The 60,948-nt window shown below is 36.0% G+C and overlaps 2 protein-coding genes and 2 pseudogenes across 3 annotated transcripts; 3 read left to right on the forward strand and 1 right to left on the reverse strand.

Moving 5' to 3' along the window:
• Window positions 1-5,146: 5,146 nt before the first annotated feature.
• Window positions 5,147-6,769, forward strand: LOC132281645 (proline-rich receptor-like protein kinase PERK1; annotated as a pseudogene).
• A 24,503-nt stretch (window positions 6,770-31,272) lies between these two features.
• Window positions 31,273-35,739, forward strand: LOC132285949 (proline-rich receptor-like protein kinase PERK15; annotated as a pseudogene).
• A 1,333-nt stretch (window positions 35,740-37,072) lies between these two features.
• LOC132282575 (protein FAR1-RELATED SEQUENCE 6-like) lies at window positions 37,073-46,208 on the reverse strand. The gene is made up of 5 exons (XM_059784303.1): window positions 45,933-46,208; window positions 38,492-40,641; window positions 38,189-38,388; window positions 37,477-37,562; window positions 37,073-37,395 (listed from the first exon to the last, which is right to left on the reverse strand). The coding sequence occupies exon 2, from the start codon at window positions 40,637-40,639 to the stop codon at window positions 38,624-38,626; it is 2,016 nt and encodes a 671-aa protein (XP_059640286.1). The 5' UTR covers window positions 40,640-40,641; window positions 45,933-46,208; the 3' UTR covers window positions 37,073-37,395; window positions 37,477-37,562; window positions 38,189-38,388; window positions 38,492-38,623.
• A 3,876-nt stretch (window positions 46,209-50,084) lies between these two features.
• LOC132282913 (proline-rich receptor-like protein kinase PERK1) lies at window positions 50,085-60,687 on the forward strand. Of its 2 annotated transcripts, XM_059784739.1 has the most exons (8): window positions 50,087-50,622; window positions 52,331-52,861; window positions 56,283-56,369; window positions 56,482-56,552; window positions 57,588-57,664; window positions 57,949-58,096; window positions 59,152-59,313; window positions 60,153-60,687. In XM_059784739.1, exons 1-8 carry the CDS (start codon window positions 50,286-50,288, stop codon window positions 60,486-60,488), a joined length of 1,749 nt encoding a protein of 582 aa, XP_059640722.1. In that variant the 5' UTR covers window positions 50,087-50,285; the 3' UTR covers window positions 60,489-60,687. The 2 variants fall into 2 exon arrangements, with proteins under 2 accessions (XP_059640723.1, XP_059640722.1); XM_059784740.1 differs by lacking the exon at window positions 56,283-56,369 and having other exon boundaries at window positions 50,085-50,622.
• Window positions 60,688-60,948: the final 261 nt, after the last annotated feature.

Here is a 60,948-nt window from a genome sequence, read left to right on the forward strand (position 1 = left end):
AACCAATCCTCTAAGTTCTAATCCCAAACTCCATACAACTCATCCAAACCCATTTGTCAACTTTCAACCCTCACAATCTTCAAGTCTTGTTTTCAATCTCATATAGACTATGTAATGATCAATTATATATCATGGATGAATGGCAAGAAATTGATATGATGCATATGAATATATATATATGAGTGGTGTATTGATATGAAGTGAATGAGAGTAAGAGAGATGGAGTATGGTATGCAAAAATGAGGCCTGAGGCTCGTATTAAAAACCAAATCATGTGCTCTTGAACCAGTTCAGGGGTTCAAGTCTTGTACCGGTTCAAGAAGGGCATTGCACTTTAATGCACAAAACTTGAACCAGTTCAAGAAGGGCAGTGCACTTTAGTGCACAAGACTTGAACCGGTTCCACAATCTTGAATCGATTCAAGATGGACAGTCACTTGATTGTGGTCAAATGATATGCTTGAACTGGTTCATCCCTCATTGAACCGGTTCAAGACCTCTAGTCTTGAAACTACAGTGTTGTTTTTGAAAAATAAGTATTCCAATGAATTTCCAGAAAATTTTAACACATCAGTGATTAAAACTAACAACAAAACAAACTAAAAACCTAAAAATCATAATCTTTTTGAATTTTCAAAATTTTCAATTTTTCCTTGTTTTTTTTTTAATAAGCCTAAAAACAAAATCACCAATCATTAAAACCATCCACTCGACACATGATTCAAAACCCTTTCAGAGAATTTCAAAATTATCTCAGAGAACAAATATTTGACTCCACAGACTTTTCAAATAATTTCAAATCTCAAAAAGTAATCACAACATGAAATCAAACTTGCAAAATTTACTGAAAAGTTTAGAAATTAATCTAGCAAGTTCATGTGTGTGTGTGAAATCCAATCTAATCTTCAGTTAAATCTCAACAGATCATTGTCTAAACCTTATTGATCAAAAAGTATCAAGATAAAATTGTTTTGAGCAATTTTTTTAAAACAAGGCGGTTTTCACTCTAAAGAGTAGTCAGCAATTCCCCAACTCAACTTATCTCCACTTTTGGCTTCAATTCACAGTTTAATGGGAGCTTTCGATCAAATCTCAATAGGTAGTCTTTTCCTTAGCAATTTATTCAGCATTTTGTTCTTCTTTTTCTTTTAAGCTGAATATATTTTTTTTCAATCTTTTTATTTTTGTTTTTAGCTCCTATTTTTTAAAAAATAATAACCTTTATAGCTTTTGTGAATAATAAACCCTAGTCAACAGATCAAAAGATTTTCAACCAAATTTGTCAAAGATGGACTAGTGCACAAAAGTTTATGAACTTAAGAGATTCAAATCTAAAAATCCCCTAAACAATGCAAATCATCTTTCATTGTATAGATTACAGACAAAGAATCTATATTTATTCAAAATATCATGTGTCTCAATTTGCATTCAAAGATAGATCGTAAATTATTCAAAAGAATTTTTTTTACATGCATATCAAGAAGATTATGATCAGAAAAACACACCCTAACCAAACCCTAACAAATGATCCAATGGCCACAAAATTTTCTTTTTAACACAAGCCATGATCACTGAATTTTGTAGGACTTAATTTAAAGGTGACGTCCTCTTGGAAACTCGTTCCAAGGACTCTAAAGGCATATAATTGAGCAAATTAGACTTTTTGATCCACACAGTTCTCACTCTTACTTCCTGAAATTCTTTTTCTCTCTTTACCTCTTTCTTAGGCAAAATTTCAATTCTAAAAACCTTAGGTGACAATTTCTTTTTCCCTTTAGAACGCACCTTGTTTTTAGCATGAAAATTGTGAGACTCAATTTTAGAAAAAAATTTCTTTTTCCTATGAAGGCATGAGTTATACTCATGTCCATTTTTCCCACAAAAAGTGCAATGCAACAATTTAGGCACATAAGACATAGCAGAATGTGATGCATCAGGCAAACATGGTTTAGGCATAATAGCAGGTTTTACAAACATTGTTTTACCTTGATTACTAGGAGAACCTTTAACAAATCCTAACCCTGTTTTATCATTCACATCCTTACCCATGTTGATTATCTTATTCAAACTGTTTTGACTCATATTGAACCCTTTCAGTTTATCTCTTTCAGATTTCAACTCAATTTCAAGATAATCATTTTTCAAAACAAGACATTCCTTTAATGAGTTAGCAACACTTATCCTCAAGAATGATGATCTATTTCTCAAGCTTAGTGATGAAAGACTTGCTTTCAACAGCCTTCCTTTTGCCTTCATCAATTTGTTTCTTTAGATCTTCATTCTCTCTTTTTGCTTGGATAAGCTCATTTGCTAGCTTATAATTGCCTGTTTGGTCTCAATGGTTTCTTTGACCATCTTCTTCAATCTTTCATCGTCCTTTTCAGCTTCTTTAATCTGTTCATCATGAACTTCATTCTCTTCATTATCTGAACTGTCAGAGTCAGATAAATGAACGACATGAGGACCCCTATCAAGAAAAGTGACATATGAAAAATCATTAGTATCATCCTGAGGAGAATCACTATCACTTAAAGTAGAATTTTCAACCATAGAAACTTTCATTACTTTTCCATTATTCTTATCCTTTTGTTCTTTCCTAGGACTAGGACAAACATTGGCTGCATGACCTTTGCCACCACAATTCCAGCAAGTAAATTATGTTTCTTTTGATTCTTCTACTTTCTTTTCATTAAATCTAAACTTTGACGTTTTGTCAAAATTTTGAGGATTAGCCTTGTTGCTATTCCTTCTCCTCTGTTGCCTTTGCAAAATCTGACTGAATTGCCTTGACAAGAATGCAATATCGTCATCAGAGTCATCATTCACAGAATTCTCAACCTGTGTAGATTTTAAAGCAAGATTTTTCTCCTTATGATTTAAATCAAAATTCTGCATCTCAAAAGTTTTTAATGAACCAACCATCTCATCAACTCGACAGGTAGTCAAATCCCAATGTTCAGAGATGGTTTCAACCCTAATATGAAATCTTTTAGGTAAAGACCTTAAGATTTTCTAACAGATTTTTTTATCACTAACTTTTTTCCCTAAGTGACGCAGTTCAGAAATTATTTTAAGAAGACTAGAATAAAAGTCAGAAAAGGATTCATCTTCTTTTATCACGATGTTGCCAAATTTATGAGAAAGCAACTGAATTTTGGACAACTTCACTTTTGAAGTTCCTTCATGAGTAACCTGCAAAATATCCCAAGCTTCTTTAGCAGTTTTACAATCAGAAATTCTAGCATATTCAGATGGAACAACAGAATTAATAATTGAATATAAAGCTTTGCCATTAGCATCATTACGCTCAGTTTCAATAGCAGTAAAAGCAAAAGTATCTTTTAACTCTTTAACTATTTTACCATCCACAGTTGTATCAACTGTTGGAGGTGTATAGCCAGATTCAACTATTGCTCAAGTTTTACCTCCAGAATTTTGCAAATAAGCTCTCATCTTTGATTTCCAAAAATTGTAATTATCTCCTTCAAATAAAGGACCACGTTGATTAGAACCACCTTCTTTTAACGCATAAGACATGATGTTGAAAACAATTTTTGAAAAACACAACAAAACTAAACTTTCCAACAAGGATCAACTCAGTGTATAGAGACCTGCTCTGATACCAAATTGTGAGTTGTACGCAGCGGAATGTATATACGAAAGTTTTTGTTTATTTTATAAAATAGATCTGTGTCCTTAACTACTTTACTTATTTTATATTTTAGCAATTAAACAGTTAATCACATGTAGATAAAATAAAGCAAAGTATAAAGTTAGAGATGACACCAGGATTTTAGCGAGGAAACCCCAGTTGATAAAATACGTCAACTGTTATGGGAAAAACCTCGTGGACTTGTACAGTCCAAAGTAAACTAATCCACTATGCTTGGAACAAAGTATACTGAAGTTTGACTCTGACTCACACCCTATCATTCTACACCACACCAACCGCTGACGATCCTCTGGCTTTGCGACTCCCCGTCCAACAACAACTTGATCTTAGGCTTACACTTGATATTTGTAGAAGAGTAGCAGGTAGATTAGACAGCACTCCGCAAATGCTCCAACACTTCCAAAGTGTGACTACGTTTACCTCTGTTCTTTAATTGTCTGAATGATGTAAAAAAAGATATGCTTTATCTGATCAATGTTAATACAACTGTATGATCACGATCAGGATTCGAACACCACAACTCTAGACTCACTGGGTGAATATATGTGGGTTCTAGGAAGACAACAGAAAAATCAATTTTGATTTTCTGAGAGAAATAAACTTCCTAAGGTTTTGAATAATATCTGAATTATAATGTAAAAGTCGTGAATAAACCAATGTATATGACATGGTTTATATAGATTATAGAATGACCTAATCCCTCTGAAAAGAAGGTAAATTTCGTGCATAGGATTTGGTACAATTCTAGACCAACTGGGAAATAAATCAGAATAAGGAAACTGCAATTGTATTGCAAACAGGACATCTTGAACCAGTTCAAGAAAGCTGAACCAGTTCAAGTTTGGCAGTGACTCAAACTTGAACATCTTGAACCGGTTGAAGAAAGCTGAACCGATTCAAAGTTAGCAGACTTGGATTTCGAATTCCTTCAGCCTTGGTTCATTCTACGGAAATTATAGACTAACATGGAAAGTGTAGAATTTCCAACCTTGTTCATATTCCTTCCTAATGTAGTGTCCTTACCCTTTTCATCACAAACTCTTCAAGTATGGTAAGTTTGAACTCCTTCCCAGTTGTGTAATTTCTGTTGAACTCGATGACTTGTAGGACAAGTAATTTGAATTACAACTCAACTTGGACTTGTTATGTCTACGATATTGCCAAAAAATAAATAATATCTCACATTAGCTTCAATATATCTATGATAGAGGCGGTGATTTCTTGGGTGGTGGAGGATTTCCTTACGAAGATTCTGAAATTCCTTTCCTTCCAGATGAAGTAGACAGTAGCTGCGTGTAGTAGTCTGCATGTAAGGAAGGTGGTTGATTGGTGTCGCCCAATTCGAAGAAACCATAGCTAAAAGTTCATTGTTAATTCTTTTTCTATTTAATTCTTTTTAACATGGAATATATATGGTTTCTAGGTGTTTGTTTCAATCTCCAAAGGTCTTTGTTTCAATCCCTACCTCCATTAATGCTATCTTATCATAGAAAAATTAATGACTTTGCAGACAAGGACACCCCTCCTTTAAGATGGGAAATGAGGATGAAAATTGCTTTAGGCTCTGCAAAGGGATTTTACATATTTGCACGAGGACTGTGAGTTTCCAACATGGATTATTTTGTTTTTGAAAATTATTTTAGTTTTGGCATAGATTCAATTGTCTTGATCAAATGTACTATATCTGCAGGTGATCCCAAAATCATACATCGTGACATCAAGTCTGCAAATATTCTTCTTGATCACAGTTTTGAGGCAAAGGTACGTAGGATCGATCCGCAGAAAGAAAAAAAAAATTAAAAAAAAAAAAAACATATGTACAAAAATATCATACTCCGTACTATATATATATATATATATATATATATATATATATAGGTCATCGATCTTAAGAGTTTGGCATATGTTCGATCTATCCTTCAGAATGTTTCTCGTATATATTCACAATGAACAGATTATGAAGAGTCACTGCTATACATGCAAGTTTTAGATCCTGTGCAATAGCTAGAACATGTGAAATTATTCCTATCAATTAATGTAGTGCTCAAACTGCCTCTTCTGTTTTTCTCATAATCAATTGATATTAGTACATATAATTGAACCCTGTTTTAATTACGTACAGGTAGCAGATTTTGGTCTTGCTAGGTTCAATTCTGATACTAAAACTCACCTCTCCACCGCTGCAGCGAAAACTAAAGGGTGAGAACCTTTTTTCTTATTTGTTCACGTACTGAAAGCAGCTTCAATTATTAGTATGCCATACATACATATAGTCTGGGATATAGTAGCTTAAAATGAGTCGTATATATATGACTTCTATCATTCAGATTCACCACATTCACATCCACATCCACATCCACAATTAATGTTGGTTGCAGTTATTTTGCTCGAGAGACTATTAATGGGAAAATTACTGAAAAGTCAGATGTCTACTCCTTTGGGGTTGTGCTTCTAGAGTTGATCACCGGTAAGCCTACTTGTGAAGTACGACCTACTGGTGAAGCTCAATATATAGTCGACTGGGTGAGTTTTCTATTTTAGCAATGTAATAATAATAATGGCTACGATCTTTGGTGAAGTGGCATGAATAAGAATTAACACATTTTCTGATTAAAATTTTAGGCGAAGCCGTTGCTCACAAAAGCTTTGAAAGACAAAAATTTTGATAATCTTGCCGATCCAAGGTTGCAAAAGTAAAATTCTGTTGAGATGGCTCGGATGGTTACTTGTGCTGCTGCTTGTGTAAGTCATTCGGCACATGATCGCCCACGAATGAGCCAGGTACATCTCTCCATTCAATCAGCATAGCTATATAGTAACTGAAAATGAAATCTAAGAATTTGTATGCTGGCGGAATGAATAATCCTTATATATATATATATGCAGATTGTCCGAGCTTTAGAAGTAAATGTGTCTCTATCTGAACTAAGTGAAGGTATTCGACCCGGACATAGCGCAATCTATGAAAGTCCGGATAATGTCGAAGCGGAGGAGGATTCAAAGATATTCAGGAATATGGCACCAGGAAGCCAGGAACATGGTGCTAACGGAGGCAGTGTAACCAACCCATCAGCCCCTGATCATTACTTTACGTAAAATGAGAAATGGTCTTTTAATAGACAGTTGAAAACTATTGTGCATGATGTTATTGTCCTTCATATTCAAAAAGTTTTCTAGACCATATATAGCTAAAATAAATTATGCTTTATGCAAAGAATTTGATTGAAAAATATTTGTTAAATTATAGTTCAGTTATACTCAACTTTTACAAGTGAGATGCTGAATTAAACCTATCAACTTTGGAAATTTGTGCCTAATGTGTTATTATTATTTATTAAGCAGTTTTTTGTACGACATTAATTATTGTGGAATTTTATTCTGTTTATTAATAATGTTCTGTTCTTTTTATAGACATTCGTCATTGTATTGTCAATTGCAGTTTCACTTTCTTTATTCTAGATAATCCTTACGTTGCTAGTGTTGTTTTATATTTCCATTGGGAGGATATTCAGATTATTAGTGTTGTCAAATTAATTTTTTTTAGCTGCATTTCAGCATTTTGTGATTCAAATCCATCTCCAACCTTCACTTTCAGCACCAAGTTAATGAGTTCTATTTCAATGAAAAGAAAAATATTCTAGAGGTAGTAATGTTATGTTTGGCTTCTTGTTGGATTTGGGATTTAAAAAAAAAAAAATTAGTTTAAAATTTGTACTAAACTTCTTTTATTTCTAAATCCAAAACAACCGATTCGTGTTCCCAAACATAACATAATTGTTTTTGTAAAAAAATTACATATTATTTTTTAGTATTTAATTTTCATAAAGAAAGAGAATCTATGGACAGAGATATATAGTTATTTTAATTTTATACATTCATGGGGTCATAGGGTATTCCGAAGTAAGGGAATGGGGCATGTTTGTTTGAGGAAAGAAATAAGGGGATGGGGCATGTTTGTTAGAGGAAAGAAATAAGGGGCGAATGATAGTTAGAAATTTTAACCATCACACTCCTCCCACATTTGGAACTCACCAAATGCTCCTCTACCCCAATGAATCTGAGGGATGGTGAGGGCTCGAGCAGGTAAGCTAAGGACAAATGGGTGCGTGAATTTCTTACTAATTAAAATTAAATTAAATTAAATTAATAAAAAGTTTCTCAACTCCCTCTTTTCCCTTCTCTTTCTCCCCCTTCCATTCATTTTCGCTTTCATCCTTTCTTCTACTTTTCCACCCTACCAAACAGGCTTCTCAACTGAATTGCATAGTATTTATTGGCCTGTGACAGAAAATCCATCAATATTTCATTGGTTATTGTTGAAAAGAAAATATTTGGTAGTAATACTACAAAATATTATTAGCTGTAAATATAATATTTGAAAAATATTTTCTGTAAATAGAATATTAGTCAAATGCTGTAAAATAGAAAATTATTAAATAGGTCAGCTAGGTATGTACGTGTATTCTCTCCTATAAAGAGAACCTGTGTAAACTCGTGAATAGTGGTCTAATACAGAGAAAAATGTTTTTCTATTTTTCTTTCATTTATAGTTTATATGGTATCAGAGCCACACTAAGGAAAAAAAAAAAAAAAAAAACCCTAATTTTTTTTTTCTGCACAATTTCTTCACTAATCAGCCATGTCTAACGGTTCCTCCATGTCATCCTCGCCTATCACAACCCAGTCAACAAATCTGACAACCCAAGCCCCCAGTACAGATTCTCATTCAATTCAGATCACCAATATTCACCTTAATGGTGACAATTATTTACGGTGGTCCCAGTCCATTCGGATGTACATTAGAGGGCGGGGAAAGATCGGGTACCTGACGGGAAACAAGATGTAATACCCCTACTTTTCAAAAGGATAAAATGAGAATTTAATTTTAATTTTTTATTGCATTTTTATTTAACTAAGTGGCTTATGTGCTTATTAGATTTATTTGACAAATTGTAATTATTGAATTATTGTTTTTAAATTACTCTATAATTGAATTGTTGTTTATGAGCTGAATGATTGAATTGTTTGTATTATGTAAATTATATTATATTATTTCTTTGTGTTATTTGAATTATTAAAATTTTATTTGAATTATTTAAATTAATTTAATAATAGGTAACTGTAGATTGTTCTGTTAAGTGTTTAATTATTTAGGGTTTTAGGTTTCACGGATGGGCCAACTGGAATTGTAGCTAGGTTTAATAGTTATACACGGATTAGGGTTTATTGTCTAAGCTTATAAATATGTGTGTTACTGTGGTTTAGGGTTCGAAAACAAAAAAAACAAAACGTAAACATATTCTGAAAAAATAGAGAGTTACAGGGAAGAATACAGAGAGAGATACAGAGATGAAGTCTAGGGTTTTGCCTTAGGCTATGGTTGAACTAAGGAAGGATTGAAGGGTTGTACGTGTGTGGAACCAAGGAGAAACAGAGGGATTTATCGGTGAAGGATTTGCCTAAAATTCTAGAAACGACAGTTAGAGATTTTAATCTAAAGTCTCAAAGACAAGTCTCTGTTCTTCTCTTTCCCTTAAACTTGTGATATGTGCATGCTTAGATGGACTCCAGGAGTTTAATAAATGTTTAAACAATCTTCTATGCATGTTTAAATTGATAATGAATCTCGTTGAATGAAACTGATATATAAAATTCTTTAAGTTTCTGTTAGTTGGCTCCTTCTGTATACATGTTTAATTCTTGCTTATTTGAGATTAATGATGCATATGGTTGTCTGGTAATTGGTCTGGAATGTTAATCGAACACTAGAACAAGAATTGAAACACATTACAGAGGTTTGGAAATCACCGGAGTTGAAGGAGACAAGGTGAAAACAGGAGACAGCTGCCATGGGAGGGAGAGTAGACTCCCAAAACCATTGGAGCTGGCTCCCATTGAGGTGGAGCCGGCTTTAGGTGTAATGGAGCCGGCTCTCAAGGTCCTAGAGCCTGCTCTAGGTGAATTAGAGCAGGCTCCAAAATTTAAAAAAGCCTACTTCACTTTAAATGGTCCAGTTTTGATGCTTAGGGACTGTTTGGACTGAATAGGTGTTTCTCGGTTGGTTTAAACTATTCTAAATAGTGTATGGGACTGTATTATACCTATAACAGTAGGGGAAAACATTAACTCATAATTGGATTAAGGGATGGAGCGAGATGGATTTAGGGAAAAACTTATAAAGGGCACACTGTTGTGGTTAATTAACCTATGTGCTAGGTCTTGAAGCTTCTGTTGTATATAAATTTTATACAGTTTAATTATGTTTAAACATAGTTATAAGCATAGTAATCCTCTTGAAATCATCTATGCTTGGTTTGGAATAAATTGATACATATGTTCTGTTAATTATGCCAAATACTGGGTTATGTGGAGGACTTAAATGCTATAACTCATGTTAGCCATTTAAGTATTCGGAAGGTGATTTTTAGGTCCTGTAATGAATGCTTAATGCCGTGATATATGTATTGAATTGTACTTGGGTATTTTCTGGCTAATGGTTGATAAACAATGATTATGTATAATCTGCAATTAACTGGACTTCGGATGTGGACTTGATAATGGTTTTGGGATTTAATTGTTGAAATATTAAATATTATTCTACAATTAATTGGAATATGTTTTTAAACTGAACTTGCTGAAATATTATAATATATTATGCAATTACTTGTATTATGGTTGGTAACTGGAATATGGATTTGGATTTAAGTTGTTGAACTGTTATCTTGGTTCTGTAATTTATATGGTTGTGAAGAATTGTATGCACCGGTATGGGACGGTAGCATACTAGGGATGGAGTAGTAAAACATTAACTCCTACCTATTTTGGAATAAGTTGGATTAACTATAAACAGTTAAGTCCTACTTATGTGGATGTTTATGCACCGGTATGGGACAGTGGCATAATAGGAATGGCTTAGTTCAGAACACTGAGACCTACCTATGCTAGGGACGGATTAGTTCTAATACTAAGTCCTACCTATACTGGAATAAGATGGATTAATTACAAAAGTTAAGTCCTACTTATACTTAGGTGTCAGGTCAATAAAACTTTTGAATGACACACCTGGAACGGACTTTATATATCTATATTATGATGCCATGGTATGAGCTTGAGTCTCAAGACCATGGTTAGGGTGCGTATATCGCCTAGGATGTATAGCTGGACAGATGTGTTGTTCCCTGGTAGGTTTAGGTACACATGACCACATTATGTGCGATTTGCATGGTATCTGTAATACCCCTAATTTTAAAAGGATAGTCTCGGCATTTTTAATATTTATTGTATTGCATTTTTCTTTATTTTTTTGTCTTAATCGCATTTTTATTTATTTTATTATTTTTCATTTGTTTAAATTGGTTGTATGTGCATTATTTGGTTTAATTAATTGCTTAATGGTTTATTTGTTTAATCAGTCATGTTACTTAATATGTTTTTGGTAACTGTTTATATAATTTTATTTATTTATTTAATTGTGGTTATTTAATTGTTTAATCAATTTTATTTAATGGAAATTTAAATTTAAGGGAATTTAGTTTTCTGGTTCTTTACGTGAATTTAGGGTTGCAATTTTACATAGGTGGCCGACGTAGGTATTTATCTTAGGTCGGTTTATGGGCCGAGATGGGCTCTGGCTTTAAGGTTACATGGATTAGGGTTTAATCACTAAGCCTAAAAGTATGTGTGTCACGGTGGTTTAGGGTTTGAAAAGAATTAAACGTAATTTCTGTAAACACAACAGAGACCGTGGGATACAGAGGGAGAATAGAGAGAGATAGGAGAGGAAGGATAGGTGGAAGCAAGGTAGAAGGAACGTGGGTTTGTGGAACAGCAGTGGGGAAATTGAACGGGTAATACAGAACTGGGAATTTAGAGTTTCAAGTCTGAAACTCAAAGGCAAGTTCTTATCTTCCTCCTTCCCTTTGATTTGTATTCTGTGCACCTGGACATCTGTAATACCCCTAATTTCAAAAGGGATAAAAATGGAATTTAAATGTTATTTTTGTGCATTTTAAATTAATTTTGTATCTATATGCTTATGTGTCCAATTGTTTGTTTATTTTAATTCATTGTGTTATTTTTTTTAATTGTTTGTTTATTTTAATTAAGGGTGTAATTCTTTATTTATTTGTTTATTTTAATTAATTGTTTTATTTATTTTATGTGTTTTAAGTGATTCGTTGCTTGCTTATTTGATTTAATTAATGGGTTTTATTAAATTAATTATTTATTAAGTATTTAATTTTTGAACAGGGTAATTATGTAATTCCCATTAACTGGGGTTTTAGATACGTTTTAGTTAGGGTTTTTGGAGCCGTCTCATAAGCATCTGATATGTAACTAAACTGGGTTACTTTGTGGGCCAACGAAGTTAGGGCTCTGTGGATTAGGGTTTTAATCTTGCAATTATAAATACCTCAGTATATGTTAAACCTAGGGTTACATATTGTCGTAGCTTTTACACGGAAAAGTCTGCCGAATAGAGAGAGTTACAGAGGGAGTTTTGGTGAGAACAGAGCAGTTTGTGAGAATTTCGACTGGGGTTCCAAGATTTAACCAAGGAGAAGGAAGGAGCAGAGGTTCTAGGAGGTTAGACAAGTTTCAGTGGATGTTGAAAAAACTAAGACCAACGGCAACAAGGGTTTGTTTGCAAACCTATTCAGGCAAGTTCTATCTTCCTCTTTCCCTTTGAGCCGTGTTCTGTGCACCTAGATATGCTCTAGGGTTTTAAGGAAATTAACAACTAAATCATTCATGTATGTTATACATCAAATTAATCATATGTATGCTTTGAATTATTTCTGTGATGATTTCTGCAATATATGTTACAGTGCATGCAAGTTGGTTCAGTTTTATGTCCTTTAAGCATGAGGGTTCTTGTCGTAGTTTTTGTCTCTGTTTTTATTGCAACTGCTGTAAACTAAGTATGGAAAGACTATGGGAGTTATGTAAATCTCGTAGGATGGTTGCTATTTCTGTTTTAGATCTCTGTTGCATTTTGCTTCGTTGTAATCCATGCATGAGGTTTCAGTTTTTGCACAAGTTTACTTCTATTAATTGATTTAAATTGCTATAATCAAACCTTGGGGATGCTATCAGGAAGGTGTTAGATCCTTTAGAACAGTTTAAGAAACAAGCAGAGGGGTAAGAATTGATCGGAGAAGGAGCAGATTGACGGAAACGGAGCAGAGATGAACTGGAGGCTCTCAAGAGGGAGAGAGCCGGCTCTAGAAAGTCAAGAGCCGGCTCCCCTTCAGCAAGAGCCGGCTCCTAGGGAATTGGAGCTGGCTCCAATAGGGGAAGAGCCGGCTCTTCCATTCCAAGAGCCGGCTCCAATTTGTTTTACGTCCAGAAAGTGTTTTCTAGGGCTCTGTTTGGTGTTTTGAGCACTGTTTGAGCTTCTGAGTGATTCTAATGAACTGTAGGGACTTAACAGAGGATCTAAGTAGTTAATTCTAAGTGTTATTAAACTTATTGTTGTACGGTTTAAGTCTCTAAGACAAAGGATGAAGCAGTGTAAAAATATACAACGGTGTATGCTACTAACAGAAGAAAGGAACTAAATGGCTTGATTAAATTTTAGAAATTTAATGAGACTTCACGGAGGGATTAAATAGTTAATTTTTCGGTGTTATTAAGACCCTAAATTGATTTAAGGTTAATTCTAAATTAACGGATCAAACTGTATAACACTTATATACATTGTATACGGTTAGTGGATAGATGAAGTTTTAAATACTTAAGCTTATTTTTAGGCATTCCAGTGGGATTTAATATATTTATAAAATGGTTTTAAATATATTATAGGGTCATTGATGTGTTAGATGTGATCTATGCAGGCTCTGGATGTTAGTTGTTGATTTATTAAATCATCTCCTGCAACTATATGGTTAATTGTTTGGATTTAAATTGCTGAAACATTTAAAAATCTTCTGTAATTAATTGGATATTGGTTTTGGATTTTAAATTGCTGTACTATCATTCATAGTCTATAATTTACATGGTTTTGGTTTTAAGTTGTTGAACTACTAAATACTATTCTGCAACGATGTGGATGGTTGGTTTTGGACTATAAATTACGTGCTTATTATTTATGCCTTTTAATTTACTTGGAATCATATATTGGATTATAATTGCTGAATTCTTATATTAAATTTGGTCAATTATTTGGAATTATGTATTGGATTTTAATTGTTCAATTCTCACATTAAAATTCTGTCAATTATCTGGGTTTGGCTTTGGATTGTAAATTACTTGCTTATCATTTGAATGTTGTAATTTACATGGATATGGAGGATTGTATGCACCGGTATGGGACGGTGGCATACTAGGTATGGTTTAGCTCAAAATGCTAATTCCTACCTTATGGATTTTAATTGGTGAACAGTTTTACCTGTTCTATCAATTATATGGATTTTGTGGATGGTATGCACCGGTATGGGACGGTGGCATACTAGGGACAGACTGATTCAAAATACTTAGTCCTACCTATTTTGGAAAGAAGGGTACGAATTATAAAAACATAATTCTCCTTATATTTAAGTCTGTGCAGTTGAATAAACTGAACGACTTACTGGATCTCTTATAAATCTGTGCAGCTAAATAAGCTGAACGATTTATTAGAGTTCCTATGGATGGATTTGAATGGACTTTAAATATATGGTTATGGTACCACGAGATGGGCTTGAGTCTCAGACTCGTTGGTTAGGACGCGTATATGCAGTGGATGCGTAGCTAGCTATAGTAGGTTGAGGTGTACCCTGTTAGGTCTAGGTACTCATGCCCACCTTTGGGTGCGTTTTCGCATGTTGCCTTCTATTCAGGTAGAGACCCCTATTGTAGTTCAGTGAATGTCCCATAGTGTGGATAGATATATGTATGGACTAGATAGATATTGTGAGGTATCTACGGTGTATCTGCGTATCGGGTCACTGTATGGATTGCAGCTAGATTAGAACTTGCTCGTGGGCCTGACCCACTCTTCTATTATTTTTTTTCAGGTGTTCGTCAGTCCAAGCTGTAGAGCTTGATCGTGCTAAGCAGATACAGTTATTAACTGCACCGATGGCATAGGATTCTATTTCATGTTAAGACTTGAGTTTTATTTCCAGTTCTTTTGAATACAGTTGGGATTTGAATAGGGGTCCACTAGATGGATTCCCGAGTTATATATGGAGGATCAGTTGTAGCATAAAGGTTATTTATTAATGAAATTTTATTTCTGAGGTTTTCAAATATTGGATTACTCTTTTAGTTTTCATTTTAGCAAATTTTATTTATCTCTTTTGATATAATTATTCTGTGTTCGATTATTGCTAATTGTTTTGATATCCTCGGGTAATCGGGCGTGGGCCTGGCCAACCCGCATCCGGAAATCCGGGGGTATCACAGTTGGTATCAGAGCACTCCAGGTTCTAGTGTCCTTAGGAGTGTTTTCATTATAGGACTTTCGCGTTGCGTCTCTTAAAATTTAGAGCCATATTAGGATTAGTTGTACTCTACTTACGGTTCGTTAGGAGGAACGGATGTCAATTTTATTCCATAGTTATGGAATGGTTGACACTAGGAGGAGGATGGGGTCAAGCGATACGGACCTAACGGAGTAAAGGAGTATGTTGTCGAGTTCTTTGCAAGAAACAGAACTTAGAATTGAAGGTTTAGTTCCAAGATTAGCATTGCTTAGAAAGTATACGCCGAGGAAGGATTAAGGTGTAGGTGGTAGGTCACCGTTTATCGGGACCAACACAATTTCAGTTGTGTTCAAAGAGGAGAGAAGAGAAGAGTGGGATTCTGAAGAGGATCCTGAGGAAGAAGATTTCGGCGTATCTAAGAAAAGGGATATTGAAATTTGAGGATGACGAATCGCACAAATGTGTTTTCATTCACAAGTAGTATAGTGAATGATACTGGTAGAGTTGGTGTGAACCAATCTACATATGGATGAATTTTCGTATCATGTCTTAAGGAGTTAATTGAAAAGTACTCTTTAGGAGTTTGGGAATTGGATGGAGTTCTTGTCAGAGCAAAGATGTGATTTTATATCACATTCTGGAGCGTACGGGAATTAGGATGTAACGTGCTAAGTTGCTTTAATAAAGCCACGATAGACGATTTGCGTATTAGGTGGATGAGGGTTAAGCCATTGGATATTTGCTTAAGCAAATGATTGTGCAGTTAAGCTACGGTTAATGGATCAGTTTTAGGGTTGGATAATTACCAACGAAACTATGGAACAGACTTTTGCGAACTTGAGTTCAAAGCAGGTTTTCTTCTTTGGAATGGAGGATATCTTAAAAAAGGATTATATTTTGGTTGTTTTATGTGTTGTGTGTATCTACGTGTTTCATCTTGATTGTTATGTGTTTCGGTTTTGTTATTACATGTTTTATTTTTGTTAATTAGTTCGGATTGGGAGTATGGATTGGTTAGGGACACAAGTATGTGATCAATCAACTATTATTTTAATGACATGGGTAATAGCGCTGTGTACGCTAGGATTTAGGAAGGTATGGTCATAGGATTAGGTAGAAAAGCAAATTTCTAGCCAATTTATTAGACCTGGATCTGCATCAGTATGGGATGCTACTTGGGATGGGATAGTTAACCTATCATTACGGGTTGGATAGTTTTTGTGTGTCCTTTATATCTGACATATATATATATATATATATATATATATATATATATATATATATATATATATATATTATTTTTGGAATGTGGTGGAGCCTATACACAGAGGCAAAGTCCACAACGGAACGGAAATGAATTTTAAAAATATAATTCAACATTTCGTGAATTCCGAGGACGGAATTCCATTTGTTGGGGAAAGGCAAGGAGCTCTTTCACAAAGGGGAGTCCACCTGTGTTCTCAGGCTCCACCGATGCGAGAGCAGCTCACCAGTGGAAACAAGACATTGAGCGTCATCTTCGTTTAGTTCAGTGCACGGAGGTTCAAAAGCAGATGCTTGCTACTTTCAAACTAGTTGGGGATGCACTACAGTGGTGGGAGTCAGTTACCACCCCAGAGGAGAGGATGACATTGACTTATGATGAGTTCAGTGCTCGCTTTGAGGAGAAATATTTTCCCTATGCAGTCAGGGCAGCTATGAAGACCGAGTTTCTAAGTCTGCAGCAAGGAAACATGAGAGTGGCAGAGTATGAGCAGCAGTTCGCACGCTTGTCTCTCTTCGCACCGGAGGAGGTGGATACAGAGGAGAAGAAGCGTAACAGTTTCGTCAAGGGACTGATGTGGTCTATCAAGAGAGTTATTACAGGTAGTCCAGCCTATACTACCTATGCTCAGGTGGTAGACGCCGCTCTACAACAGTATCAGTTGATTGTGGACATCCGACAGGCTCGTGGTGAGAAGCGGGGTGATAAAGACTCTACTAATCAGTCAGCTAAAAAGGGGAAAGGCAATGGTCACCGGCAGAATGACAAAGGCAAGTTCCAAGGGCAACAGCCTTGGAAGAAGCACAAGGGTGGTTCAGATGCTCACCGGAATGGGGCACTTATTCAGAGGCAACAGAATGGAGGACCATAGGTAGGACAGGGTCAGCCACAGGCTAACCGACAGAGGAAGCCATTTGGTACTTTCCAGGGTAGTTGTTACACTTGTGGAGAGTATGGTCATACCACTAGGCAGTGTCCTAAAGCAGGACAGGGACAGAGACAGTATGTGCAGCAGGGACAGAGGGCACCAGTGCCTCTACCAGCTCCACAGGTTCCACAGATTCAGGGACAGACACATCTGGCTTTACCAACACTGCCGCAAACTCAGGGACAGGCACCACAGCAGTTGCATTATGGCAGGGTGTATAACCCCAAGCCACAGGATGTTCAGGCACCTCAGACTATTGAGGGTAAGTTTCCTATTCATGGTTTACATGGACGTGTTTTATTTGATACGGGTGCTACACACTCATTTATAGCTAGGACTTTTGTTGCTTTATCTGGGATGAGGACGAGGGTATGCGCTAGACCTCAGGGTATTTCTACACCATTGGGTGATACAACTATTATACATGAGAGTGATGGGCCTGTGACACTAGATATTGGCAGACTCAGATTTCTAGCCAATCTACTGGTCCTGGACATGCACACTTATGATGTGATACTTGGGATGGATTGGTTGTCTCACTACCATGCCCAAGTTGATTGTTTTGATAGATCTATTATTTTTACCATACCTGGTCAGGATATGTATGTAGTAGCTATGCCACGTTCTAAAGGAGGCGGTAGCACCTATTTGTTCCATGTGGAGGAGGAAAAGGATGAGGGGATTACTGTGTCATTGGATAACATACCAATTGTACAGGATTTCCCGGATGTATTTCAGGAGATTTCAGGGTTGCCACCTAGTCGCGAGATTGATTTTGTGATAGACTTAGCTCCAGGCACTGCGCCTATTGCTAGGGCACCCTATAGGATGGCACCGGTAGAGATGAGAGCTAAGGGATCAGATTCAGCAGTTACTCAGCCAGGGTTTTATTCGTAGGAGTACATCACCTTGGGGAGCACCGGTTCTGTTTGTGAAGAAGAATGATGGTTTGCTTCGTCTGTGTATAAATTACAGGGAGTTGAACAAGGTTACGATTCGTAACAAGTATCCTTTGCTTAGGATTGATGACTTGTTTAATCAGTTAAGGGGAGCCATATACTTCTCCAAGATTGATCTGCGTTCTGGGTATCATCAGCTGAGGGTTAAGGAGCAGGATGTTCCTAAGACAGCGTTTCTCACGAGATATGGTTCTTATGAGTTTCGTGTTATGCCGTTTGGGACGACTAATGCACCTGCAGTGTTCATGGACTTATTGAATAGAGTCTTCCGGGCTTATTTGGATCAGTTTGTTATTGTCTTTATTGATGACATCTTGATCTATTCTCGGTCGGAGGACGATCATGCTAGACATCTTTGCATAGTCTTGCAGACGCTTCGTGAACACCAGTTATATGCCAAGTTCGAGAAGTGTGAATTTTGGTAGCGGGAGGTGAAATTTCTGGGTCACGTGGTGTCAGAAAAGGGGATAGCAGTGGATCCGGCCAAGGTTTCGGCGGTGGTTGAGTGGGGACAGCCTACATCACCTACGGAGATTCGGAGTTTTCTCGGTTTGGCAGGATATTACAGGAGATTCATCCAGGGGTTCTCCAAGATAGCAGGACCACTCATTCATCTGACCAAGAAAGGTGTACAGTTCGTGTGGGATGAACACTGTCAGCGAGCTTTTGATGAGCTGAAAAGGAAGCTGACTTCTGCACCGGTTCTAGCTACTCTGCAGAGCGGGATAGAGTATCTTGTTTACACGGATGCTTCATTGCAGGGTCTTGGATGTGTATTGATGCAGGAGGAGCGACCGATTTCTTATGGATCTCAGAAACTTAAGCCTCATGAGCTTAATTATCCAACACATGATTTGGAGTTGGCAGCAGTGGTTTTTGCCTTGCGTATTTGGAGGCATTATCTGTTGGGTGAGTCCTTCAGATTATTCAGTGATCACAAGAGTCTGCAGTACTTGTTCACTCAGCGGGAGCTGAATATGAGACAGCGCAGCTGGTTGGAGTTTGTAAAAGACTATCATTTTTCTATACAGTACCATCAAGGGAAAGCGAATGTAGTGGCGGATGCACTCAGTCGCCGACCTGTTGGTAGTCTTTCTACTCTATTCACTACTGAGTGGAATGCTTTGAAGAATGTAGATAAGTTGTCAGACACTTTTATGGCTTGCATGGTGGTTACACCTTCCATCATTCGCAAGGTTTTACAAGCACAACTCACCGATCAGCAGTGTGTCGACAAGGTCGCAGAGATAGCTTCCGGAGAGGTTCCATTCTACTATGTTGGGGCTGATGGAGGTTTAAGGTACAAGGGACGGTTAGTGGTACCTTCTGCTGATAATTTGAGGAAGGATATGATGACTGAGACTCACCACTCTGAGTTCTCTGTTCATCCAGGAGGCGATAAGATGTATCAGGATATGAAATGACAGTTTTGGTGGGCAAGTATGAAGAGGGACATTGCTCTTTTTGTTTCTCAGTGTAGTACTTGTCAGATGGTTAAGATTGATCATCAGAGGCCGCCAGGAGCTCTACAGTCACTACCAATTCTGGAGTGGAAATGGGAGAGCATATCTATGGATTTTGTGGAAGGGTTGCCAAATTCTTTCAAGGGGCATAATTCCATATGGGTCATTGTGGATAGGTTGACCAAGTCAGCTCATTTCTTGCCTATTTGCACTGACTACACTTCAGAGCAGTTGGCGAGGCTTTACATTTCAGAGATTGTGAAACTACATGGCATTCCATTATCTATTATATCGGACAGGGATTCGAGCTTTGTATCTGGATTTTGGAAGAGTTTTCAGCAGGCTTTAGGTACGAAGTTACACCTTAGTACTGCTTATCATCCTCAGACTGATGGACAGACTGAGAGGGTGAATCAGATTATGGAAGATATGCTTCGGTCGTGTGTTCTGGATTTCAAGGGCCACTGGGAGAAATATTTGCCACTTGTGGAGTTTGCTTATAACAATAGTTTTCAGAAGACTATTGGGATAGCACCTTTTGAGGCGTTATACGGTCGACCGTGTCGATCACCTGTTTGTTGGATGGAGGTTGGAGAGAATCGATTCTTAGGTCCTGAGTTCATCAAGGATACCTCTGAAAAGATTGCTCTTATTCGAGATCGCATGCGTACTGCCAAAAGTAGGCAGAAGAGCTATGCTGATCGTCGCACTCGTGCTTTGGAGTTTCGGGTTGGGGATCAGGTTCTTCTCAAAGTATCTCCTATGAAGGGTGTTATGCGCTTTGGGAAGAAAGGGAAGTTGTCTCCGCGGTTTGTCGGTCCATTCATGATTACGGATCGAGTTGGAGCTGTTGCTTATCGGTTGGCGCTGCCGGATAATTTGGACCGCGTACACTACGTATTCCATGTGTCCATGTTGCAGAAATTTCTGCGAGATGAAGATCGGTATCAGCATATCGATGTTGGGGAGATTTAGTTGCAGCCGGATGCAACTTATTTGGAGCCACCATGTTGTATTGTTGACCGTCGGGATCAAATCCTTCGCAATAAGGTTATCCCTTTGGTTCGAGTGCAGTGGAGTCATCACAATGAGACTGAGTCCACTTGGGAACGGGAGGATGTCATTCGCTCGCAGTTTCCTAAAATATTGGAAGAAGGTAAGAGCGAATTCCAAGGACGGAATTCCTTTTGTTAGGGGGGAAGAATGTAATACCCCTAATTTTAAAAGGATAGTCTCGGCATTTTTAATATTTATTGTATTGCATTTTTCTTTATTTTTTTGTCTTAATCGCATTTTTATTTATTTTATTGTTTTTCATTTGTTTAAATTAGTTGTATGTGCATTATTTGGTTTAATTAATTGCTTAATGGTTTATTTGTTTAATCAGTCATGTTACTTAATATGTTTTTGGTAACTGTTTATATAATTTTATTTATTTATTTAATTGTTTAATCAATTTTATTTAATGGAAATTTAAATTTAAGGGAATTTAGTTTTCTGGTTCTTTACGTGAATTTAGGGTTGCAATTTTACATAGGTGGCCGACGTAGGTATTTATCTTAGGTCGGTTTATGGGCCGAGATGGGCTCTGGCTTTAAGGTTACATGGATTAGGGTTTAATCACTAAGCCTATAAGTATGTGTGTCACGGTGGTTTAGGGTTTGAAAAGAATTAAACGTAATTTCTGTAAACACAACAGAGACCGTGGGATACAGAGGGAGAATAGAGAGAGATAGGAGAGGAATGATAGGTGGAAGCAAGGTAGAAGGAACGTGGGTTTGTGGAACAGCAGTGGGGAAATTGAACGGGTAATACAGAACTGGGAATTTAGAGTTTCAAGTCTGAAACTCAAAGGCAAGTTCTTATCTTCCTCCTTCCCTTTGATTTATGTTCTGTGCACCTGGACATCTCTAGAAGATTAATTGGCCTTAAACTGAACCATGCATGTTTTATATATGTTTTACTTGATCGTTTTATCTGTGAAATTTATTTACAAAACAATTATAGCACGTATGTTTTCTTGACTCTGTTTTGGCGTAACGTCTCACTGATTTAATTTTCATTTTGAATCTTACTGAAATCAACCGAGGTCTGATTGGATACTAGATGTAATTTAAGACTTCAAATTTAAAATTAGAGGAAGAACAGAGGGGTTGGGATAAAACTGATGTCGCAATTTAGTTTCAGTATTGTTCTTCAACTATGCTCGTTTAAATGGCTTGATTAAACTCTGTAATTGGTTGCAAAACTATTGTAAACAATCTTGGGGAATGCTTCTAGACTAAATTAAGAGTCCTAAGATTAGTTTTAGAGACCAACAGAGTGGTTGGATTTGATCAGAGAAGGGGCGGACGGACTGAAACGAAGCAACGGGGACAGAGGCTCTCAAAGGAGGTGAGAGCCGGCTCCATGGAAGTGGGAGCCGGCTCCCACAACAAAGTAGAGCCGGCACCCACAACAAAGTAGAGCCGGCTCTAAGAAGTCCTAGAGCCGGCTCTAGGCTGGAAAAGAGCCTGCTCCAAATTCTGGAGCAGGCTCCCTTGTTATTTTTGGTTTATTTTAAGTTTTTAAATTTTTTCTACGTAATATGTTCACTGTTTGGGCAATCTGGGTTATTAATCAGTTTTAAAATTTTAGTTGGGTGTTAAATAATAATTTTAACTTGTAACTAAGGTCTTGAATTTCATAAATTTACCCCTTAGTTTAAATGGAATTAACAGTACGCTATTTGACAACTTTGCGTACAGTTAACGGCTGGAAGGGGATTTGTTGATTAATTTTAATCTGACGGTTTAGGGTGCTATAAAATGATTTTAAATTTATTTTAGATGCACGATGAAGTCTTTTAAAGTAATATATTGGACTTGTGGCATAGTGGGGGCTCTATGCTAAATGTTACAGCACAATATAAGTATATGACTTAGTATTCTGTTACCGGATGGAGGGAACTAGATCGCTTAGTTTAATTTAGCGATTTATTGGACTATAATATTATTATAGAACTAATTTTAAATACATGATAGGGTCATTGTTTTATTAAATTTGAACTATGCATGTGTTGGATGTTAATTGTTAGAATAGTTTATTCTTCGATGCAATTACATGGATTATTACTGGATTTTATTTGCTAGATTGCTAAGATTCCTTCTGCAAGTATTGGATGGTGGTTTTTGGTCTATAAATTATTGAACTGTTATATATGTTGTAATTTACATGGATATGGAGGATTGTATGTACCGGTATGGGACGGTAACATACTAGGGACGGTTTAGCTCAAAACGCATAAACCTAACCTAATGGATTAATGGAATGGATTGTAAGATATCGAATCCTAATTGTGACTAAGTCAGATCAGCTGTAACCAAGTTGGATGATTTCCTGGATTAACGGATGGTAGTTAAGTCATATCAACTGAATAAGTTGAGTGACTAACTAGTTGGTTTATTGTAGGTCAGTTTAATAAATAGTTGAACTGCTTACCCTGGATTTGGACAGACTTTATATATATGTTTATGGTACCACGAGTTGAGCTTGAGTCTCAGACTCGTTGGTTAGGGTGCGTATATGCAGTGGATGCGTAGCTGGTTATAATAGGTTGAGGTGTACCCTGTTAGGTCTAGGTACTCATGCCCACCTTTGGGTGCGTATTCGCATGTTGCCTTCTATTCAGGTTGAGACCCCTATTATAGACTAGTGAATGTCCCTTAGTGTGGATATATTTATACGTATGGACTAGATAGATATTGTGAGGTGTCTACGGTGTATCTGCGTATCGGGTCACTGTATGGATTGCAGTTAGATTAGAACTTGCTCGTGGGTCTAACCTACTCCTTTATTATTCTTTTCAGGTACAGGACGGTTCCAGCCTTAGAGCTTGATCGTGCTTGTCGAGGACAGTCTCACTTTCATCTGATTACGTAGGACTTCTCTTGATGTTTCTAGTATTATCTATTTTCAGTTTCATTCTCAGTTGAACTTTTAGTTAGGGGTCCATCAGTGGATTCCCAAGTTGTAACTTTGAAGTTTTGGAGGATTGGAGTTTCAATTTTCAGTTGTACATGGAGGATTTTATAATTAATGTTTCTTTCAGTTTTATTCTATCTTTATTGTTCTTTTTGTCATCTGTGTTCGTTTTAAAATACTTTAATTGTTTGATATTCCCTTGGGTTTGGGCCTGGGCTTGATCAACCCATGTCTCAGATCCGAGGGGTATCACAGTATCTCTACTCAGGCTGAGACAGACCTATTGGACTAGTGAGCGTCCTATAGTGTGTACTTATACATATATGGACTACTCTAAATATTGTTGAGTCTATCTAGGATGTATCTGCGTATCGGGTTTATGTATGGATCGTAGTAGAATAGGACTTGCATGTGGGCCTGACCCATTCTCTTATTTTTCAGGTATTTGTTGGTACCAGGCTTAGAGTTGATCGTGTTAATGCAGATACAGACACTCACTCTTCCAATTACATAGGATTTTTCTTTCTTTTTTAGTATTGGATTTAAATCTGTATTTTAAATTATCACTTAAGATTATTAGGGGTCCACTAGATGGATTCCCGAGTTGTACGGATTGGAAGGATTTAAATGATAATAATTTACTATTTAAAGTTTAAGGATTTTTATTTTAGTTTTCTTTCAGCATATTATTATTTTATTCTTAATTCAGTTTTATTCCTGCTTGTTTACACATTAATTGTTTGGTATCACTCGAATCTGTGCTCGGACTTGATCACCCGTGACTCTAGAGTCAAGGGGTATCACACAAGAAGGCACCAGCATCGGAAGACCCAACGTACATGACCTGGGATGCAGAAAATTCAATGGTGATGACTTGGCTTGTGAACTCCATGGACGAGGATATTAGCTCCAACTATATGTGCTACTCCACGGCTAAAGAGCTCTAGGACAACGTGAATCAGATGTACTCTGATTTGGGAAATCAGTCTCAGATCTACGAATTGACTCTAAAACTTGGTGAAATTCGGCAAGGAGAAGACTCGATCACAAAGTATTTCAATTCATTAAAGCGCATTTGGCAGGACATGGATCTATACAATGATTATGAATGGAAATCCACTGAAGATGCCAATCACTACAAACGGACCGTGGAGGCTTATCGTATTTACAAATTTCTTGCTGGGCTCAACGTGGAATTTGATGAAGTACGAGGACGGATTATTGGTAGGACTCCACTTCCTCCAATTGGTGAAGTGTTTGCTGAGGTTCGAAGAGAAGAGAGTCGCAGACATATAATGTTGGGGAAGAAAACTACCAGCGGACCTGTTGAAAATTCTGCCCTTATTGTTGCCGAGACTGCTGCTAATAAAGCAGTCAATTTTCAGTGAAAACCTGAAGAAAAGCCACGGGTTTGGTGCGACTTCTGCAACAAACCACGCCATACTCGAGAGAACTGCTGGAAAATCCACAGAAAACCAGCGAATTGGAAGAGTAGCAAGCCTGGTGACAGAAATAGGCGTGCGGTTCCTACTGCCAATGAAGCTGAGACAAGTCCCTTAAGCAAGGAGCAGATGGATCACCTTCTGAAGCTGCTGAAATTTAATTCCTCATCTGGTATTCCTAATGTTTCTCTTGCACAAACAGGTAGTGCACTTAATGCCCTTTCTTGTTGTTTAAATTATACTCCATGGATCATCGATTCTGAGCATCGATTCTGGATCCTCTGATCATGTGAGTAAACTAACCAAAGAATCTAATTGTCGTGTAATTTTCTGTGATCCTTACTGTGAATTTCAGGACTGGAACTCAAGGAAGAGGATTGGTAGTGCTAAGATAATAGATGGACTTTACTACTTTGATGGGGACTTCTCCAGTAATAAAAAGGCTCAGGGCCTTAGTAGTGTTAGTTCTAACTCTGTTTATGAACAAATAATGTTTTGGCATTTAAGACTAGGACATCCTAGCTTTCCATATCTTAAACATTTGTTTCCTATTTTATTTAAAGGTTTGGATTGTTCATCGTTCTATTGTAAAAGTTGTTGCTTATCTAAGAGTCATCGTACTACTTATTTGCCAAAGCCTTATACTTCTTCAAAACCATTTTATTTAATACATAGTGATGTTTGGGGACCTTCAAGAGTCACTACTATCTCTAGGAAAAAATGGTTTGTTACTTTTATAGATGATCATACCCGTTTATGTTGGGTTTATTTGATGAATGAAAAGTCTGAAATTGAAAAAAAATTTAAGAATTTTTACACAATGGTTGAAACTCAGTTTCAACCAAAAATTAACATTTTTCACACCGATAATGGAACCGAGTATTTTAATGAAATTTTTGGGGAGTTTTTTGAAAAAAAAAAGGGTATTCATCATCGGTCTACGTGTGTGGATACCCATCAACAAAATGGAATTGCTGAAAGAAAAAATAAACATTTACTTGAAGTGGCTCGTGCTATAATGTTTTCAATAAATGTTCCAAAATATCTTTGGAGGGAAGCTGTTTTAACAGCTTCGTATTTGATTAATAGAATGTCTTCACGTGTTTTAAAATATAGCACGCCATTAGAATGTTTCAAAGAACTTTTCCATTATCAAGGATATACTCGGATTTACCTCTAAAGGTTTTTGGCTGCATAGCTTTTGTTCATATACCCAATAATACTCAATCCAAACTTGATCATCGAGCTGAAAAATGTGTTTTCATAGGGTATGCTTTTAATCAAAAGGGATATAAGTGATATAATCCCCAAACAAGAAAATTTTATGTAAGTATGGATGTCTCTTTCTTTGAAAAAAAATCCTACTTTCTCAAAAATTCTCTTCAGGGGGAGAATGAGGTGATGGAAGAAAATTTTTGGGATTTATCTCCTACTCCTTTACCAAATGTGATTTTGACTCCTTCACCTCATCCTACTGTTATTCCCAAAATTCAAAGTCAGGAACAATGTGATAAAACCAATGAAAACAATTAAGAGAATCCTAGTCATATAGTGCCAAACATTATTGTATCTGAAACAGGGGAAGAATCACTACAACCGGGCACAAAAGTTCCCAATACTGAGCCTCTGGTTTATACTCGGAGAATACTTCATCAAAAGAGTCAAAGTCAGCCTATTCCTCTTGGAATTGATCAATCTCAATCTCCGGGAACTGGACTTCCAGATATCATAGGTAATTTTGATCCTAACTTATCTTCAGTTCATATTGCTTCTCCTACTTAAGAACCATCAGACCTTGATATTCCTATAGCTGTTAGGAAAGGTATTCGAATCAAATATCCAAATCCAAAATATCCCATTGCCAAATACCTTTCTTATGAAAAACTCTCTCATACTCATAGGGCTTTTGCCTTAAAAATCTCACACTTGTTTGTCCCGAGAAACATTCAGGAAGCTCTTGATAATCTGAATTGGAAGTTAGCAGTGATGGAAGAGATGAATGCTCTTAGAAGAAGTGGTACTTGGGAGATAGTTGATTTACCTAAGGAGAAAAGAACAGTAGGCTGCAAGTGGGTCTTTACGGTGAAATGTAAAGATGATGATAACATAGAGAGGTACAAGGCAAGACTAGTAGCAAAAGGGTTCACCCAAACCTATGGAATTAATTATCAAGAAACTTTTGCTCATGTAGCCAAGATAAACTCAATCAGAATTTTGTTATCTTTGACTGTGAATTTTAGCTGGCCATTACACCAGTTAGATATTTAAAAAAAAAATGCCTTTTTAAATAGAGATCTTGAGGAGGAGGTCTTTATGAATCTACCACCTGGGTTTGAGGGAAATTTGGGACCTAATAAAGTCTATAGATTGAAGAAATCTTTATATGGTCTCAAACAGTCCCCTAGAGCTTGGTTTGAGAGATTTGGGAGAGCTGTGAAGAATTGTGGCTACTGTTAGAGCCAAGCTGACCATATCATGTTCTACAAACACAGTAGAGAAGGTAAGGTTGCAGTGTTAATTGTCTATGTGGATGATATAGTCTTGACAGATAATGACAATGAAGAATTGGAGAGACTGAAAAAAAGACTTGCAGCTGACTTTGAGATCAAAGATTTGGGTGCATTAAAATACTTTCTTGGAATGGAGTTTGCTAGATCCAAAGAAGATATATTTATGAATCAACGTAAACATGTTCTTGATTTACTTAGTGAGACAGGTCTGCTAGGATGTAAACCAGTCGAGATACCCATTTAGCCCAACCTTAAGCTGCAGCATTCTAAAGATAAAGAAGTTCTAAATAGAGAACAGTATCAAAGACTTGTTGGAAGACTGATCTACTTGTCACATACACGTCCAGATATAGCTTTTGCAGTCAGCATGGTTAGCCAGTTCATGCATTCACCTGGACAAGAACACTTTGATGCAGTCTACGGAATTCTTAGATACCTAAAGGGGACCCCTGGAAGAGGTCTATTGTTAAAAAACTGTGGGCATTTGCAAGTTGAAGCCTATACTGATGCAGATTGGGCTGGGTGTGCTATTGATAAACGGTCAACTTCTGGCTACTGCACCTTTGTTGGAGTCAATCTTGTCACCTGGCGGAGTAAAAAACAGAATGTAGTAGCGAGAAGCAGCGCAGAGGCTGAGTTTAGATCAATTGCTCATGGAATTTGTGAGGTATTATGGATTAAGAGACTATTGGATGAATTAAAGGTCTCTAATTCATTGCTTATGAAATTGTACTGTGACAATAAAGCTGCTATTTCGATCGCTCACAATCCAATTCTTCATGACAGAACAAAGCACGTGGAGGTAGACAAACACTTCATCAAGGAAAAGCTCGAAAATGGATTAATCTGTATGCCATACATTCCTACTACTGAGCAAGTTGCAAATGTGCTTACAAAGGGACTTCCTACAAGACAGATCGACCGACTAATTGGCAAGCTGGCTATGGAGGATATCTTCAAACCAGCTTGAGAGGGAGTGTTGAAAAGGAAAGATTTTGTAGTAATACTACCAAATATTATTAGCTGTAAATATAATATTTGAAGAAAATTTTCTGTAAATAGAATATTGGTCAAATGCTGTAAAATAGGAAATTGTTAAATAGGCCAGCTAGGTATGTATGTGTATTCTCTCCTATAAAGAGAACCTGTGTAAACTCGTGAATAGTGGGCTAATACAGAGAAAAAGGTTTTTCTATTTTTCTTTCCTTTATAGTTATAGTTATTTTAGCAAGTGTTTCCACTTATGTGGAATAAATGAGTAACTCATAATTCCTCAAATTTTTTAAGATATGGCAATTTTGATACATCATAAGATTAAGGCTGCCAAAACCCATGTTTGAAGATACACGTCTGTGATTGTTTTTCATGTAAAAGAGTTCCAACAACTTTCCAAGTACTAGAAAGTAAAGGGCTGCAAGTCAATAATGCAAGAAGAGTTTTTAACGAAAACACTTACTGCCAGTTGCTCACAATGATCGATCACTAACAATAACCCGGTAATATCCGGCAACTTCTACTTCTTTCAAGGCCTCCTACACCCCTCATAAGTTGCTTCCATCTTTATTTTCCGGAGTTGTCATTCTTTACGCCTGTGAAAGAGCTACATGGAAGATCTTAAACAAGGATGGATAAGAAACCACAGGAGTAAATTAATTTTGAGTCAGTCACACAGAATTAAAATTCACCACTTACAATTTGAAGCTGTCAAAGTTAACTCAAGAAAAACATAACAGCATCAGATATATTCATGACATTTTACATAAAACGCTGTGTGTATATGTTTTCAACTCATGTAATTAGACAAACATTCTCATCAAAAAAATATAATGAAAAATAAAATAGAAAAGTACGAAACATTAGCCACCACAACTCCATGCAAAGAAAAAAGGATCTAGTTCTCCATCCCTATAATAAGCCAAAATTGGTCTGAGGGGACGCCCAAAAAGAACCTGCAAAGAACTAAATAGCCTTAGATAAATTTCAAGTTTTTGACAACTAGCTTACTTTTTATTAACTAGTATAAATCATACCTTAAAAATTAATTCTAGGCTCGAGATTGTTTTCGCAGGTAAATGAACCATCTTGTTGAACTGTCGGACTCTAATATTCCGTAGTTCTGCCGTGACACATTCAAATGGAGAATGAACAAAAAAATAAAAATCAGAATTATGGCATAAGTGTACATTAACACAAATATGAATGTGAACAATTACACAAAACTGTGATTAACAGTAATATGAAGCTGCGGAAGATGGCTGAAGTTTGCCAAATTGGATTGCTCATTAGCCCTGAATGAAGGAAGGGCTTTGCCCTGAATGAATTCAAGGCGAGCATACTCTCGCAGGATATAGATCACATATACCTTTGGAGGATTCACTTAAGTGAAAGTCGTCATGAGGCCGCAACCATGGGAGTTAGGCTGTTCCCTAGAACTTTTATGAGAATTAAGATACCAGCGCCTGGTCATTAATCGCGCTAACTCGTCAAACCAAGTCTATCGTTAATACTATGTGTGTGGTATGTTAAAGTTTGACTCAAGGAACCGAATTCAAAACTTAGTTCATTCAGGTTCCTCATATGGAGAATATCACACTAAGTGTAGGTCCAAGCCCAGAAAGCACCTAGTATAAAGTTACTCAATAATATTTTACTTATTTATTTTTATTAAAATAGGTGGGGACTGTTATGGATATTTTAATAAAAATAAATAAATTATATATTCAATTATAATATATTAATTACTATTAAATTATATTTAATATAACCTTTTTAATTTTACTTAATATCATATTAAGTATGTATAACCGTTATAGTTATTATTCTATATATATAGAGAGAGAGAGAGAGAGAGAGGAAGACTTCTCATTTTTCTACAGTGAGGTTTTTTGTATATATGAGTGATGATATATGAATAGGTAAGACTCATATAGAAGTATTATATATTTTATTTCATATATTGAGTTTATAGGCAACGAGACACGTATAGACTTAGATTTAGTCTTCCTGTGGTCGTATATATGGAGGAGATGCCACTGCGATCTGATTGGGTTGTATATTGGAGCTGACTAGTTTCATCAATACCCGCACGAAGGGGAGGACTATCAATTTTAGATTAATGTATTTACACATGCGCGCCTCAACATTCAGGCCAGCACTTTCTTATCTATTTTATTATTGTTGTTTTTCATTTTTAATGTATTTACACATACGTGCCTCAACATTCAGGCGAGCACTTTCTTATCTATTTTATTATTGTTATTTTTCATTCTTAATTTATATTATTATATTAATCTGAATCATTTATCATTAACTTATTCGTGTTGTTATCTTGTGTATGAATTATATATTTTTCTATAATTATGTGGAATTTTCACAACATGCTCCACGTGTCAGAACCTGACTTGGCTAAAAATTTCTTTCACCTGTCCGAACTTGGCTTGGCTAAAAAATCCTTTCACGTGTTTGCTTTTCCATTGAAAGAAAGTAAGGGTGTAAAGTAGTAAGCTAGATCCGACTTTGATAAAATATCTCATCGATCTAATGAAAGATAGACCATTCAAACAAGCTAGAATGGTTCATAATTAGAGTGCCAATAGCCAACCATTTCATGTACGTACTAAATGAATTTGGACAGTTGCAACATTAACAATATGTCCAGAACATTAATTTACCTGTATCTGCTAACATTCCACAAAGACTTGGCAAAACATTCCACGAAGACTTTGGCAAAGACTTGGCAAAGAAAGGCTAGCTTATCAAGACGACTTGGAGCCCATGTGCGCACACCATAAATAACTACGTAACGTACGTACAACCTGAGTAGTGGAATCAGATCGATCATGTCGTCCTATGGCAATGATTACACCACTGCACCACCCTCGGATAGTTATACCACCACCAGTCCGCCGCCCCCTGACACCACCACCACTACTCCGGCATCATCATCAAATTCTAGCAATACTAAACTGGTTGCTGGGATTGGTGCTGGGATTGGAATCCCAGTTTTGCTGATTGCTGTGGCCATTTTCATCATCTGGTACAAGAAGAAGAGAGGCCATGCATTGGCTGCTTCCTCCGCTGCACTTCCCCAAAGTGAGATATTTATCTTGTATATATATGTATGCATGTATGTGTGTTTATGTGCGGAGACGGATCTACTGTGTGCTCAATGGGGCATTTCTTAAATTTGTATTTTTTTATATTTATACTTATAAAATTTTGAAATTGCTCCTACTAAAAAAAAAAAAACCACTATATATAAAGTTTCCCATATAAATTTCTAAATTCGTCTGTGTGTAAAATGTTTATGAAATTATGAGCAAATCCCATACGGTTCAAAGCTAGATATGCCATATAAAGGAGATCGAGAAAAGGGTGTGTATTTATATATATAGAAAAATGATTCCTAAAACATCATACCAATAAAAGGCTTGAAATTGTCTTGAAAATTAAGAGTTTTACAGAGAGACAATTTTAAAAATAGGTAAAACACATGCACAGAAACTTGTAATTTGTAAGGGATTCAATCGACGTACTTCTTCCGTGAAGATATTCAAATTTACAGACGGAGCTTGTAAAAGGTAAAACAACATGAACAAATTAACAGTTTTACATAGGTTTGTAAGCAAAGATGAAAATATAGTAAGACTAGAGTTTTCCTTTTCAGTAGATACCTATTTTGGAATATTCACCTCATTCGTGATATGGATTACGATTTTTCTTTCATCATCTTTATCATTTTCTTATATATAAACTATAGAAAAATGGTTCCTAAATCCATTTGTTAGACCTATGTTAGACCTATTTGTCTGGTTTCTATATCTTGATATAGGGGATGGGACCCACTCTTGAGCTTTCATATGGTTATCATTTCTATATATATCAAGTATATTGTATTAATGTTTTTAAGCGTTTGAATAGTATAGGACCTGTTTCGTTTCTCTAAGAATTTAAAAATTATGATTTTTTTAAACGAATTTTCATATAACAATTTTTTTTTTTTGTACAAATTTATAATTTTCAATTCTTTAAAATTATTTAATGTCGCTTTTAAAAAAAATTATAAAAATTTTTTAAAAGAGATATTTATTTTGAAACAGACAAAATAAGTCTATAAAAAAAAAAAAGTTCAACCAAACATTCCCATAATTTTAAAGCGGACTAAATATGAAACAAATAAATATATATTTTAATAAAAAAGGGCATATCGATTAACAAGTAAAGATTGTGCGGTACTTATTGGGAAAAAAAAGTTTTATGCGAGTCAAGGAAATATAATTTCAAAAGCTTGGTGGTAGAATATAATAAAAGATAAATTAAGTAGAACACTTCTAAGAATGTATTTGTAAAAGAAAATTAATTAAATAAGGAAAATGATATATTTGACTGACTTTAATATCTCAATTTTATTTGACACATGAAACACATAGACTCAGTAAAATAGTAAGTTTTTATTTGTCGGGCTAAATAGCATGACTCATAGAATAATTCAACTTTATGGAAAATGACTAGGGGAATTTATCAGTGAGTAGTAATTATTGTAAGTAATCCTTAATAGGCTTCATATATATTGTGTATTGCTAGTCGCTTTCTCCATATAAATGTGTGTGTGTGAACCTTCTAATTAACGGACATGCAGGCCAGAAACAGCAACAAATTGCATCTCCACAAACACACGACACAAGTCCAATGCTGCGGAGACGAGTTTCAGATGGCAGCAGTTTAGGGTCAAAGACTATTATATATACATATGAAGAATTAGAAAACGCAACAAATGGTTTCTCTAAAGCCAACTTTCTTGGTAAAGGCGGCTTTGGTGATGTCTACAGAGGAGTAGTCATTCCAGAAGGGAAAGAGGTTGCAATCAAGAAGCTGAAGCCTGGAAGTTGAGACTGAGATTAAGACAATTAGTAGTATTCACCACAAGCATCTATGGGACTGAGAGATTGTTGGTCTATCAGTTTGTTCCAAACAAAACATTGAAGTTCCACTTACACGGTGAGCCCTTTATGCAATTACATCACTTGTTGCTTCACCAATCTCCATGGTCAACCATGGAGTGAAGAAAAAACGTAGACAAGAATGCTTTGTTATTTATTTCTTTTTTCCCTACCTTCTTATTGGGAATATTAATTCCCTTCAACTAATTTTGACACAAGGTGGTTATGCTGAGTATTTCTTGTCAAGATTAAAATAAATAAATAAAATAAGATCATTTCTTAGGAACTATATGTATGTTGGAATATGGTTTCTAGGTGTTTGTTTCAATTTCAATCCCTACCTCCATTAATGCTATCTTATCATGGAAAAATTAATGACATATATTGCAGACAACGACGGCCCTACTTTAAGATGGGGAATGAGGATGAAAATTGCTTTAGGCTCTGCTAAGGGACTCGCATATTTGCACGAGGACTGTGAGTTTGACAAATTATTTTAGTTTTGGCTCAGAGATTCAATTGTCTTCATCAAATGTACGTACTATTTTTGCAGGTGATCCCAAAATCATACATCGTGACATCAAGTCTGAAAATATTCTTCTTGATGACAGTTTTAAGGCAAAGGTGGGATCCGCAGAAAAAAAAAACATATGTACAAAAATTTCATACAATTATTTTTTTTTTTTTTTATGAATATAGGTTATCCATCTTTAGAGTTTGGCATGTGTTTGATCTATTCTTCAGAATATATGTTTCCGGTATATATTCCCAATGAACAGATTATGAAGAGCTAGAAAATGTGAAATTATTCGTATCAATTAATGTAGTGCTCAAACTGTCTCTTCTGTTTTGCTCATAATCAATTGTATTAATACATATAATTGAACCCTGCTTTAATTACAGGTAGCAGATTTTGGTCTTGCTAGGTTCAATTCTGATGCTCACACTCACCTCTCCACCGCTGCAGCGGGCACTAAAGGGTGATCAGAACCTTTTTTTTTCTTATTTGTTCAGTGAAAGTAGCTTTAATTATTAGTATTGCCATACATACATATAGTCTTGTATATAGTAGCTTAAAATGATGATATAAAATGAGTTGTATATATACGACTTCTCTCATTCACATCCACAATTGTTGGTTGCAGTTATATAGATCCAGAGTGTATTAATAGGAAAATTACTGAAAAGTCAGATGTCTACTCCTTTGGGGTTGTGCTTCTAGAGTTGATCACCGGTCGTCGGCCTACCGGGGAAGCTCAATATATAGTTGACTGGGTGAGTTTTCTATGTTAGCAATGCAATAATAATGGCTACAATCTTTGGTCAAGCAGAAAGAATAAGAATTAACACATTTTTCTGATTAAAATTTTAGGCGAAGCCATTGCTCACAAAAGCTTTGAAAGACAAAAAATTTGATACTCTTGCCGATCCAAGGTTGCGAAAGGATTATAATTCTGTTGAGATGACTCGGATGGTTACTTGTGCTGCTGCTTGTGTAAGTCATCCGGCACAGCATCGCCCACGAATGAGCATGGTACATCTCTCCATTCAATCAGCATAGCTATTTATATAGTAACTGAAAATGAAATCTAAGAATTTGTATGCTGGAATGAACAATCCTTTTGATATATATATGTGTGTGTGCAGATTGTCCGAGCTTTAGAAGTAAATGTATCTCTAGCTGATCTAAGCGAAGGTAGTCTACCCGGATATAGCACAATCTATGAAAGTCCGGATATTGTCGAGGAGGAGGAGGAGTATTCAAAGATACTCGGGAATATCGCACCAGGAAGCCAGGAACATGGTGCTAATGGAGACACTGTGACCGACCCATCTGCCCCTGATTACTTTCAGTGAAATGAGAAATGGTCTTTTAGTAGACGGTTTGAAACTGTTCTGCATGATGTTATTGTCCTTCATATTCAGTAAGTTTTCAAGACCCTATATAGCTCAAATAAATTATGCTTTATGCAAAGAATTTGATTGAAAAATATTTGTTAAATTATAGCTCAGTTATTCTCAACTTTTACAAGTGAGATGCTGAATTAAACCTATCAACTTTGGAAATTTGTGCTGCATGTGTTGTTATTATTTATTAAGCAGTTTTTTGTACAACATTAATTATTGTGGAATTTTATTCTGTTCGACTATCCTTTATGTATTATTAATGTTCTGTTCTTTTTATAGACATTCGTCATAGTATTGTCAATTGCAGTTTCACTTTCTTTATTCTAGATAATCCTACCGTTGCTAGTGTTGTTTTATATTTCGATTGGGAGGATATTCAGATTATTAGTGTTGTCAAATTAATTTATTTTAATTGGATTTCAACATTTTGTGATTCAAATCTATCTCAAACCTTCACTTTCAGCACCAAGTTAAAGAGTCCTATTTCAATGAAAAGAAAAATATTCTAGAGGTAGTAATGTTATGTTTGGCATTCCGTTGGATTTAGGATTAAAAAAAGTTTAATTTAGTTCAAAATTTGTACTAATTCTTCTTTTAATTTCAAATCCAAAACACCAATTCGGTATTCCCAAACATAACATAATTATTTTTGTACAAGTTTTTCATATTATTTTTTAGTAATTAATTTTCATAAAGAATGAGAATCTACTGACAGGTATACATAGTTATTTTAATTCTATACATTCTTGGGGTCATTGGGTAATCCGAAGTAAGGGAACGGGCCTTTCCTAGGTGGTCAGTTTGTTAGAGGAAAGAAAGAAATAAGGGGCGAATGATAGTTATAAATTTTAACCGACACACTCCTCCCACATTTGAAATGGAGGAATATGGCGGAGGGGTAAGAAAATAGTTTCTCAACTCACCAAGTGCTCCTCTACCCCAAGGGATTGTGAGGGTTCGAGCAGGTAAGGTAAGGTAAGGACAAATGAGTGCATGAGTTTCTTGCTAATTAAAATTAAATTAAATTAAAATAAAATAATAAAAAGTTTCTCAACTCCCTCTTTTCCCTTCTCTTTCTCCCCCTTCCATTCACGTTCGCTTTTCATCCTTTCTTCTACTTTTCTACCCTACCAAACAGGCTCCTCAACTAAATTGCATAGTATTTATTGGCCTGTGACAGAAAATCCATCAATATTTCATTGGCTATTTTAGCAAGTGTTTCCACTTGTGTGGAATAAATGAGTAACTCATAATTCCTCAAATTTTTGAAGATATGGCAATTTTGATACATCATATAAAGATTAAGGCTGCCAAAAACCATGTTTGAAGATACGCGTCTGTAATTGTTTTTCATGTACAAGAGTTCCAACAACTTTCCAAATAGAAGACAGTAAAGGGCTGCAAGTCAATAATGCAAGAAGAGTTTTTAACGAAAACACTTACTGCCAATTGCTGACAATGATCGATCACTAACAATAACCCGGCAATATCTGGCAAATTCTACTTCTTTCAAGGCCTCCGGCAACACCCCTCATAAGTTGTTTCCATCTTTATTTTCCAGAGTCGTCATTCTTTGCGCTTGTGAAAGAGCTACACGGAAGATCTTAAACAAGGATGGATAAGAAACCACAGGAGTAAATTAATTTTGAGTCGGTCACAGAGAATTTAAATTCACCACTTACAATTTGATGCTGTCAAAGTTAACTCAAGAAAAACATAACAGCATCAGATACATTCATGACATTATCCATAAAACGCTGTGTGTATATATTTTCAACTCATGTAATTAGACAAACATTCTCATCAAAAAATATAATGAAAAATAAAATAGAAAACTACGAAACATTAGCCACCACAACTCCATGCAAAGAAAAAAGGATCAAGTTCTCCATCCCTATAATAAGCCAAAATTGGTATGAGGGGACGCCCAAAGAGAACCTGCAAAGAATTAAATAGCCTCAGATAAATTTCAAGTTTTTGACAACTAGCTTACTTTTTATTAACTAGTATAAATCATACCTTAAAAATTAATTCTAGGCTCGAGATTGTTTTTGCAGGTAAATGAACCATCTTGTTGAACTGTCGGACTCTAATCTTGCATAGTTCTGCCACGACACATTCAAATGGATAATGAACAAACAAAAAAAATCAGAATTATGGCATAAATATACAGAAACAAAAATATGAATGTGAACAATTACACAAAACTATGATTAACAGTAATATGAACCTGCGGAAGTTGGCTGAAGTTTGCCAAGTTGGATTGCTCATTAGCATGTAATGGGTGAAAAATAATTAAATAATTCAGAAGCAATGTTGACATGTCACACAATGATTAATTCCTATGTAATTGCCTCAAATGTCTTATCTATAAAACTATAAAATTTGTAATTGTCCCAGCATGCATGCCATTCCAAAGATGGATCAGTTGAAGCAGTCTCCTAAAATAATAAAATAAATCATTCAATCATCATAATTTATGGACTTGGCATTACAGATAAATTTTAAAAACATATAAATGATGAAATAGTTTGGCATGGACACTTCAATTACCACATGACTTTTCACGTTGCAATTTTGTCAACAATATGTGAAGCAGTCATACCAGTGGTGGGTACAATACTATCATTCATGACTGTCAAAATGCTTTGATGAACCTGTAGATGCAACATTCTAATGTTCTATAATCAAAATGTAGTGACGAAAGAGTAGCAAAATATGTAAATGTTACCTTTTCCATTTTTTGCACTTCCTTTCACCAAGTCATTTATGCCCCCCACATGCGTTAGCTGAAACGGCAATAGCTTGTGGAGAGGAACATATCTTTCATTGTGCAGCTGTGGAAGAAAAGGAGGATGACAATACAAAATTGCCAAAAAGGACGCAGCATCATGGAACCAAAGAGGTTTCTTCATATCTTCATTCAGAGACCTATAAACACAGCATTTAAACAAAAACTCAATAAGCAAAAAAATGATATAACTTGATATACCAAAGATCAATGAAATTGATAAAAGGTTACGCATAAAAATACCTTCTTCCCTTTTTGAACTATTTCGTCAACTATGGATTCTTTCTGAAGGTGGACGACTTTTTCTTTGCGCTTTTAAAAGGAGTAAGCAACCTATTGCCAACGCTTCCTATTCCATGGAGCTCATGCTACCATTCAATTGCTGGCACCGATGACTTGATTAATTTGTCTAGTCTCGCAACTGGAGTCAATTGCAAGGAGCGTCTCCTTTGCCTCCTTCAATAATTTAATTAAAACCTCACATTTATAATCAGACTCTGCTCCAAGCTCTTGAAGTTCGTGAAACAGTGGATTCAACTTATTACTGCGGTGTCTTTGTTCATTATTGCTATAATCATCGTAAGCATTTTCCATAAAAGTGTACCCACGCTTAATGTCCTTTCGCCAACGTTCAAGAATATAATGAGATGGAACCTCATTCATCTTTTCTTTCATCATCACAGAGATTGCATGTCTACACAAAATACCCTGAAATTCAAACAAGTGGCATAAGCATTGTACTTTACATTCAGTCTCATTGTAAACAACCTCATAATTCATCTCCTCTGAATATATGCCATCTTTTTGTACAACACTTTCTGTCACTTCAAATGTGGACATTGGACCTTCTCTCTTAATGACAGAGACATTGCAATAAATCAAACCCCTCATCTCATCTTGAAATAGCTTAAAGATCTCATTAGTGTAAGCATTCTGGAACTGTTTTTCAATAGAAAGAACAGTTATTGTTGGGATGGTAGAACTGAAAGAAGCAAGATCTGCCTTTCTTTCTTTCTCAACTTTACTCTTCAAGGCATTGTCATAATGTTCAACAAATTGCTTCAAGGTGGTTTTTGAATGAACATACTCATCAAAAAAAGCATTCATGCCTTCACCTCGTTGGGTAGTTGACATTCCAGCCCAAAAGGTCCATTTCACATATAATGGAACCCAACAATGACGATCAGCATATAACGACTTCAACCATTCATTATTCTCAAGGTTGTATTCAATACTCATTTCAGCCCAACTTTTTTCAAACTCATCAGGCTGAACTGATTCATACACGATATTTTCAAAGATCTTCTTAATCATTTTATACTGCGCAAGTCCCCCCAATTTCACAGGAAGCTTTTGCATGATATGCCAAAGGCACAGACGATGCCGAGAATCAGGAAACACCTTTAGGACTGCTTCTTGAATAGCCTTGCACTCATCTGTAACAATAGCTTTTGGAGCACACCCTAGCATACATGCCAACCATGACTTAAATAACCAAGTATAAGTATCGGTATCCTGATTAGATAGTAAACCACAACCAAGCAACACAGACTGCCCATGATGGTTCACCCCAACAAATGAAGCCAACGGCATGTCATACTTTTTTGTGAGGTATGTAGTATCAAAAGTGATAACATCTCCAAATGACTCGTACATGGCCCTACACCTTGAATCAGCCCAAAACACATTCCTTAAACAGCCTTCGCCATCCATATCAATCATGAAAAAGAAGTTTGAATTCCTATTTTGCATGCGATAAAAATAGTTACAAAGGGCTTCAGCATCTCCAAATCTAAGTCTCAACTGTCCTGTTAACAGCAAATTTTCGAAGCCACAAGCTTCAACAAATGAATGGAAATTTTTACTCCTCTTTATACCCACCAAGTCATTTAATTCCAATTTTCTTTTGACATGAGAATCTAATGCCTTGTTACACCTAAGTCGTACCTTTCCCGGATTCAAAGCATGATTATGATCAAGATAAACACGAGCAATAATGAACCTTCCATCATCTTTAGCAGTAACATTAATTTTGGCCTTGCAATTGGTCTTAGTTGAAGGCCTTGGGTGATAAGAGTCTTTTGCTGTTGATACTGACTTACCATGCTGAGCACATGCAAGTGAAAAGTATCTTGATTTGCCGTCATTTCCATTCTTTACACTAATTTTTGTCACACCAAAACCCAGACGCTGGGCATAGTTGTTGTAGAAATTACGAACTTCTTCCTCGGAATAAAAAACCATCCCAGCCTTAGGTTTTTCCCCTTCATCCCCAACTAATACTCCTTCTAACTCTTGCTCATTTGTTCTATCATCATTGCCAATCTCCTGACCACACGGCATTTTATTGTCCTCATTTATCATCATTTGCACATGAGAATCTTCTTCCATTCCTAATAAAATAAAAAGATGGTAAGTACTTGATCATACAAAGAAGCAACTACAAAAAAGAGAGAATAAATTATACAGCATATTTACCCAAAATTTATGTGCATGCTAGCTAGCTTTGAATTGAAAAATAACATTACCTATTTTTTTCAACAAATAAATCAAAAGAATTCAAATTGAAATCCTTTCTAACTGTGTTATACCACCCGAAATTAAAGGATTAGAAGGAATATTGATTTCAAAATTTGACATTGTCTCTCTCTAAAGAGATATGTATAGAAATCCTTCTCATGAGAAGCATGAAAGAATAATAATGTATGATAAAATAAATTAGTTAGAAAGGACTAAGGAGTCAACATCCACCGCTTATTAGTCCCATAATAAAAAGCTTGCAACATGAAGTCAAAAGCATAGACACATAATGGTAACAACTAACATGCTATGGTACTAATTTTACTATGCATCTGTCTCATTAAATAAAATCTGAAGCAAAGTGTAGTAAACAAGAGATGCATCTTTTTTTTTTCCAGCAAGCATAAGATATCATCTTATTCACATAACAAGCAACAAAGAACACATAGTACCATACAAAAGCTGTAAAAAAATTAAAAATATATCAGGTCAGTTTAAACCAATACCTCAGATTTCATTACAGTTGATTCTTCCTATGAAAATTGGAATGGTTTTTGTATTTCTCTTGTTGAGAGCAAGCTTCTCGGGAGCAAAAGAAGATGAACAGACAATGTAAGCTAGAGTCCGAGTGTGTAGAAGATTTTTGGTAATGGCAAAATGGCCCAATGTTGTTTGCCACCTGGGCAGCCAGGTGGATTCAATGAATTGTGTCAGTTAACTAGTTCAGCCTAAGTAGCATTGCCCTTGAAACATTATGTTATAGAATATTAGATAATATGAATATTAATAAGTCATGTTCTCTTGTTCTTGGATATGAGAATTTGATAAATCAACCCTTAGACACACAATGCTATAGCACAGCAACGGATGTATCCTAATTCATGTAGCATAATTTAATACTGCCACAATGTCTTAAAGCGAGTATACAGTCTGAGTCTGAACTGTAATTGAGCCTATATTGTTTTTCATTTCCTATATGGTTTTTCATTCACATGAACACTCACAGGGAATCTCTAGAATAAGCCCCAGAGTAAGCTCTTACTTGAAAAATTACTGATAAGTTAAACGCCTTCGACTCTAGAGTCATGCTTCTAAAGTTGACTGGACGCCAACCTATTGATCAAGCTCAAGTCCATATAGAATCATGGACGAAAATAAAGTCAAGATTGTTCTATCTCACAAGTAGTACAATAATCTACCAATTGAGCATTGTGAGATTTATCACTCTTGGCAATTAATTTGTCCATATATATATATATACATTCACAAGTTTAATTTGTCCATATTATGTGGCCTAAAACAATGTTTTGTGTAATTTGCAATGAGAAAACTGTCACTTCTATGTAACTAAAAAAGTTGATAGCTGAACTGGAGTTGTCTGTCATTAGTCTCTTATATCTTGGTGTTCCTAGCAGAGGGGACTCAATTTTCTGTCGAATTCAGGTGTGTAACATGGTGACCGATGATTTAATGAAAAATACAATCGTTTATAACAGATCTGAAAAGTTCAATTTGTGTGCTTGTTGCCAATAGGCCAGGCTAAGATCTCTCGTTCAAAATTATAGATTATTTCACTCACTTTCCTATACTCATGTGCATCACATTTTAGTGACACTGCATCCATTTATTGAAGCCATTACCCTACTACGCTAGTCATGTCAGTCTGGTGTGTTATAATCAGAGGCTGACTAAAAACTTAATCCTATAGCTATATAGCAAAAACTGGATGTACTTAGGCTCTAATTTGCACTTTCATGCTTGACAAACCTAGCTTTTATTATTGCACCAATCACTGCCTGTGCCAGTGGGGCTTCAACGAAAAGAGCCACATGGAATTTTAGGGTTCATGTCCTGTCTGGGATTGTCAAGTCGAGAGGGGTCTTCAAGGTCAGCTTGTTTTGGATCGACCACTGCCTAGCCACGATGGAGACTTGTGCAACATAGAACTCGTTTACGCGTGTCAATAGGCAATAAATATACGATCTGTGTGCATAAATATATGTACATGCATGTATATGTATACATATCTATTGAGACCAGATGAGGAGGAGTTTACTATATTAGTGAAACAGAGAAAATGATGCACATATATACACTAACCTACTTGGCAATCAAACACGATGTGATTGTTGCCGGAGTTGTGGTAGCCAATGTGTGGTTTTAGGTGAGGCTGCGGCTGCTTGGGTTGTCGTCGTCTTGGTACTTGCTTGGAGTGTGTAGCAGCAAGGGTTTTGTGAGTGTGAAAGAGGAGATTATGGTTGACCTAATTACGAAGTGGATGGGTTTTGAATATTTCAACTTAAAAGGGTTGAAATCATATGAGAAAGGTCGAGTAGGATTGGATTTGGCCGGACTTTATTTATGAATAAGATTAGAGGAGCACATGGTTCATTTTGATGATAGATTTAACCAAATTGATCCTGATAGTTGTCCTAAAAATTAGAAACGAATCGAACCGATCAAATTACATAAACTAAACCAATACGAGCGGACAAGAACAATTTAGATCAATTTGGCTTTACTGATAAGCTTACCTGAAAACGAAGTTATTTTATATCAACAATGTTTAGCCTAAATCAAGCCTTATTCAACTTAGACTTCCTTCCCATATTACCTACTTAAAAGTTTATTTCTATTTCTAAAATCATTTTCATTAACATAGAAGTTATGTAAAATGCAAACAAGATATATAATATAATTTTTTATAGAAAATTATAAAACAATTTTATAAATGTATATATGTTTTTATATATTTGTGTAAATTAGGTTTGAATAATATGTATGTATAACAATGGGTTTATGTGATGCAAGCCTATATCGACCAAACGTTACCAATCAATTAAATAAAAACATGCAAGTGTGTATACAAATAATCAAATATAATGGTGGAATTCAGATTGGTTCTTTTTTCTTCTTTTTTTAACTTCTACTAATATGTATGTAAAACAATGGGTCTATGTGATGCAAGCCCATATCGACAAAACGTTACCAATCAATTAAATAAAAACATGCAAGTGTGTGCACAAATAATCAAATATAATGGTGGAATTCAGATTGGTTCTTTTTTCTTCTATTTTTAACTTCTAAACCATGAACTGAACTGAACTGAACCAAACAAACCGAATGGTTCCACCATTTTTGGAACCAAAAAGGAACCAATGAGCCACAAAACACTGAATCCCGCGGTTAATTGGATTGGATCAGATTAATGGTTTGAACAATTCCTTCCGCATCCCTAATTAAAAACAAAATAAATGGTTTAAGAAGTCTTATTAATGTGCATAAACTTACTATTATAAAATGTGTATATATACAGACACTTCGGCCCTTTAGGTGTGTCCATGCTTCTTACGTGGGCTTATTATTTTATGAGAATTCATGACATCATAACTCAATTAACATGCTATGGTAGGACTTTTACCATGTAATTGTCTCTTTGACTAAAATCTGAAGCAAAATGACATTAATATGAGAAGCATCTTATTCTATATATGAACAACATAGAACACATATTTCATACAAAAGCTATAAAGATATATCAGGTCAGTTTACACGTATACCTCAGACTTGATTCCTTCCTATGAATATTGGAACAGTTTTTGTATTTCTATTGTTCAGGGAGGTTCTCGGGAACGAAAGATAATGAACAGAAAATTTTGTGAAGCTTTTTGGTGATGTCAAACGGCCCACTGTTGTTTGCCACATGCATTCAGCATATTGTATAGGTTAAGTAGTTCAGCCTTAAGAGCATTGTCCTCAAAACATTATTTTAAGAAGAATATTAGATAATATGAATATTAACAAATCATGTTCTCTTGTTCTTGGATATGAGAATTTGATAAATCCAACCTTTAGACACATAATCCTACGGCATTGCAACCTTAAATAATGTTTTGGGTAATTTGCAATGAGAGACCTATTAATTTTATATAACTAAAAATCTTGACAGCAGAAATAGAGTTTTCTGCCATTGCTCTCTTAAATCTTGGTGTTTCTAGGAGAGGTAACTCATCGGTATTTCCTGTTGAGTTCAAGTGGCATAATAATGTATGGCAAAAAGCCCTACAATTACAAAATGGCGATGTATGATGTAATGAAAGAAATGACCGTATATAACAGAGTCGAAAAGTGTAATTTTTCTGGTTGTTGCCAAGAGACCAGACTAAGATATCTTGTAGAACATTATAGATTCTTTTCATTCCCTTTTCTACACCCATTGTACATCAGATTTTAGTGACACTGCCTTCATCTATTGAAGACTAGTGTGTTTAGTGTGTTTTCAAAGGATACTGAGTAGGTTTATAATTATATAACTAAAAATTGGGTGTGCTCAAGACTCTTTCTTGCACTTCCATAGTCCTTAGGTAGTTGTACTCTTACATTTTCCTTTTCTTACCCTAGCCAAGGGATCATGCAGTTCTAGGGTTCGTGTTTTCAAAGGAGTCTGAATCTAAACCCATCCTATGGCTATATAACTAAAAATTGGGTGTACTCAAGACTCTTTCTTGCACTTCCATCGTCCTTTGGTAGTCGCACTCTTACATTTTCCTTTTCTTGCCCGAACCAAGAAATCGTGCAGTTCTAGGGTCTGTGTTTTCAAAGGAGACTAAATCTAAACCTATCCTATGGCTGTATAACTAAAAAATGGGTGTACTCGAGACTCTTTCTTGCACTTCCATCGTCCTTAGGTAGTCGTACTCTTGCATTTTCCTTTTCTTGCCCGAGCCAAGGTATTATACAGTTCTAGGGCGTGTTTTCAAAGGAGACTGAATCTAAACCTACCCTATGGCTATATAACAGAAATTTCGGTATACTCAAGACTCTTTCTTGCACTTTCATCGTCCTAAGGTAGTCGTACTCTTACATTTCCTTTTCTTGCCCGGGCCAAGGGATCATTCAGTTCTAGGGTTCGTGTTCTGTCTCGGATCGACAAATCCAGAAGGGTCTTCGAGCTCAGCTCGTGCTCGATCGAGCTCTAAGTGGACACGATGGAGATCTGAAAGAACTCGAGCTCGACTCAATTGAGCTCGTTTACGCGTCAATAGGCAATAAATTTACGATTTGTGTATACAATATGTATGTGCGTGTATACAATATGTCTACTGAGACCAGATGTGAGAGAAATTAGTGAAACACTGAGAAAGATTGAGATATTTAGACTAACCTGCTTCGAAATCAAACACGATCTGATTGTTGTCGGCGTTGTGGTCGCCGATGGGTGATTTCCGGTGGTTTCCCGTTTGCTTGGGTCGTCGCCGGCTTGTTGCTTACTTGGGGTGTGTAGCAGCTAGGGTTTGTGTGAGACGCTGCTTGTGTCGTCTTCGTCGTCGGCTTGTAAATTGCTTCGGTGTATGAAAGAGAAGATGCTACTAGGGTTGACCTAACTACAAAGTGGATGGGCCTTCTATTATAACGTAAAAAGGTTGGTTGGGTTGGGTTAGTTTTGGCTAGGGCTTTATTTATGTGATTTAACATTGGGGGTTGACATGGTTCTTTGGAGAGGATAAATACAACAAAATAATTGAACCAAACCAGTCTGACTATATAAAGTGAACCAATAGGAATTGTACAATAAATGTCTAGATCTATATTTTTTTATTCTTATATTTTTTTTGGCAAGATAAGAAGTGTTAGATGATAAAGTCGAACTTTGGCATTTCAAGGTTCACAGAGGCACTATTTCACTAGGCTATCAAAACAACTGCAATCGATGGATTTGATTTTAAGGATAAGTTTTATCTAAAAATGTGCTATAAGATTTATCTTAAGATGTATATAAAGTTCTTGTATTATTACTTACTTAAAATGCATTTCTAATTCTAAATTCATCTACAAACATAACAATAATGCAATGAATAATATGGTTTATACCAATTACCTTATTTGAGGTTTATCAATATTTCACATAAATCTCTTTATGTTTTATAATTCTACTTATATCCTCTAAGATTATGTTTTAACCCAACAGATTTTCAATACCTTAAGGGCGCCTGAATGCAACAAACCTCATGGAAGGTAGGTGGGATTATAAAAATGGATAAAATGTCAGTTACGGGCAAAATGACATCTTAAACCTCATATAATTTATGGGCAAAATGGTAAAATAATATAATATCATTACCAATTCTATTGATGTTCGTAAATTAGTTTTAAGGTTTGAAAATATGCATGTATAACTTTGTGTGTAATGTGATGCAAGTATATAGCCGGAATGACCATTCAAGATCATTACATTGGAAAAGAAAGATAATGAAAATTCATTTCATATCTCAACCTACGAAATGACTGATGGATTGTTACAAATGATATCATAGCTTGACTGAGTTGAAAGTGTGCCGACGGAAACTTTAGACTTCCAAGAGAGGTGGATTGTGATGACCATGTGGATGGGTGCGAGACACTGACAGGTTATTACACTAGACGAGTTATAGGTACACAATCCCACATCATCTGGGTAAAGGAAAGGTGAAGTGCTTATATGTGATGGTGTTATCTCCAGTTAGTACGAGACCTTTTAGGGTAAAATTCAAGAGCAAAACTGAGGAAGTCACAATAGCCTCTTGAATGAAATTTGTGATGGAATAACATAGAAGATTTCTGATCTGTGATCAGAAAAAGTTGAAATAAATCATTGTACAGGGTAAAAACCTTGTCGTCAAAGAACGTTGGTTGCACTATACAACCATCGAATGGATATGAGTACCGTGTCTGTAAATTTTGGTTTGATAGGGTTTTTTATTTGATTAAATAAAGGAGAAAATAATCTTGATGAGTAGGGTTTCTGGTTTTGATTAAATAAAGGAGAAAACAACCTTGATGATGGAACTATTGGATTTATATGAATCGTCTTTACAATCTCTTATTCTATTTGATTTCTAATTTGATTAGGCTGGGAATTGGGTTTAAAACTATTATATAAGGACATGCTTGGGATATTCTGTTTTTAACTATGTAATAAAAATGGCATATTTGGGTTTTAAAAAGTTGTACTAAAACATCATTTTGGCTTCCGTGTCTTTTTAAAAGAGCGTTTTGGAGAAGCTAAATGCTCTTACAGAGCCCAAAAGCTTTTTAAAAAATTTAACCCAACACTACTCCAAACGACTTCCAAACTCAAAAGGCCAAAAACAACGTTTGAAAAGCCAATCCAAACGGGGCTTTAAGGTATTCCTTCTTTCTCTTTTTAAGGACATTATCATTTTTCTATGATGTCTTATGTAGTCCTTCTTCACCCCCTTCTATCCAAATTTCTTCATTCCTACCAAACCAAACATAAATAGAACTATCTCAAAACAGGTAGCAAGATTCAAACTATATATATATGTATATATATTGCCAATATTTTGCAAGGATTGTGTTGTCTGAGTTGTTGGATTGCTTCTCGTGTCTAAGAGCCTGTGTTCGAGCCTTGCACCCTCCCCCCTTTCTAACCTCTAACCCCTACTATTTTTGCATTGGAAAATTTTAACAATTTTTGAATTTAAAAAAGAACCATTGACTTACAAAACACCAAATTGCACCGTTCAATTTGAATCAGATTAGATTGATGGTTTGAATGTTCCTTGTGCATCCCTAATTAAAATGAAAATAAATGGTTATGAAGTCTTACTCATAATGATTAAGACGGGCTTCTAATTTACCATTTTACATTTATATATATAGGGTAAAATGTGAAAAAAAAAAAAAAAAAACTCCAACTCTTAAGGGATGATTTTTATAATTTCTTGACGTTTTAAGAGAATTAAGTGTAAAAATAAAAGTTCTGAGTATAATTGACGAAATCATGAAATAATGAAAGTTGAAACTTTTTCTTAGAGTTTACCCATATTGTTTTGTAATTGGACCATTTCAATACAAGTAACCATAGAGCCTAAAATATTTTTTTTGTAAAATGTTTTTTTATGTAAAACCTTTTTTTGTAGAATATTTTATTTATTTATATTATTATTTGGTGTTTGGTAAAAGTTTTGAAAATATTTTTGGTATCTGGCTTCTATAAATATTTTGAATTAAAAGTAAAATTCTTATTTAAGTCATTGATTATTCAAATTTTCACCCACTATCAATGGTTCAATTATTTTTATACAAACAATAATAATTTTTTGACAAGAAATATAAAAAAATAATCAATTAATTTTTTAAAAAATGATAAGAAAACCGAAACAAATCTATCTATCAATTATGCAACAAGTGAATCTTTTTTTTTTCCTTTTTTTTTTTTTCACTTTACTTATCAATTTTTTAAGTTTTAGAAAGTAACATTACATGTTAATCCATTAATGATGACAAAAAAAAAAAAAAAAAAAAAAAAGAGAGGCAAATTGAAGAAACCAAAAATAGAAAATTGTATGATTGTTGTTAAAGAAGAAATTCGCCATCAGTATAGCACGTGTAAAATGACTCATTTCTTTCTCTCTCTAGACGCTCTCTTTCTCTCTCTAAACTCTCTCTAGACTATTTTTTGACCACTGTTTAACTATTCATGTATTTGATTAATGTTTTCAATGCCATATATTTTTGTTGAGGAGATCAAGAGTGAAATTGTTAGGCTCAAAAAACGACCTTCGGATGATTAATTGGTAAGTTATTTTAGTTAAGTTTTGAAAAATTATTTTCCCAAAAATATTTTTTAGAAAATGTTTTATGCGCAAACAAATAGAGCCTAAATGATTTTGTACATGAGGTTTTTTTTTGGCAACAATTTTGTACAAGAAGATTGGAAACACCAATATAACACATTTTTCTTAATATATTCTTAGCAGAGGTTGAATATTTTAAGTAACTATTTTTCATTAGATAATTTTATTATTTTTTATTTTTTATAAAGACATTCTACTATTATTTAATAAAATTACTATTATCAAATATGGTAACATAATATTAAAGGATATTATTATAAAATTAGTAATAGAAGTGTTCAAAAAAATAAATAAATTAAAAAATAATTTAATTCTAAAAAAATACTTATTAACAACTAACATACCTTTTTTTTGACACCTCTATTCATAAAAACATTTTTTTTTATCCCAACAACAATACAAACGCGATCTTAATGATATTAGGTGATGTTAGTTTAATTTTAAAAAATACAGCAAATGTGTACTAAATAGAATTTGGATTTATAGTTACAAAAAGAAAAAAGAAATAAAAAAAGGGAGAAATCAAATAAATAGGTACATAGAATGAAAAAAATTATTACATAAGCATTATATTTTTTACATTATGCCAATTGGCACACATAAATACGGAGTATAAATTATGAAATGAAAAAAAAAAAAAAAAAAAAAACAAACAAACAATGCTACTGTCAAGACATTTTTTTTTAATACGGAATACAAGGATAAATCATTCCTTTTCGAGCAAAGATTCCGTTTGTAGTGAATTTTGTCACCCTCGACTTCAATGGCTCCACCACTGTACACCATGTGATAATCATTCCTTGCTTTAGGTTTTGTTTCTTTCTCTACCAAAATTTGACTCACTAACTTCCCAGCCACAATCACGCCGGAATCCGGCGATGTCTTCACCGCCTCCGGAAGCTGCTTCGCCACCCATTTCGCCGCCTCCGCCGCCGTCACCGGCGGTCAACTCCACTGTTCCCCCTACCCCCGATAACACCACCACTCCGCCTTCTCCGCCCCCGCCGCCGCTGGTGGGGAATGGAATTTCGCCGCCGATTCTTCCACCGCCGGGAGGCCCGGGATCGCCTAATACTCAATTGATTGCGCTTGGAGTTGGAGTTGGGCTTGGAGGGGCAATTGTGTTGATCGCTGTGGGTATTTTTGTACTTTGGTACAAGAGGAAGAAGAGACGTCAGGCCTCTGTTACGCTCACACCTCCACAAGGGTCCAAAGGTGAGAATTTAAAGCTGTGTTTATTTGTGTAAACTGTAAACTGTAAACTGTTTATGGTTGTGAAGCTTTGAGTATTAAAAGCTATGTTTTTTTGGGTTACGTTAAGGGGTCTTTTTCTTGCTCGATGCTTCATTTATTTGCATAAACATTTGTATAGGTGGATTATTATTTCTTACAAAATTGGGTTTGACTTGGATCTCTTTATTTTGGTACTGAATTGGTCAATTGTGGTTTTGAATCTTCAGATAATTGAAAATTTTTAATTATTTTTTTATTTTTCAAATTGCTTATAATACACTAGTAATTTGCATATTAAAACGGTAAAATTTCAAACATCGCACCCCTCCACAGATCCCAGTTTGAATTAATAGTTTTTTGAGTTGTATTTTTTTGAGGAAGTGTAAGTACAGATCTATGACAGTGGTGAAGTCCTGAAAATGCGTTTTTTATGATAGAAGTTTCAAGTAGAGATTTTCTGATTATCCTTGATCAAGAGAAAAACCTGGTTTCTACGTGTGCAGATTAATTGTCTAGTTTAGCAATTTGATTTGGTTTTGGTTTCATGAATTTCTGTATACAAATTTAAATGAATCCATGAAATCATGTTTCTTCAGAAGATAATGTCAGTAAGGACGAGTACGGCTCAAAAAACTTTAAAAAGCAATTTAAAGGTCTTAATTTTTGCTATGGATGGCCTCGTAGATCCTAATGGTGAAGTGAAGGTGGTGATTGTAGAAGAGGTTAATGGCTTCAAAATCCATGGAAATAACCCCATAGCATTCATTGATGAGTTTATGACCGAATTCATAACATTGTGTTTTGAAGGGATTTAAGTGGGTGTAGAATAAGGGAATAGTTGTGTTTGCAAATTTTTGCATTTGAGGTACTCTCGATGCATGATTATTCACATTAATAGATTATCAGAGAAGTTAGTGTGGCATTGGTATATCTTCATGTTTCGGCTAGCATGTAGAGGAGGAGAGAAATCAAATTATCCAAGAGGAGAAAACTAATACGGAGTTTGGGTGAAATAATTTTTTGTTACAGACCATTGAAAAATCTCTGGAAGTTCTTCAGGGGAAGGATCTCCTTTGCAATTTTTTGGAATCATGCATGGTTAAGGAGTCACGTTCATATGGGGATGCTTATGGGAGTAAGGGTGCTATAGTGCACAAAGAGCTCAAACCTTGATTGAGATTTAGATTTTTGCATCGGTACCGTGATACCGTCGCCAAAGAGAGGGAAGTTGGTGATTGTGTAATGGGTGGACAAGGTGAGGAGACTGGCAGATGGTATGATTGAATGTTACATAGTGTGTTAGTGATAGTGGGTACATTTGCTTAGCAGGACCAAGTTGACCAGGATGACATGTTTCATCTGGTTGCAAAGATCACAATTGGATGAATACTTCCATTTGTTGACAAGTGGATAATGAACTTTTTGAGAAGTTGTAAAGGCACAGATTCTTGCATAAACACAAAACTTCTGAATGTCATATAGGTTTTCCATGAAGGAATATATGCTCAAGTACTATTTAAACTCAATAGGTATTCGTACCAATTGTTCTCAATTGAGAACAATATTTTTCAGGATGATCTTAGAAATGATTGTTTATCTGTAATTAGTTCAATCCGTGGTCTAGATGTCCCTTTTCCTCTGCAACATTGCCACTTATTGCAGTCATTGACTTTTTTGTTGCTTTCTCCAGGTGACCCTTTTGGTGGCCCACATCGGCATTGGCAACAGAATGCTCCTCCACCAACAGATAACATGGTAGGAACGCTGCCAAAACCCACTCCTCCACCAGGCATTGTATCGGAACTATCTACAGCGTCTGTTCCCACTCCCCCGCCAATATCTTCAGTGGACAACAGTTTGGGCTCTGAAAGGCCACACCCAGAACCATCCCCTGGCACTCTATATGGTTTCTCAAAGACCACATTCACATACGAAGAATTAGCACGGGCAACAAATGATTTCTCCAAAGCCAACCTTCTTGGCCAAGGTGGCTTTGGATATGTCCACAAGGGAGTCCTTCCAAATGGGAAAGAGGTTGCAGTTAAGCAGCTAAAAGTTGGAAGTGGGCAGGGAGAGCGTGAATTTCAGGCAGAAGTTGAGATTATTAGTCGTGTTCACCACAAGCACCTAGTTTCTCTGGTTGGATATTGCAGTTCTGGGATTCAGAGACTGCTGGTTTATGAGTTTGTTCCTAACAACACGTTGGAATTCCATTTGCACGGTGAGTCCTCAGCGTGATTACATAACTTGCTTCATTGCCATGGTGTCACCAACCACAATATGGTGGAAAGAAATTGATCTTATTCTATATTTGAAAATAAAAATAAGAAGAATGATCCGATTAACCAGAAAATTCTTAATATTTTTTTTGGTTTTTGTCCTTGTTTTGACTGCATATTTATGTGTGAATGTATATACACATATATATATGTTTGTATATTTAGAATCTTATTTAGGAGAGAAGGAAGACTAGGTAATTTTAAAATCTTAGTCTGGGGTAGGAAAAAAAATTCTAGTTTATCTATCAAGGATGTGATTTAGGAAGCCAATAGGGTGGTGTAGAGAATAGCAGAGTTGGGCCATTATCATCCTGATCGGGGTTGGTTGTGGGATAAAACCCGGTTAATCCCCTTATGCTGCATTTCGTGTACAGGAATGGAATGGAATGGAATGCAAGTGAAGAATGGAAATGGAATGGAATGGCCATTTTCATTTTATTGTTTGGTTGTAAATATGAAATGTGTAGGAATGAAATGATAATAAACATTCTAGTGTTTGGTTGGACCAATTTAAAATTTAGAATGGAATAAATTTCAAATTGAGTTATCCGAAATAACCCTCTTAATAACAAATAAATTAAATTAACAAAATGACATTCTTCTATAATTTTTTATAAATAAATGATGGCAGTAGCCGTGGTGGATGGTGGTGACAATGGTGGTGGAGGTGGAAGGCAATAGTGGTGTAGGTGGTGGTGTTGGAAGGCGGCGGTGGTGTTGGTAGAAGGCGGTGGTAGTACTGTGGTGGTGGTGGTGGTGGAAGGAGATAGTGGTGTAGGTGGCAGTGGTGGAAGCCAATAGAGGTGATTGCATGTGGTGGTGGTAGAAGGCAGTGGAGGTGCCGATAGCGGTGGTGGTGGTAGAAGGCAGTGGCGGTGAGGTTGGTGAAAAGTGGTGGCGGCGGTGGTAGTGGTGGTGGAAGGTGGTGACATTGGAAGGCAGTAGTGGTGGCAGTGGAGAAAGGCGGTGGGGGTTGCGTCAAAGGCAGTGTCGGTCATGAAAGATGGTGGTGGTGGAAAGTGGTGGGTGGTGGTGGTGGTGGTGGTGGAAGAAGGCGGTGGTAGTGAAAGGCAGAGGTGGTGGTGGTGAAAGGTGGAGGTGGTTGTGGTGGAAGGTAGTGGTGGTTTTTGGACTTAGAACATAAAGGTTTTTCGGGAATTTGACTTTTTAAAAAAAATTACTTGGGAATGGAATGACCATTTCATAAGTTTAGTTGTGGTATGGACTTTCATTCCCAGGAATATATTTTCACTTCAATGGAATGTTCATTCCCACTTTAAACAAAGGAATGGTTGAAATGGGCTTTTCATTCCATTCCTGCACACCAAACGCAACATTAGGTGAATGACCTTTTTGGTGCATACCGTGCATCTTTTCCTGGAGCTGCTTAATGTGCTTTACTTCATGACCTTCTTTTATTTTCATTTTTTTTTATTATTATTATTTTTTAATTTCATGAGTATTTATTACCTGTAGGTCATGAATCACTTTATATTATTTAGGGCGAATTGCAAAAAACCCCCCTCGACTTTCACCCTTTAGCAAAAAACTCCCCTTATGAATTCTTTTAGGAAAAAAAACCACTCAACTATCATGAGGGGGTATTTTAACTGCTGTTCGTTTAAGGGGTTATGTTTTGGACGAAAATACCCCTTAAACAGTTAAACGAAGCCAATCGGATCCAACTCTGCCCAAATTGCCATTCATGATTTTCCGACCAAACACCGGCGACAACTCAATCACCGCCATTCAAAGACTCGCCAACACAAGCAGCCTCCATGAAGGAAAAAAAAAACCCATGAGAAATTAATTTACAGAACATAATACTTCATCGGAGAAAAATTACACAACCACAACAAACTAAATTGAACATAATCTGAACTTGACTGTATAAATCACTCCAGTTTGTTAACATCCATCTTTTCCGGTGATGAGTTACGTAGAGATGAAGCGGACTAAACAACCGAGCATGAACCGGTGACGATGAACTGAGTCAAGACCAGATGGTGGCAATGCAAGGAGCGGTAGGACTGAACTTACCAACGGGCCACACAGCTATTCTTACCGGCAAGCATGGAGGACTTGTTATACTGGCGAGCATGGACTGTTGACTACGACGAGGCAAGAGTCGGGGCTCGGACTCTCTCGGAGTACTCGCTGGAGAACAGGTCGGTCTGAACTGGTCTTCACCAAACTTGGGGCTCGCCGGATAGAACTGGGTTGTGAGTTTGAAGCTTCGCCAGACTGATGGCTTTCTGGTCGTCAGCGTGTTTCAAGTTGATGGAGCTTCACGTCAGAATGAGAAGTGGGTCTTGAATAGGAGAACAAATCTAAACGGTGGTGAGTGGATTTTTGGCGGAGAAGTGGGCAGTCTTGCCTGCCGATGCTTGAACTCGGTTGTGACCAAGGATGAAGCGGCAGTGAGCAAGGTCCGCAAGGATGAACAGCGGGCAGCAAGAAGGAACGGTCGACAGTGATGAGGAATTGTGGATGATGCAGGTGATGATGGTGGTTGTAGAGCACGCAATTTGCAAATGCTGGCATCGTCAGATCTGGATGATGTGGATCCTTTGGACAGCTGAGGATGAGATTGGTGGTTCAGAGATGTAGAGGCTGGACAAGCCATGGCCGGAGTTCATGGGTTGATGGAGGCGTCGTTGGTGATGTCTTGTCGGTATCACCAAGACAAGTCAGAGATGCTCGAGAGTCCGACATGAGGGAGCGCGTGTAATGTTAAGGGTAATTTTGTCTGAAAATTTGCCTCAAAAAATAACTCAAACATAGGTTAGTTAAAATACCCCCCTCATGATAGTAAAGGGGTTTTTTTTTGCTAAAATAATTCATAAGGGGTTTTTTTGCTAAAAGGCGAAAGTCGAGCGGGGTTTTTTGCAATTTGCCTTATTATTTATTACTCAAACAAGTATACGGTGTATACCATTATCATCTTTACCATCATAATGATACATGCTTCATTCAGCAGCGCTGCTACACTTCTTCACGTGATTCTTACTTCAACAGAGCCATCAGACGGTCTCGTTCCCCTTTTCTTCTGTGTTTTGTTCATTAACTTACAGGAATCAGTACATCTAATAAAAAATGATTAGTTTTTTTTTTTTTTTTTTCCATTTTTTTCTTCTTGTTTTTTTAAAATATTAGAAAAGAACTTATTCTGATTTCAGCTTTTGATCTCCTAATGTTCCATCTCTCTAGGCACCATATGCAAGATGGAAGGCAATTGAAACCCTCCAAATCATATATTTTTAGGACTATTACATTATAACACCTTGTTTCAATGTCCAAAACCCTTTGTTTTCATCTCTAATTTTATAAGTACGATCTCATTGGAGAATATTAACATTGCAGAGAACGGGATACCTTCTATAAACTGGAAAACTAGGATGAAAATTGCTTTAGGCTCTGCAAAAGGATTGGCATATTTGCATGGGGATTGTGAGTTGCCAATGCTTACTATTTTCAATTATAACCATAGACATATCTTTTAATAAATATTTTAGGTTTGGCATCAGATACTCAACCATCTTGAAATGTACTATATCTACAGGTCAGCCCAAGATCATACATCGTGACATCAAGGCTTCAAATATTCTTCTGGATTACGATTTTGAGGCAAAGGTATTAACTATAGAATAGACATTAGTTTGTAAATTAAAGCTAACTTTGAAATTTAATATGAAATTTTTTCAGGGAAACTTTTGATAATTATTGCAAAAGTTGATTTCAATGATCCATGTTGTATATGGTATACTACTTTCTTTTTGTTCCTTTGGTTTATATTATTTGATTTTTTTTGGGTAGGGCAGGGACGAATTCTTGATGCAATGATAAAAGTTGGGGCTAAAAGCATGAAGATGGGTTGAGTATGGGAGTGGTCATTTTGTGAAAAGTAATACCGAAGGTGTATCTCCAGTCTTTCCAATTCTTCACCCTGCATAGGGACCAGTACTCAGTAATGGCCTTTAATTTTTTTTTTCTTTGTGGGGTTTGGTGATGGGGTGGGGGAAGTGTCAAACTTTGAATCTAATTTAGGATTTTTATAGATAACCACTTTTATTCTCCTTCTATTCATCATACCATCTGAGCTAGAGCCCATTGGTTTTGATCCCCTTCCTTACAGCTTAACGTATGTTACATGGACTCTTCTAAAGTAGTGAAGTACATGTGTCAGACACATATTGCTCGGACATGGGTATGGGATGTGTGTCCGAGACTTGGTTGGACATGTACCTAAAAAGTATATCCAATCATTCATTTTCATTGTATTATTACTTTAAAATGAGTTAAAAGCCTATATTGAACACTATATTATATAAAAACAATACTTTATTGTAGAAAATAAAATGATATTTAGTAGTGTACATGTGTCCTTCGGTTTAGAGATTTGACATGTCCGACGCATGGATACATACCCGTACCCCCCCGACATGCATATTCGAGTCCGTGTAACATAGAACTTAACCACTGGGTTTTGGGAAATTTAATGGACATGCTTTAGAACTTTGCTTGTTCATCTTTCTCAAATCGTTTCTTTTTATTGGACATGCTTTAGATCTCATTTTAGACGTGATGCAAAGATGTACAAACTGTCCTTATTTATTTATTTATTTTTACTTCTGTTATTTAATATGTATGCTTGAATCATTCATTCAGGTGGCTGATTTTGGTCTTGCTAGGTTCAATTCTGATACTGATACTCACGTCTCCACCCGCGTAATGGGAACTTTTGGGTAAGACATTTTTTTGGTTAGTTAAGTACTCACACACATATCATAAATTACCCACTACAGTGCTCGAACCCCTCACCTTCCCCTTGAGGGAGGAGAGGTTATACCATTGGGCCAATAGCCTATTGTCCCCCCACCCCAACTGAATGACATATGGTTTTGGAGTAGCTGATATCTTAAAAGGAGCATTTGATCTGATGTAATTCTTTCTATTTATCATTTTATATAGAGAAAATCAAGTTGATATTATATATCTTTTCATTCACATGCATACTCGCCACTTGCAGTTATTTAGCACCAGAGTATGCGCTTACTGGGAAACTGACTGATAAGTCGGACGTCTTCTCCTTTGGGGTCATGCTTCTAGAGTTAATCACTGGACGCCGGCCTATTGATAAAGCTGAATTCTACATGGATGATAATATAGTTGACTGGGTGAGTTTTACATTTTATCGCTGATACACTATTCTTTTAACAATTAAAGGTATTTTAAAATGTTGGAAGTAGTCCATCTAATGTGCCCTTAGCAATGTTTGAGTAATTTGAAATGTGAGGATTATTGTAACTAAGAATGTTGATAGCTGAAGTGGAGCTTTGTGCCATTGGTCTTCTGTATCCAAGGGCGTATCTAGGTGTTAGGATTGAGCCCACCACACACAAAAAAAAAAAAAATACTATAGGGAATTTTAGCCCAGCAAAAAAATATATATATTATTACTAGTATTAGCCCATCACCAAAAAAAAAACAAAAAAAATTACCAGCAAAAAAAATATATATATTATTACTAGTATTAGCCCACCCAAATTTTTTTTAGCCCACCCCATTAACAATTCCTGAATCCGCCCTTGTCTGTATCTTGGCGCTCTGAGCTGAGAGCAGTGAATATTTCACTTGCAGAGTTCAGGCGGTGTATTAATATATTAATATATCTTTGTATGGGCAAAAGCCGCAAGGAACGACATGGTAACTGATGATATAACAAAATACAGTACCACAATAGCGCTGAAATACAAAAATGTAATTTGGGCAGCCGATGCCAAAGGTGGGCTCATATCTTGATGGGCATAGATTTTTCTATTCATTTCCTTGTATATACTCTATGCACATCAGATTTTAGAGACACTCCCTCTATTTCTTAAAGCCATTACCCTATGTTGGTTAAGTCATTCTGCTGTGTGTTAAAAGGGGGCATTGACTATAAACTTATCCCTGGTTATATTTCCAAGAAGTGGCTGCCCTTAGACTCGAAACTGCACTCCCATGGTTGACTGCCCGAGTTCTGACAACCAAGCACTTGTCCTATATGAACTCCATGTATCAAAAGACAACTTAATGGAAGTGCAGAAACGATATCACGTAGGCCTTTTGTATGTAAGCGTGTGCATGCATGTTTAATATAGTCTCTCTCTCTCTCTCCAACAATTGGAGATTCTTGTTTAAAAAACTCTAGTAGCATGCAAAGATGACGCATATTATGATAAATTTTTAGGCAAGGCCTTTGCTGACAGAAGCTTTGGAAAGCAGCAACTTCAATACTCTTGTTGATCCAAGATTGCAGAAGGATTATGACTCTATTGAGATGGTTCGAATGGTTGCTTGTGCTGCTGTTTGTGTACGTCATTTGGCACGACTTAGGCCACGAATGAGCCAGGTATATCCGCTAGTTCCATTTGCTAACCATGTCTCTCCATTGAATCAAATAAATCCTGATTTGGAGTTTAATAGCTCACACATTTTTAAGGTGTGAACTGTAGGGCTCTCATATCAGTATCATTTACTTTAGGTTTGTTTGACTGTCTGAATACTACAATTCCATGCAAGTGATTCACTAATATGAGGGTGTAAGACGTTCTCTAGGTCTGAAGCCTCGGCCTGTTGGTGCGACTCCAGTAGTCTGTTCTTAGTCCAAATCCTTTTTTATTTTATATTTTACATCTCTGCCATCAAACCTCAAACTCCAGCCCTCATTACCTGAATTTTCATTTAGGCTCCGTTTGTTTGGACGTAAAATATTTTTCAGAAAATATTTTTTTTATTTTCTGGTGTTTGGTTGTCGTAAAATATTTACTAAGAAAAAAAATATTAAAATTGAACAAAAATAACTTATCCATCAATTTTCTGCAAGTTATTTTACATGCTCCGCCCGATGGACTCGACCTCAACCTCGACGTAAACCTTTGCCAAACACCGACAAAGTAAAAATAAAAGAATATTTTACCTGGAAAAAATAAAAAAAAAATTTCAAAAAGAATATTTTATGTCAAAACAAACGGAGCCTCAAGTTCAGTGACTTGTGACGTCTCCTGAAGTCCTACATCAGCGCCCTTATTTTTCTGTTAGTGTTTGACAAAAATTTCCACATCCTTTTTGTGTTCAAATGCTACAGGTTTTGATGAATTTGAAAGATGAAAGTTTGAATCTCACAAAGCTATTAGATTCTAAAAATTAAATCTGATATTATGCATGCCCGTACCCGTGCTTTTGATGCAGGTAGTCCGAGCTTTGGAAGGAAACATGTCTCTTGATGAACTAAATGAAGGTATTCGACCTGGGCACAGCACCGTCTACGGTTACCACGGGAGCTCGGATTATGATTCTGCCCAGTACAAAGAGGATTTGAAGAAGTTCAGGCAGATGGCATTAGAAAGCCAACAGCTCAATGCTAGTGAAGTAAGTGGCCCAACCAGTGAGTTTGGTCTGCAACCATCTGGCTCAAGCAGTGAAGGTCAACAAACGACTCAAGATATGGGCTCAAGCAGTGAAGGTCAACCAACTACTGGACTTGGAAATGGGAAAAATAAAGAAAAACTGGGTGAAACTTCTTGAAAACCAAATACATTTATGAGTAAAGAAAATTAGATAGAAATTCCTTGTGCCCTTTTTAGGTGATTGTGATGCTGAGTTTATAAATTATTTTCATTTTTTACTATTCATTTCCTTAATTCAAAGAATCATTGAGACATTAGAGTTTGACTCACCCCGACCAAATTAGATTATGAAAATGAAATTTAAAGAATTGCATGCATGGAAACATGTCTCTAGATGATGTACCGTTGATACATATGTGTTCGAATTTAACATTTATGCTGTCTAAATTTATTTCAATGGTGAGAAGTGGATAATGGTTTTATAATGAGACATTTTAGAAGTCTGTTGAGTGACACTCTGAAAGATCTCATTTTGTAAAATAGAAGTCAGTTTTATACCAAAAAGTAGAAACTAATGCAAAAGTTTCATAGGTGGCCTTGCTCCTGGTGAGTCTTGAGCACCACCACAGAGCAACCAT

The sequence above is a fragment of the Cornus florida genome, unplaced genomic scaffold (genome assembly GCF_030987335.1).
Source record: "Cornus florida cultivar Cherokee Brave unplaced genomic scaffold, ASM3098733v1 CherokeeBrave_3.0.0_Hap2_Chr11, whole genome shotgun sequence".
Lineage (NCBI taxonomy): Eukaryota > Viridiplantae > Streptophyta > Magnoliopsida > Cornales > Cornaceae > Cornus > Cornus florida.

Coding starts and splice junctions, on each gene's coding strand:
- LOC132282575 (XM_059784303.1), bottom strand. CDS start 40,639: ATGGAAGAAGATTCTCATGTGCAAATGATGATAAATGAGGACAATAAA.
- LOC132282913 (XM_059784739.1), top strand. CDS start 50,286: ATGTCTTCACCGCCTCCGGAAGCTGCTTCGCCACCCATTTCGCCGCCT. Junction 52,862..56,282: donor GTTGGAATTCCATTTGCACG/GTGAGTCCTCAG, acceptor TTAACATTGCAG/AGAACGGGATACCTTCTATA. Junction 58,097..59,151: donor ATGATAATATAGTTGACTGG/GTGAGTTTTACA, acceptor ATAAATTTTTAG/GCAAGGCCTTTGCTGACAGA.